General features: G+C 36.2%; 1 protein-coding gene and 1 non-coding gene across 3 annotated transcripts; both read right to left on the reverse strand.

Moving 5' to 3' along the window:
• Positions 1–34,970: 34,970 nt before the first annotated feature.
• Positions 34,971–38,710, reverse strand: LOC139031058 (pleckstrin homology domain-containing family A member 1-like). 2 transcript variants are annotated; one of them, XM_070455104.1, is made up of 3 exons: positions 38,230–38,708; positions 37,475–38,139; positions 34,971–37,442 (listed from the first exon to the last, which is right to left on the reverse strand). In XM_070455104.1, the coding sequence occupies exons 1-3, from the start codon at positions 38,471–38,473 to the stop codon at positions 37,128–37,130; spliced, it is 1,224 nt and encodes a 407-aa protein (XP_070311205.1). In that variant the 5' UTR covers positions 38,474–38,708; the 3' UTR covers positions 34,971–37,127. The 2 variants fall into 2 exon arrangements, with proteins under 2 accessions (XP_070311205.1, XP_070311206.1); XM_070455105.1 differs by having other exon boundaries at positions 37,429–37,575; positions 37,640–38,139; positions 38,230–38,710.
• A 1,443-nt stretch (positions 38,711–40,153) lies between these two features.
• LOC139031146 (U6 spliceosomal RNA) lies at positions 40,154–40,260 on the reverse strand. Its single transcript, XR_011483552.1, has one exon. It is a non-coding gene; the product is annotated as a U6 spliceosomal RNA (small nuclear RNA).
• Between the last annotated feature and the right edge of the window lie 31,829 nt (positions 40,261–72,089).

Consider the following 72,089-nt stretch of genomic DNA (forward strand, 5'->3'; position numbering starts at 1 on the left):
TGGTGAACTGTAGCCCGCCAGGCTTCTCCATCCATGTATTTCTCCAGGCAAGAATACTGGCTTTGAATCTTTCCAACCCAGGGATCAAATCCAGGTCTTCTGCACTGCAGGTGGATTCCTTACCCTCTGAGCCACCAGAGAAGCCCTCCTTACTGGTTGCTTACACCAAATGGTCATTAAAATTTTCAGAGCCTATGCACTGTAGTTTAGTTTTTTTCATCGTCATTCACATTTTCACTATTGCGATTTTCTACAGAATTACTGCTCTCTCTCAAATGCTTTCCATAAGTACCATTTCCACCTACAAACCACTTCTGAGAGAATTCTAGAAAAGAAATTTAGGGAGGACAATTTTGGCATGTTCATCTTGAGAAATATCTTGAAAAAGAGTTAGTGATATTTTACATAAAAAATAAGTCACAGATTTAAGATTTAGCAAAAGTATAAACAGATGATATCCATTTTAAGTATGGGCAAACAGACCTCACACTTAATGAAAGTTGGATATTGATACTGATATTTAGTACACAGTATGTCCTGAACAATGATGAGTAGCTATAATATCTCACTTAAATAATCCATGTTATCTTCTGGGTCACAAAGGATGCCACTTTTATAAATAAGAAATCTTTATCTCTGGCCATACGTATTCAGGCCTCAGTCAATATTATTGCTTTAATTGCTCAGTTGATACTATTCCATTCTATGAAAATAACTCTCACAGATTTGTTGTTGTTGTTCACCACAAATGCTGAACTGTCTTTTCCTTATTTCCTGTCACTTTGTGGAAACCTTTTGGCACTGTTATTGCACTCTCACTACAGAAAGATGGACAGTCGGGGCAGCACTCCCGAGGAGAAACACATGTGTAAAATCTATTAAGAACCTGGATGAAACCACTGAATTTTCTAACGCCAGTGGCTCTGAATCCTAAACAGACATTAGAACCATCTGAAAAATTTTAAAATATAATGACGACTTGACAATTTTCCTAGAAACTCCTATTTAATTTGACTCAGATTGTGTTCTTGAATTACTTCCTTTGTTTATTTCTTTATTTCTTCTGTTATGTTTTGCTTTTAAGCTTCCTATGGAATCTGATGTGTCACTGGTGTACAGAAATTCAAGTCTGATTTTCTAAAACTGGAAGAAGGAAAGCATTAGTGGCCAACTAATTTCGTTAGAGGCAGCGTTACTTTGTGAAGCATACAAGTGACCAGCTCTCTCTTAATGCTCACAAACATTCCATAAGGCAATTTCATTCTTAGAGGCTTTGCACACCTTGCCCATTAAACTCGTGAATGCCCTCTGCATAGGAGCTAATTTGAAATGTTGTGTTGAAAAGTAGGTTACTGAACACATAGTGATACTAGCTAGCACTTTCTAAAAATACAAGGTGTGACGTAGGCCAGCACAAAGTGGCTTGACTTTTAAGTAGGCCATTAGAAGAAAGAGCACACTCAGTTCTTCAAAACAGCTAATCCTCAATCATTAACCCCAGTAAACACCTTAAATATTCACAGGAGTTCACAGGGGTTCAGATTGTAATTTTTCCTCTAACCTGGTTTCTCTCTTATTTCAAGTCTATATTCTATATTTCCTACAAAGACCTTCAAAATGACTGATATGTTAATAATTACTTTTCTGTAAAGTGCATCTATTTGTTTTATAATTCCCATTATCATTCTAAGTGCTAGATGAGTGAAATTTCAGAAAAAGAAACACAGAAGTGCAGAAACTAATGTGAGGATTAAAACTCTGGAATGGTAAATAATAACTCTAAATTATCTGGCTTTATGAAATATAAATGAAAGTTACTATAGATGCAGACATAGTAGTGGGAAAGTGAAATGTATTTAGAAAGGAACAGAATGAATTCAGATTCTGATTGAAATAGAGAAATTGATCTCTTTCTCTATTTGAAGGGTTCTCTCTTTTTCTCTCAATCCCAGGTAATAGGTAAGAAAGAAAGAAACAATAAAAAGTTACTTATATACTAAGAAAGATATTATAAGGGTTAATGAGCTATTTAATGACAGATTATCTCAATCTTTTCTCAATAAACTAAGAAATGACCTTAGTTGGATGAGGGTCATTCATTCAGTCAGAATATTATGGCATGAGAAGAAATGAGGGTTTAAGAGGTACAATGAGAGATTAATAAAAATATTGATGATCCAAAACAAAATCAAATTTAGAGATCATGGGTATGTAATAAATTAAATTTTTATGTCCTTTCCCATTTTTCCAATAATGTTTTGTTCCTCTGGAGAGAGAAGGGGATGCATAGGAGGAGAAGAAATGTGCATAGTGAGACACAAATTACTATATAGTAAATTTACACAACATTTCATTTCATTCAACAGTTTTTTAGTACTTACTATGTTGTGGGCACAGTGTAAATTGAAGGAAATAAGAATCATTCTTGCCATTAATTATAAGATATCAGGCAACAGAAATTTAGAGTGATTATACATTTTCTCATATATTTAAAAATATTTTTATGTAGGACCATACTTTTAGTTGATTTGCAAAGATAGCTCATTTTTTCCAAAATATGAATCAGGCTTTAATGAAATAATTCAGACATTTTCAATAGTTAATGGTAATTTTATATCATTGCCATTTTCACAAATGGCAAACAACCTGCACAAGAAACGTGCATTAATTGCAATATTCATAATTTCCACCCAACTAACTTCGGCCAGTATCATTGCATGTCTCTGACAACTATGTTTTTTATACAGACATATTCTAAAGAAAACGTATCTAGTACAACAGATAAAAAAACTCCAAAACATCACCTACTAAATTAAAGCAAATTGAGATACATAAATTATTCTACTACAGTGTTCTCATTACTCTTTCAACTGATGAGATAATTATTTTTCAAAAAGAAATGTTTTTATGAGAAGGAAAGGTAATTAGAAATATATTTTAAAGATCTTGCCTGATTTTACTTTCTTAGCAAACCTGTATTTGTGTATGTGTGCTTATGCCTGTGTGTGTATATCTGTGTGTGCTGATGGCAGGTTTTTGTTTGAGGATGGAAGCACAAATGCTTTTGTATTTTGTGTTTTCCCTAGTCACTGCTTGTCAATCTGATCTAATAATGATGAAAATATGGATGAATGAATACTTTAAGACATAAAACAACTTGATGAAATACCATTAAAACATAAATGATTTCCTATATAATTTGAAGCGCTGTTCCATAAAGAAGTGTGGTTTGGGGGGAAAAAAAAACTCGTTGTAAAACATATTCAGAATGACACTTTAATGAAAATTAGTGGGCAAATATGAGACCCTGTGTTAAGATATGGAAGCGCTTTGCACTAAAATATTTGTTTAATCCATGTGCTTATGGGTAGGGGAGATACTTCCATTCAACACAGAGGTAATACAATTTTCTTTTCAGATGTCTCCAAGCAGAGAACAAGTATTTGAGTTACTAGAAGTCACTGAGGAGAATGAGATGCCTGAAATATTTAACCATAGAAGCTACCACAGAGACTAAGAACCCAATTGGGAAAAACTGAAATTAACATGAAAACATTTGACCCCAGAAAATACAAAATAGTAGAAAGTAGGCAGTACTAAACACTGTCTCATCTATTTCATTACACTTACAACTTTCACTCAATGAAACAAATTAAAGGCATTTTCTTTCCTAAATATTATTTATAGATTAAAACATTGTAAAAATTAAATATTGCATTGGGAAGCAGTAGTACCCAGTTCTCAGTTAGAGTTCTATTCTTCCTCTTCTCTTCTTCTTTGTCCTTTATTTTTTATTCGTCTTTTTTCCTTCTATGACCTGAGAACAATCTTCATATTCTTCACTACATATTTATACTCTCTACTAATGTGGTAATGTTTAATTACATTATCTTTGTGGTTTCCTGACAATCTGTCCTAATCACACACACCTCTATTTTTGAATCTATCTATAAAATGCTCTTGCTATTTCTTTACTTAAACTAAGAGGACAAAAAAATTATAATTTCTTAAGTCTTTTCTTTAGCATTAACACTATTGCCTTCTCTTATGGTTGATTTTCTTTTCTAGATTTTATATTTGCCTATTGTTTTATTGGGGCCCATTGGATGAAAGCTTATTGAGGCATATTTAGCCTGAAAACTGTATTTGCAAACTGTCCTTGGATCCTCAACTTCACTCATGGGCCTCCTGATTGGTAGGTTCCTGACTGGTATAGATTGAAATGATCAGTTCAGAGATTCTTCTCCTTATGAGGACTGAGGCAGAATTAAATATAGGGAGTCATAGGAGGGAGGTAGGGAAGTTCACCAATATGCCAGGACATTCTGTGTGTCTCTGTCTCTTTTTCTCTCTCTCTCTGCATATATAATATGATATATATTTGTATTTGAATATTTATATAAATATAAATATATATATATACACATATATATATGCATATGTACATTCAAAGATGCAACAGATGTTCAATGTTTAGTTCAATGTAATGATCTTGACTGACAATTTTTAAAATAATTTTAACTTAAAAAAATGTTTATCTTAGCTTTACAAATTGGTGTAATTAATTTTACAGCAGGATACCAATTAAAGAGATTTTTATTCTGCCTGGTACATGCTCTCTGCCCTCTCTTAGAGCAAAGACTGCCCCAGAGAAGGTGCAGCCTGGATATGCATGTGGCTTGGCATAGAGTTTAAAGTGTTCCATTTGAGCATAAAGTTTTTCATAGATCAGGTTTTAGTTCTTTATCTTATTTTCACCCTAAATTCAGGCAGTTCTAGGTAAATTGTTTGTTCTTTCAAGCCTCAGTTCTTCTTAGCACCCATACATTTGGAGGTTGTTTTAATTTGCTGTGACTCCACAACAACAAGATAATACAGACTAGGTGGCTTAAAGGAACAGAAATCAGTATTTATTCGGGAGTAGGCTATGTTAATAGATAAGAAATATAAAGAAGGGAGAGTGTAGTTACATTCTGTTAAAATCAAAACCAAATGAAAATTAGTTTAAAAATTCTCCTGGAAGATAATAAAGGCCCAGTCATGCAAACAAAGCCCATTTCAGCTTGATTTGCAAGATCAACCCAATCTGGCTCATTTTTTGTTCATGCCCCTGGACACCATAAGCAAAACTTCCCAAAGTGATAAAATAGGAAACTGGTAAGAGGTTACCAGGGGGCTTCCCAGGTGGGGCTAATCGTAAGGAACCCAAATGCCAATGCAGGAGACATAAGTGACATTGGTTTGATCCCTGGGTCAGAAGATCCTCTGGAAGAAAACATGGCAACCTACTCCAGTATTCTTGCCTGGAGAATCCCATGGACAGAAGACCCTGGCAGGCTACAGCCCATAACATCTCGAAGAGTTGGACAAGACTGAGGCGCCTTAGCACACATGCATGTAAGGAGTTGCCAATTCCCCATCATCTAAGAAAATTTAAAAATTATCATTTTTCTAAAAATGATGCGTTTATGGAAAATCAGTCTCTCAGTACTTAAGTTTTGCTGTCTTGAGACACACACATGAGATTTTCTATTATTATTTTTTTTATAAAATATTTTATTTATATTATTATTTTATTCCATTTATTTTATTCTTTTATAAGCCATCTAATTAAATTTACTTTATTATTTTCATATTGCCATTAGAACACATTTGAAGAAACTTAGTGGCTTTGAACAACACAAATTTATTATCTTAAACCTCATCAGAAGACCAAAATGGGCTTTAGGACATGGAAATCACTGAGGGGGAAAGATTTGTTTACTAACTACCACGCTCACTGAAATACTGAAAATCAGTTTTCTGTGTTGTTTACAGCAAGTAAAGACTCCACTTGGGATGCAGGAGACACGGAAGACGTGAGTTAGATCCCTGGGTCAGGAAAATCACCTGGAGAAGGAAACGGCAACCCACTTCAGTATTCTTGCCTTAAAAATGCCATGGACAGAGGTGGACTACAATCAATGGGGTCACAAAGAGTCAGACATGCCTGAGTGCTGAGCGACTAAGCACATTACCCTAGTATCTGAAATAATATTATTGCTTTGGGGATCTGAATCAAAACTTTAATGACAGAAGTTTTGCAAAAATTTATTCTCCAAGTGAGGTCATGTTAGAAGTTAAACTCATCTAAACTAGATAAATTATTCCAAATAATCATACTACTTGTGTTTGGTAGCCACGATAAAGCAGGCATTGAAAAAATACTTGAATTCACCCAGTTTATTTGGTAGGTGATCCTAGGAAGAGCTGTTGAAGCAGCAGGGATTTTAATATGCTAAAGGAAGAAAAATTAATAAAGAATCCATTAACTAATAACAATGTTAGCAACTTGGGCTCTGTGAACTTTTGGTAAAACTGCGTATTATACATCAGACTTTCCCTTAAGAAGCTAAGATGGCAGGGAGGGAGATCTGGGCATTTTCTATTGACTCCTAAATCTTGTTATTTGATGGTTAGCCTGAGAAGAATGAACAGAAGCACAATTTCAGATTGAGTTGACATGGTGGGCAGTGGTTTTGTGGTTCCTGAGAAAGCCCTAATGCAGAGAAACAGAAAAATTTATACAGGTTCTTAAGAACAGGAAACTGTCAGCATGAAGCATCCAGGAAACTTTCCATAGAAGCTACAGGCCAAATTCTGAAGTGGTGTGAGCAGATATCGGGTGGAAAATATTAAAACTTATGGATTGTTCTTTTCAAGCTTCACATATCTTATATAAGTGCCCTTTGTTACTTTGGGGGTTATGGACTGATTGTGTCCCTAAAATTCATATATTGGATTCCTATTCCTCAGTGTGATGGAATTTGGAGGAGGGGTTCTTGAGAGGCACTTAAGTCATGGGGGTGAAGCCTTCATGAACATAATTAGCGTCGTTATAAGTGGAGAGTCAAGGGAGAACCCTGTGCCGTGTGAGGATTTAGCAAGATGGCTGCTATCTACAAACCGGGGAGATGGCCCTTACCAAGAACCCAACCGCACAGGCACTCTGATCTCAGATTTCTAGCCTGTAGACTTTGGAGAAATAAATGTTTAAGCCACTCAATATGGTAATTTTGTTACAGCAACCTGAATTGTATATGAGGATATTTGTTGCAACCTCTAAAAAAGCCAGAAAATGAAAGCATCTGCATTCTGAGGCCATAATGAACATTAATCATTTTCCTTCCCCACTAGCCATCATCTATTTCCTGTATCTTTGGTCAGCAGTCTTGCATGTCTAGGTGGCTTGCCTGTACCTGAGCCCTGCTTATCCTGCCTTGTGAATATAATTGTTATTTACAATTATCACTAGGCAGGGATGCCCCAAGAAGCACTGTGATCAATGCCTCAAGTTCAAGTTCAGACATATTGCTTCCTGCACCCATTACTCTGCAGCAACTCTAGCTCTGCATGACAGTCACTGTTGAGAGCCAAGGCCTAGTAACTCCTTTTGTGATTGATGTTTGATCAGCCTGAGTCCCCAGATTACAAGATGACAGTTATAGTACTAGGAAAACAGAAATTCTGATTGTTTCCATAGGTATAAACCTCTCCCACACACACTTCATTTCACCTGGGAAACATGACCTGTAACCCTTCAAAGCATAAATCTGCAGGGTTAGGAATCCTAAACTTCTCAAATGGGTCACAGAGAGTGTTAATGAGTGAAGTCAATCCTACTCCCATCCCTTCTTTTCCTTTGCATTTTAGCTCTTGGAGATGCCACATCACTTAACCTCAACTGGTTCAACACTTACCTTTCTTCCAGAGGACAGATTGACAACCCTGAAAAATGTACTCTGGCTGAAATTGAAGTCCAATGGTCATTCCATATTCTATCAGGTCAATAAGTTCTGGGTGATAGATAGAGCATGATCAATGAATTTCTTTTTCATTTATTCATTGTCAAAATTCTTAATCATAACTTTGTCCTTTGATCCAAAGTAAAATTTTGCAGACTCTCAACCACTGAGGAAACCCTAGTACAGGTATTGTAGATCAGAGGCAAAATGAGATCCAATATAGGTATAAATCTCAAAAAGACGAATTACTGCATTCTCCAGGATGGAAGAAAATTAATGCCTTCTCCATTCCCTCTGATAGATGCAAAGTTTAGGATTCTATGTGATCAATATTAGGTAGATGCTTTCCTCTAGTAATGGTATCAAATGTTCAGTGTTAATGTCTGATACTCACAGATGAGACTTATTAGTGTTATAATTATATTATCCCTGATGAGAGGAAGCACATACTAATAACCCTATATATAGTTTCCAGCCCAGCCACTGCTGCCCCATGGTAAGAGCAGGGGATGACTGAGAGCAGTGCAGCCTGATCTTCTCGGAATGGATCATTTTTTCCATTATTTTCCCAGTATCTCCACTGCAGTAGACACTCTGGTAGGCGATGATGTGGTTTACAACAATCCTCTAGCTTTGGGCTCACTATCCTATGCATTCTTATTCTACTTTTTCATATATAGCTATTCTCAATCTTCCTAACTTGCCCCTTCCAGATGCCTGGCTGTATAACCAAGTCATTGCTAAACTTGTCCTTACCTCAGAGAAGCAATGGAAAGTTAAGTTGAATCTAAGTTGTAAAGAGTATTCTTACATGTTTTATTCTTTAATCCATAGTGAACAATGGATAATTTTCTTTTTTAGTTCAGATAATGACTTGAAAAAATTTCTCTTTTCCCACTGGCTCTCAAAGTGATATTACTGGAGTGATTTAATCCCAAAGTCTCCCTTTAGAAAACTACTAATTTAAAGTATAATTAAAGCATATAATAGCATTGTACAAAGAATATGAGCAAAGAATACTGGTAATCATTTTGAAGAAAGTGTCAAAATATCATATATGCCAAATAGCAAAATATCAAATATTAGACATCTGAGTCAAAAGTTTCCATCCCCTTAAAATTAAGACAGTTGATTAAACAAATTGTATAATTTCATTTAGATTAACCCTCCTGTGTAGGCAAACTGCAGAGGCAAAAAGTAGATCAGTGGTTGCTCAGAACTGGCTCAGGTGCAGGGGTTGAGAGGGGAGCTTAATAAGGAGTGACTGGTCTTGGATATAAGATTTACTAGGGTGGATGATGAAAAGATTCAAACAACAGATTATGTTGATGGCTGTACACCTCTGTAAATATGCTAGAACTATGAATTTTGTAATTTAAATGAATATATTTATGGTTATAAATCCAATTTGTATGTTGAAAAAATAGAAAGTAATCAAAAGCATGTCTCATAATATAAAGTGTTCAAATATAAAATGCCTCCCTCTTTTATTGGGAGAAATGCTAAAGGCATATGTTAGAATATAGTTGATTTTTTTTGCTCCTGCTTGTAATGCTAACAGGGCAATAGGATGAGGATTTAGGATTAGTCAAATATTTGTCTAATCCTAATGATTTAGGATTAGTCAAAGTATGTACAGTCTGGATGTTAAGGTAGACTAATTATTTTTATATTAGGCACCACTACCTGCTTTTGTTAGAGAAATTGAGTCACAACAAGATTTACAAATGTGACTTGTTCTTATTTTCATAATTAATGTTCTATAAGCTTCAGTTTTCCTGTTCCTTTACCTGAAAATTAGAAAATAATTCTAATCAATCTTGAACAGAAAGAACAAATGAATCACAATAATAAGCAAAGGACAAGTGATTTTTTTTTCTACTTAATTTTCAAGTTTGGAATCTTCAGTATTAATTTCTAGGGGGGTCTAACAATGTCATTTGTGTCAAATGACTAAATAATCAGCTATATACCATCCATACTAGCTCTCCCCAGAACAGGCACATAACCTGTACTAAGTTCAAGGCATCTAATGTGAAATGACATTAAATTCTTGCAGGAGGTGTTCTCATGTCTCTGTTTTTCATTGAAATCCAAATAAATTCATCCTCTTTATCTCTTAAATCAAGGTATCTGATTCCATCCAAAATATATCTGATTTCATCATTGAATGGTAGATCCTCTTCATGAGACATCGTCTTCTTTTTTGGTAATTTGTAGTTTTTTGTTTTGTTTTGCATGTTTTTATGTCTAACCCATAGACAATTCTCTCTGGAGATTTTCTAGTTCAGGTTCATTGCATGATTGACAAGTTTGAGCTTAATACAATTTGGTCAAGTTTCAGTTCTTAGCTCTTTATTGAGACTAACTCAGACGGTGATTGCAGCCAAGAAATTAAAAGACATTTGCTCCTTGGGAAAAAAAGTTTATGACAAACCTAGGTAGAGTATTTAAAAGCAGAGACATCACTTTGCTGATAGAGATTTATATAGTCAACTATGGTTTTTCCAGTAGTTATGCATGGATGGGAGAGGTGGACCATAAAGAAGGCTGAACACTGAAGAATTGATGTTTTCAGATTGTGGAGCTGGAGAAGTCTCTTAAAAATCCCTTGGACAGCCAGGATATCAAACCAGTCAATCCTAAAGGAAATAAACTCTGAATATTCATTGGAAGGACTGATACTGAAGCTCCAATACTTTGGCCACCTGATACAAAGAGCTGACTCATTAGAAAAGACCCTGATGCTGGGAGAGGTTGAGGGCAGGAGGAGAATGGGGCAACAGAGTGTGAGATGGTTGGATGACATCATCAACTCAGTGAACATGAGTTTGAGCAAATTCTGGGAGTTGGTGAAGGGTAAAGAAACCTGGCATGCTGCAGTCCATGGGGTCACAAGAGTGAACAACAATAGCTAAGAAAAAAGTAGTAGTTAGGTTGCTCAGAAAATTCACAGAACACTTCAACATCACCAAGTTTATCAGTCACTTTAATTTTTTTTTTCCCCACAGAGATAATACCATGGAGAATAGTAATTAACTCATAAATTACAGTTGTTGATAATCTGTGTTGTCACTTACTAAAACATTATTTCTGCAGCACAAGTTTAGGCCAGAGGCACCAACTTTTAGTGATAATTTTGAATAATAGATTTTAAGGGTCATTATGTATTCTTGATCAACATTTATTGGTTCATAATATTTCATTGAAAGATTGATACTTTCTAGTTTATGATGAGTAACCTAGCATATAGAATATGCATATGCTATGTTTTCAGTCTTTGAAATAATTTGAAGAAATAAGGCCAAACTTCTAGTAAAAAAAGTTGTGCATGTGCAAATATGCAACGTAAGGGCCATAAGGAAAATACTACTTTGATGCAGAGGAAGATGCATTAAATTCTGATAATCTAGAAAAACCCAGAAACACTTCACAAAAGTTGTAGAATTTTTTTTTTCCCCAACTGAAGACACGCTGAAGACACATGATGTAACAACATCATGAGCAGAAATAGAAAGTGGCAAAAACACTCAGAGGATGATGAATACCTTTTATAATGAAACCATAAATTTCCTTTGCAGTGGTGCTTGGATTTGAGATTTAAAATACACTTGAGGTCAGTTTGTGGGGTATTTTACATCCATTCATTGAAAACAAGTGTTGAAAGATTTCCTGTGCTTCTCATCTTTGTCACTCTGTCAAATGAAATAGCTCCACTACTAAAGACCACATTGTTTACACTGTTAAAAAAACTAAAACAACAACAAAAGAACCTGAGGGTTTGTAGAATGTTTCTTTCATTTAAAATACCAACAGGGCAACACATTAATAGCATAGAATGGCTACATATTTTACTGACTTCAACATAAACTTCATCATATAATTTTGAAACCCCTTTGTAGTTCAGTGTTTGTAGGTGGCTCCCAGACCTGTATGGTAGATGTGAGGATCCTGCTCAGACCATGCTCCAAGAGGAGATGCTTTGATGAGTGTAGAGTGCTCAAAGTCACCCACTACTTTCACCTTCATGCACCATCAGCTTTCATCTTAAGCTCAGGCTTCTCCCAGTCTACCTTCAGCACAATGACCAGCATCAAATCCAGACCACTACCGCTTGATGTAGGGCTCCTCAAATAGGTGATCTTTCACTCAAGACAATTCCTCAGTCCGGCTTAGTCTTTTTCAGAGTTTGCTACAATCTCAGCCTCTTTCTACCCAACCTTCCTTTTTCTCTCTCTTTTTCACAGGTGATTGGTGGCTCACCTCACTTATTTCAGTTTCCTAACTCTTTATCCTGAAATAAATGTCATCACCATCTAATTCCATCTTGGTGACAGTTTCACAGAGCAATCAAATGGCATATCATGTCACAAGGACTCTTCCCCAATGACCTGAATCACTCATATTTTTCAGCCATCCCATGTAGCATAATGCCTCTCTGTCTTGTCAATTTTTTTTTCCCCTAATTGGGATTCTGTTTCACAGGATTTTGGTATTAGTCTATCACAGAATATTTAGCTTGATTATAACTTTTAAAATTTTGTAGTCCAACAATATATACTTTTTTATCAAAATATCTGAACCTCTAAAACCTAAGGATAAAAATCTGTCTTCCTTATTGGTATACACTAAGAAATACAAACATATATATATGTATATATACATATAGATATCAATATGAGTGTAGTTTATTATAGATATATAATCTATATCAGTTATATATATTATATATTATAAATAATATATATGGGTGTAGTTTATTATATATGTATAATATATATCAATTATATATATTATCTATATCTTTATCTGTTATATATTATACAATATATTATATATATCAGTTCAGTCGCTCAGTAATGTCCTACTCTTTGTGACCCCATGGACTGCAGCACGCCAGGCCTCCCTGTTCATCACCATTTCCCAGAGTTTACTCAAACTCATGTCCATTGAGTCGGTGATGTCATCCAACCATCTCATCCTCTGTTGGCCACTTCTCCTCCCACCTTCAACCTTTCCCAGCATCAGGGTCTTTTCAAATGAGTCTTCTTTGCATCAGGTGGCCAAATTATTGGAGTTTTAGCTTCAGTATCAGTCCTTACAGTGAAAATTCAGGACTGATTTCCTTTAGGATAGACTGGTTGGATCTCCTTGCAGTCCAAGGGACTCTCAAGAGTCTTCTCCAACACCACAGTTCAAAAACATCAATTCTTTGTCACTAAACTTTCTTTATAGTCCAACTCTCACATCCATACATCACTACTGGAAAAACCATAGCTTGACTAGACAGACTTTTGTTGACAAAGTAATGTTTCTGCTTTTCAATATGCTTTCTAGGTTTCATCATAACTCTTCTTCCAAGGAGTAAGCATCTTTTAATTTCATGGTTGTAGTCACCATCTGCAGTGATTTTGCTGCTACTGCTAAGTCACTTCAGTCGTGTCTGACTCTGTGCAACCCCATAGATGGCAGCCCACCAGGCTCCCCTGTCCCTGGGATTCTCCAGGCAAGAACACTGGAGTGGGTTGCCATTTCCTTCTCCAATGATTGAAAGTGAAAAATGAAAGTGAAGTCTCTCAGTCGTGTCCGACTCTTAGCTCCCCCATGGACAGCAACCTACCGGCTCCTCCATCCATGGGATTTTCCAGGCAAGACTACTGGAGTGGGGTGCCATTGCCTTCTCCGGCAGTGATTTTGGAGCCCCCCCCCAAAATTAAGTCTCTCACTGTTTCCATTGCTTCTCCATCTATTTGCCAGGAAGTGATGAGATCAGACACCATGTTCTTAATTTTCTGAATGTTGAGTTTTAAGCCAACTTTTTCACCCTTCTCTTTCACTTTCATCAAGAGGCTTTTTGGTTCTTCTTCGCTTTCTGCCATAAGGGTGGTGTTATCTGCATATCTGAAATTATCGATATTTCTCCCGGCAATCTTGATTTCAGCTTGCACTTCACCCAGCCCAGTGTTTCTCATGATGTACTCTGCATGTAAGTTAAATAGGCAAGGTGACAATATACAGCCTTGGCATACTCCTTTCCTGATTTGGAACCAGTCTGTTGTTCCATGTCCATGTCGAGGCGTAGACTTGGATTACTGTGATATTGAAGGCCTGCCTTGGAAATGAACAGAGATCATTCTGTTGTTTTTGAGATGCATCCAAGTACTGCATTTCAGACTCTTTTGTTGACTATGATGGCTACTCCATTTCTTCTAAAGGATTCTTACACACAGTTGTATACATAATGGTCATCTGAGTTAAATTCACCCATTCCAGTCCATTTTAGTTTGCTGATTCCTGAAATGTCAATGTTCTCTCTTGCCATTTCCTGTTTGACCACTTCCAGTTTGCCTTGATTCATGGACCTAACATTCCAGGTTCCTATTCAATATTGCTCTTTACAGCATCGGACTTCACTTCCATCACCAGTCACATCCACGACTTGGTGGTGGTGTTGCTTTGGCTCCATCCCTTCATTCTTTCTGGAGTTATTTCTCCACTGATCTCCAGTGGCCTTTTGGGCATCTACCAACCTGGGGAGTTAATTGTTCATTGTTCTATCTTTGTCTTTTCATACTGTTCATGGGGTTCTCAAGGGAAGAATACTGAAGTGGTTTGCCATTCCCTTCTCCAGTGGACCATATTTTGTCACGATGCTCCAGCAAGACCCGTCCATCTTGGGTGGCCCTACAGAGCATGACTGGTAGTTTCATTGAGTTAGACAAGCCTGTGGTCCATGTGATTCGACTGGGTAGTTTTCTGTGATTATGGTTTTCAGGGTGTCTGCCCTTGATGGAGAAGGATAGAGGCTTATGGAAACTTCCTGATGGGAGAGACTGACTGAGGGGAAAACTGGGTCTTATTCTGCTGGGCAGGACCATGCTAAATACATCTTTAATCCACTTTTCTGTTGATAGGTGGGGCTGCGTTCCCTCCTTGTTGTTTACCTGGGGCCAAACTATGGTGGAAGTAATGAAGATTATATATATATATAAAATATACATATTATATATATATATAATATACATATTATATACATATATATGTATTATATATTATATACACAGACACACTGATGTTTAATTGATGTACGATAATACATTACAAGTTTGTAATATATTGATTCAGAATTTAGGAATGTATTCCATTTATGGTCATTATAATTATAATAACTATAGAATAGTTGGCTATATTCCCTGTGATGTAGAATATCTCCTTGGAACTTATTTTGTACCTAATGATTTGCAATGCTTTATCTGGGCTTGAACATTTTATATGAATTATTTTACATAACTTTTTGGGATGGAAGGTTGTCACTAGTAATAATTAGCATATTCAAGGGCATTAACTAAAAATATATGTATGTATCTATGTTTTTCTTTTACTTTTCTTTTAAACAGGTGTAGAAGTGGGAGAGAGTTAAGAGCAGAGGAGACTAGAAAGAAGGAACAAGTCCCAAGTGAGAGATTGTCCCAAGTATACTAATATTAGAGGGGTCTGGGGATCAATAAGGGACCCCAAGAAGATTCCTATAAGCACATATTTAATGATGGGGTCAAAAAATGGAAGGAAAAATAATTATAAAAGCATTCCACTTCAATTTCCCTGTTTTCTATAGATCTGGTACTAGTTTTAGAAACTTGATTTAGTCAGAGCTGTCCCAGATGCGCCCTGCCTTTAGGTTTTGGGCTTCCCTCATAGCTCAGTTAGTAAAGAATTGGCCTGCAATGCAGGAGGCCCCGGTTCGATCCCTGGGTCGGGAAGATCCACTGGAGAAGGGATAGGCTACCCACTCCAATATTCTTGGGTTTCCCTTGTGGCTCAGTTGGTAAAGAATCCACAAGCAGTGCGGGAGACCTGGGTTCAGTCCCTGGGTTGGGAAGATCCCCTGGAGGAGGGACGTGGCAACCCACTCCAGTATTCTGGCCTGGAGAATTCCCCAGACAGAGGACCAGGATGGCTGCAAGTCCGTGGGGTTGCAAAGAGTCGGACACGAATGAGCGACTAAGCATAGTCCATTCAACAAGACAGATATTGTCTCTACCAAGTCTTAATGTTCTGGGCACAATGTCTCAAAAGGCCCTGAAGCATTCCTAGAGGTCTTCCAGAAAAATCCAGTATATATTACTCTGTATGAGTGTAGTTTCTTCCCTACCAGGAACTCACTATACTGGGCACTTGGAAGATAAGTCAGCCTATTTTAGTGATTTTTTTTTTAAGAGAAGCTCACAATATTAAAAATCAGTGAGTTGAAGAGAAGCCTTAATAAATTGCCACAAGTATATAACCTGTGGCAATATTATTTTGCAGAAAAATATTTGACTTCATATTGGTCCTGAAAGAAACATATTACCATTAAAATATTACATATATACATATAGCATATATATAGTTATACACATTTATAAGAAATATACCTTCAGACTTATATTCCTAACGTATTTTAGATCGTCTCAAATTGGAAATTGCCACAGAATTCTTGGAAAGTCAAAGTTTAATACTCAGCACCATTACTATGACCTTGTGTTCCTGATAAATGGAAGCATTAAGACTCTACCCAACAGGATTGCATTTCCCACCTGCGTTTTGACCAGTTTCCTTAATGACCTTGCCAGCTGATATAAATTGCTTTTTGGAGGGAGCCCAGAGGCGTGTTGGAAAGCCTAAAGATTTTGCTTCATGTTACAGTAGATGGCTTTTAAGAGTGAAGCAAAAGGAAAAGTAACTTCTGACATATAAAAATGCCTCTTTTGATTTTGACGGTGGGTAACAGGCACTTCCCTTTTATAGGAGTAGGGCAGAGGGGTTATTTAAACAGAGATGTCTTAAATAAAATATACTAATTCAACTGATACGCCATTCTTTCTCATACTCATATTGTGACCTTTGCTTGGGCTGTCCCTATTGTAATTACTTAGACAAGTCCAGTATATTGTCTGTTAATTTCAATATGGTCTCACCTTGGTATATATTTCCAAGTCAAGAAGTGTCTCAATTTCAGTTGAGTTTGTAAAATGTTGATTTTATGTTTGAGGTCTATGGGAAAATATAAAGATAATTGCTTTCCTCTTAGATTTGTAAAAATATGAAATTTTATTTTGTGGTATTTCAAAGAAATTCTGTAATTTTGTTGAATAGTCTTTCACCTTGAATTGAAAATATATAATCAATTAAGAATAAAATGCACAAACATCCCTAGCATGAACAAAATTAAGCTTATTGGAATTAATAGTATATTTTGTATTAATGTAACTATATTTACATTTGTAATAATCAATGGTTTATTTTATGTTTATTTAATGTAAGAAAGACTGAAATAATAAATAAAGCACACTGTAGGTATCAAATGAATCATGAGATGCTTTGATTTGAATGTAGATAGACACACACAAACACATATACATATATATACACACACTATAAGTGTGTTTACATGACATGGCTTTGAAAATTATTCAGTCTTTTCAAATGCTGTTTGTTCAACATATTTATGTTCAGTTATCTACCTTCCACATATACCACACACTTTTTTTTTAATTTTTGAAAAAATCTTTTATTGTATTAAAAAAAAGTGTTTTTCTGTAATATCAGTAAACAATCATTACCTCCACAGGTAAATATATTTATAGTTCTTTCTCACCTCCACACATACTCCCAAGGTAACAAAGGAAGATGTGGAAATAAAAGTAACAGAGTGTATTACATTCTTAAGAGTACCTGTAATTTTTATTTAAAACAAACTGGATAGAAAAAAAAATCAGAAATGATACTAATGTTTTAAAGCACACACACAACAAAGAAAAACAACAGGTGTGAAGATTCATTTGGGAAGCATCATGTGTAATTTAAATGAAGTTTAACAAAATGATTGAGACAACAAATTGTTTTCTGTCATAGTTCAGGGAAATTTACCTTTTACTTGAGTAGTGTGATGTTGTTTGGAAAATGTTTCCCTTGGGTATTTTCTGGTACACTTCTTTTTCATGTAGAATCTACCAGGACAGTCTACATTTAAACAAGCATAGAAAATAGGATTTTGCAGAAAAAATTCCTTCGACTATAGAATATCACTACAGAGCATCAGGTAAGGCATGGATATAAAGCTATGGTTACTGAAAATCCAATTGGCCGATACATTCATTTCAACCTAAGCAGACTGAGACTATCACAGTAAGAATTCAATCTTACCTATCAATCATTGTGGAATAGCTATGACCAAAATTATATCTCCAGTAGCCACTTTCAATGTAGCTCAAGCTTTTGGTTGTGATGGCTAAGATATAATACAGTTAGAAAATTATAAATTGCTTTTTGTTGGTCTGATGCATGAGCAGGTAGGCAACATTATAAAACTGTCTATTTCATGTGGCTAATATTTTTGGTTTCTCTAAATATTAATTCACACTTCTCTGGAAAGTTTCACTAACAGGAAAAAAATAACTAATGAAAGTACTGATTGTGTCATAACTTTTTTCATCACCTTTGGTTAGAACATAAATATAGGTTGACATTTCCTCTTTTTCCACGTAAGCTGTGAAGGATATCAAGTAACCCTCAGACGATAGGTTTAAAATTGCGATGAGGATGGGTTAATTAGTTGGAGCATCATCTTGATAGGAAACTCATACTCAATCATTTGGAATTCATGACAATCTTTGTTATGAAATGAAGTAATAAGTTAAAGCGGCTTAGCTGCCTTAAAAATAGCAGAGCCCTCGTCTACAACTCTGACCTTTTTCAAGTTTATATTTCCATTGTGTGTGATGATTATAACAAGAATTGCTACATTTCTGGCTTCTTGGTATTCAGGATTTGCAGCTGAACATTTAGAGAGACATTGTTATATATCAGAAACAGCTCACATTTTAGGTCAGATACAAATTTATAGGGAATATTACTTCTAAGACTGTTGGACATCATTCATCCTATTTTTATAAATATTAAGATTCAGAGAAATGGGAGCCCAGGAATGGGGCATAAAAACCTCCTAAAGAGATGGTATAAATTAATATCTCAGATTTAGAATCGGCCTCCATGCCACAGAATTCAATGCCCTCACTTTTCTCCCTGCATCAGGATTCAATATTCTTTTCTAGGGCAAGCTTGTTTTCAGCTGTCTCTATCTCAATGGGGGTTGCAAATTGAAAGACAGGAGTTAAGGTTTTAAAGCAAAGCTGCCTTTTTAATCATGAAAAAATGGAGAAAAGGATTGGTAATAAGGAGGAAATTTAAAGGAGAAACAATATAGTTCACAATAAAGGGAATATAAAACAAAAGTGGCCATTGTCATTTATATTTTTTAGCATTTTTCCTTTTGTTATAAAAATACATTTATTCATTTTTTACTTTTATGAAAATAATTCCATCTAGATATCCTAGCATATATAAGACAAGTATATGGATGTTCACTCATTCATGTCCAACTTTTTGTGACCCTAAGGACTATAGTCTACCAGACTTCTCTGTCCAGTGAATTTTCCAGCAAGAAGGCTGGAGCGCATTGCCATTTCCTTCCCCAGGGGATATCACTGACCAAAGGATCGAACCCACCTCTCCTGAGTATCCTGCATTGACAGGCATATTCTTTATCACTAAGCCATCACTGGAAGTCCAAGACACATAGAGCCAATTTTAACTCAAAAACATACATATATGATCATATATTCATCAGAAGCAAATTACTAAGTTTCTAATATTTCCAGGTAAAGTTTAAGTGTGATTATATTAGGTGAATAAAACCAGGAATGGACCTAGATTTCAAGTAGAGAAAACACATCATAATTTAAATACTTATAAAGATGCAACATCAAGTCATAACTCTTATATAATATAAAGCAACACAGTGTCATCAGCATATGTAATAAGAGGGTATAATAAGGTTGCTTTCCTGGAGAAATGTTATTTGAGATGGAATCTAGAGGATGAGTAGTAATTAACCAACAAAAAATACATGACAAAACTGAAGAATTAGTAGGAATATTATTAGCAAGAGTAGCACAGTTAGAAACATTGTAGAAGGATATATAATGCAGAGGGACCCTGTTATCCTTTGCCCCCCATGTCTTCCATTTATTTATTATTTATTTTGTGGAAAATCTTTAGCCAAAGAATAAGTTTAATCAGAGAAGTGAAAAAAATTTACAAAGGGAAACAGTCAAAAGGAGCAAAATTATAAGTTTAGTCATTGAGCTTTTGTGCATGAGTGCTCAGTCACTTCAGTCGAGTCTGACTCTTTTCAACCCCATGACCTATAGTTCACCAAGCTCCTCTGTCATTGGGATTCTCCAGGCAAGAATACTGGAGTGGATTAGTCAAGCATAGTCAATGGGATTTAGTTCCTTCTCAAGGGCTATAAACGATATTCTGGGCCATATCCTGTGAGCTGTCTTATAAATGCTGAAACCTCTACCAGGTGGAAGAAATTAACTACATGATAACCAGATTGTAACCAGGACATGAGCTGCCACAATCCCAAGAGTTGGCTTCAAAGAAATGGAAACAAACCAACCATGGAACTGAAGATTAACTGTACCTAAAACAATCAAGATGATGCAGGTTTGACCACTGATGACCAAGTTCAAGATGACTGTGAGTGCTGACTATATGCTGTTTCTGCTATAGCTTCCTCCCTCCATCTATAAAAGCTCTTGGCTCCTGATTGTCAGGGCAGCGGGGGAGGGGTAGTCAGCCTTTGGACAGGCATCTGCCCACCCCCTAACACTCCATTTGCTGTCATCGAAAATAAAGCAAACTCTGCTTTCCACCAACCTGGCCTCATTATTGGCTTTTGACCAACGAGCAGCCAGCCCCCACTTTCAGTTATAGATGGAGTAAAGCAAGGTAGAATGTGAACAAAGCTTGAGGATGTAGGAAAGACTGCTAGCTTCTCACCAAAACATGCTGATTCATCTCCCTGAAGGCAGAGCATGACTATATATCCCATTCTGCCTTAAAATTGCGTGTGGCCATGTGACCAAGCTTTTTACCCAGGGAAAGTGAATGGAAGTTGTAAGTGCTAACCCGGCTCTGATCTGGGACATCACTCTCTCATGCTTTTCCACTTGGCTTCCCACTAACTGGGAGGTTGATCACTGTGCTGACCTTGGGAGCCACATGTTGATATGGGCAAAAGCCTCCATGAGTTTCTCAAATACAGTGTGCTTCAAAATCAACCAAAGAGCTTGTCAAATCACATATCAGGAGGGTTTCTTATAAATTAGGCTTTGGAGGGGTCTACGAGTATACATTCAGAACAAGTTACCAGGTGATAATGATGATGATGGTTGAGGAGACCATTTGTATACAGTAAGACACTTTTGTGAAACACAAGATTATTATGTGTGAAATAGATGATTTCTATTATTTCTTTTTTATCCCATTGTATATTTTTGGCTTATTGGTTAAAATAGAATATATAGCCTGAATCCATATAGAAATAAATGTAATATTAGGTGGATATTGCTCCTAATAATGACAGAAGCAGTAAAAATAATTATTTTGGGGGGCTCCAAAGTCACTGTTGATGGTGGCTGCAGCCTTGAAATTAAAAAGACACTTGCTCCTGAGCAGAAAAGCTATAACAAACCTAGACAGTGTATTAAAAAGCATCAAAGCTAGAGGGGTGAGATGTGGAGGGAAATGGAAGGGAGGTTCAAAAAGGAGGAGATATATGTATACCTATGCCTGCAATGCAGAAGACCTGGGTTCGATCCCTGGGTTTGGAATATCCCCTGGAGATGGAAATGGCAACCCACTCCAGTATTCTTGCCTGGAGAATCCCATGGACAGAGTAGTATGGTGGGTTACAATCCATGGGGTTGTAAAGAGTCGGACACAACTGAGCGACTAACACACACACACGGCTGACTCATGTTGAGGTTTGACAGAAAACAACAAAATTCTAGAAAGCAATTATCCTTCAATAAAAACATATAGTTTTAAAAAAAGCATCAAAGCTATGGTATTTCCAGTTGTCACATACATATGTGAGAGTTGGACGATAAAGAAGACTGAGCACTGAAGAATTGAAGTGATGCTTTGGAATTGTGATACTGGAGAAGACTCTTGAGAGTCCCTTGGATAGTGAAGGTATCAATCCAGCCAATCTGAAAGAAAATCAACTCTGAAGAGTCATTGGAAAGACTGATGCTGAAGCACCAATACTTTGGCCACCTGATGCAAAGAGCCAACTCACTGGAAAAGACCTGGATGCTGGGAAAGATTGAAGACAAAAGGAGAAAGGAGCAGCAGAAGATGAGATGATTAAATAGTACCACAGACCCAGTGGACATGAATATGAGCAAACTCTGGGAGACAGTGAAGGACAGGGAAGCCTGGCATGAAGCAGTCCGTGGGGTCATGAAGAGTCAGACATGACTTAGCAACTGAACAACAATGAACAATTACTCCTCTTTGGAAATATGTCTATCTTCTAATCACTACCCTTGGCTTATACAGTGTATGATTCAGTGCTGGTTCATATGAATGAAGAAGTTTGTTGTGGAATGATTACAGCTTTATTTTTTTTACCCCCACATCTATTTTGCAGGTGGAGGTCAGTTCCTGACTTACCAGAAGATGATTCCTTGAATTGCTGCAGCCACTTTGTGATAATGGTAGACAGAATGAGGACAAAGTAACCTCAATAATTTTGACAACATTTCTCCCAAGAATGAGAGTTTCCCCCAGAATGTTCGAGTGGAGGCAAAAGGCACTGATGTTAGAACCCAATGAATTCAAGAACAGTGAACTGTGCTGAATGGCATTACTTTGCTGGCTCTTATCCTAGGGAAGTTATTTGATGCCAATATACATAGATAAAGTTTGAATGCATTTCTGACAGAAAAAAATAATGAAAGAGTGAAAGAATGTAACCAAGACAGTTATACTTGACAAATGGTACCAAAAGTAAATTTACAGATTATTCAATATATTGAGTAATTTCCAAAATCACGGAATTCCATTTCCTTTTCTTATGATGAAGTTTCCATCTTCCTAAATGTGAATATCAGGATTAAAAATCCAAATGACACAAACAGATAATTTATTAAATCAACTGTGAAAATGAAAGTGAAAAGTGAAAGTGAAGTCACTCAGTCGTGTCCGACTCTTTGCGACCTCAGGGACTGCAGCCCACCAGGCTCCTCCGTCCATGGGATTTTCCAGGCAAGAGTACTGGAGTGGGTTGCCATTTCCTTCTCCAAACTGTTTCCAAATACCTGTTTTAGTCATATAAAACTTTATGTTTGTATAAAGTTAGTTTTGAACATTAATCATATATCAATATTTTGGGGTCTTCCCTGGTGGCTCAGATGATGAAGAATCTGCCTGCAATGCTGGAGACTCAGGTTTGACCCATGAATTGAAAAGATCACTTGGAGTAGGAAATGGCAGCCCACTCCAGTACTCTTGCGTGAAGAATTCAATGACCAGAAGAGCCTGGCAGGCTACAGTCAATGGGTTCACAAAGAGTCAGATGTGACTGAGTGACCAACACTTTCACTTTTCTCAAAATATTTGGACATTTTGGTATAACTTTACATTCCCATTTTTGTTACAGGCAGAAGGTAGAGCAATACTTTACTTCTTAATTCTCCAATTAAAAAACAATACCATAAACATCATGAGAAATAGCAACTGACATCCAACTCAGGATCAAGAGATAGGAAAGAATAATGAGAACAGAATCAAATTGTAAAGCAGTGTGATTCAAAATCATATCTATGGACTTTGCTTATGTAAACACAGTTTATCAATGAGAAATTCAATGAATGTGTTGAACCCTGTTAATTAATTATGCACACTGGAACCAGAGTGGCTCCGTTAGAAGCAATAACTTGTTCATGTGGATTCATAGGTTAAATATAACTGTATGTTTTCCCTTTGCCTTTATGGAAAATGCTAAACATGAAATATCACTTCCTATTGACTCTTGCATCTGTCTTCAGACTCAGCTTGTGTTTCTTCCTGCCTGGCCAGATAAGGTTCATCCACTGCAGGGCTTCTTTCATTTCCTCCAGTGGATTTTTCTTTCTCCTGCCTCATTTACTTTACATTGCCATTTTCTGCTGTTGAAGTGTTCTTCATACTTTTTCTGGTTAATATCTGCTGCTTTTTTTCCATACTAATCATTTTCTCCCTCTCATCTCATATTTAAGACTAGTTAAGTACATTCAAGTAGCAACTGTGCTTCTTGAAAACACATGATTCACTTATTCAACATCTATTTTTCCATTTCTCCATGTAAACAGGCATTGTCCTTATTCTATCTTTAGTATCTTATAGTGTCTCTTACAATAAGAGATGTTATTTATTACTTTTGGAGATCTTTAGAAATGTTATTCAAATTGATCTCATCATTATTTTTTCAATGAAACCTGCTAAATTATTTAACATCTTTATTTTATAGTAAATTCAACATGGCTTTTAAATATAAGAAAAAAATGTATATCATTTGTTGTACTTAATCAAATAATTATAAAAAATAATTACAGTATTATTATGAAATTAGACATGTTTGGTTTTGAGTATTATCTTTTTGTATCTTCAGGCTTTTGTCTCCATCATTAAATTCTTACACAATCTCATATATTTCCTTTAGACCAAGCATCTAATTGCCATTTTTATTCTCTGCTTTATAATAGATGTCATTGGATAATGGAAGAATCAATCAAACATTTTTCCTTCATGTCCCTCCAGCAACAGAACTTTATTATTTTTACTCCAGTGACACTGAGAAGCTTGAATCAGTATTGACAAAACATCAGGTCTTTTTGAAAAATCTTACTATGATAGCACTCAGAGTTTAACCATTTCACTCTTTTATAGCCACAGAAACTCAAAATTTATTTTCCTCCCAATACATACATCTTAATCCCTTGGAAAAGCATTCTGTTGCATTTAAAATGCATTTACCATAACTGACTTCCAATACATAGAACTAGGATTCATCTCCACATCTGAGAATAGAAATCAAGCCCTAAACTGAAGGAGCTTTATAATCAGGTTTGGAAGATTAATGTTTCTTTAGCAGTGGAAGTAGATCTTGGGAGCAATCTGAATTTATTCCTGCTACTGATAGAAAATTTGAGTTTCTAGCTGAACCAGTAGAAAAACTTACTTGTATATAAATAAATACTTTAACTCTGGAAATAATTCATACTTAAGCCTTGTTCATCATGGATATTGATTACTAGAAAACTCATCAAAATCCTTCTCTGTTGAAATACTTCTAATTTTATTCCTGATGCTTTAATTTTTAAGTGGTGAGATAGGTAATAGAATAGCCATTTATTTTTTAGCATAGCTCACAGTTTAATCACACAATCTGATGCATAATCTTCTAATAACTTTTTTTCAAATCTATCATCTGAGCACTGAACTTGTCTTTTTTTTTTTTGGCTTATTTCTGTGTCCCTCGTTTGCTCTTTATCTCTGAGAAAATTTATCTGAATCATGAGCTTTGCCGTTAACCAGTGCTTCTTAGACAAGATATATCATTTAATACTTGATTTCATTTTTAATTGTTAAAACACTGATGAAAATCGATTGAGGAAAATTTTATAATGCAGTAAAGTAGAAAAACAGAGTGTAAGTGTTTTATATACTTACATTAAAAAGTGGCTATATAAAGATATTTGTTTTAGAAATTTCACTTACATGATTATCATTTAGACCTCAATGCAGAATAAATTTGTGCTGTGCTGGTTACACAACTTCTAATGCTGGCACTTTCCTCTTTTTGTAGTTTTGGCTATTACTTCAAATTTGTCTTTTTCAGTTGTAAGTAAACAGTTGATACATGTGTGACTATAACTCAGATCTCCCAACCATTATTCCAGATTTCTTGATATTGAAGCATACTGCTGATTCCTCTTTCAGCACAAACATGGAGGCTGATATCCTCGTTTTTACTTGAGCGCTGATATTCTTTTTCTGCCAATACATTTTTTTGAAAATTTCTCTTTATTTGATAAAAAGAATAATGTCTTTAATACCTGGGGCAGCAGGCTTACATGTAAGAAAGAGTTAGCATTTTTAAAATTCAATAGTATTTGTGTGTGTTAGTCGTTCAGTAGTGTCCCGCTCTTTGAGACCCACCCATGGGCTGTAACTTGACAGGCTCTTTTGTCCATGGGATTCCCCTGGAAAGAATACTGGAGTGGGCAGCCATTTCTTTTTCCAGGGGATCTTCCTGACTCAAGGAATTGAATTTGGGTCTCCTACATTGCAGGCAGATTCTTTACCATCTGAGCCACCAGGGAAGCCTTGGTGATTTCCAGAACTTTAAATATTTAAGTTGATATCACTATCATTAGAATCAAAAATAAATATTAAAGATGGAAGTAAACAATTATAGAGAATTTTTCTATCTATATCTTTTAAATATGCAGACGCATAGAGATATTGGAACTATGTTCTCAGTAAAAACAATTTCAAGGTTTTTTAAGTTCAGGGATAAACTGTTACTTGATTTCAAAAGTAACTCATAAAGGGGCTTCCATGGTGGCTACAGTCCGTGGGGTCACAAAGAGTCAGACATGACTAAGCGACTAACAGTTTCACTTTCATAACTCATAAAGGTAGCTACATTAATAGAGACAACTTGAAAATTAGTAATAACAGTTCTTCAAGGGAAAACAGGTTTATATATATATATATATATATATACACACATATATATATATAGACATATATGTGTATGTATGCATGCATTCCCTATGTCATTGTATCCATTTGTCATATAATTTATACAAAGGTATATATAATGTTTGCATAGCTATAGATATATATAGAGGGGTATGTAAATATTATAGTTATGCTTACACATGCATAGAAGTAAACTGTACATTTGAATTCATTGTCATATGTTTCCATTTATTATTATTATCAGTTTAAATATTCTTTTTTAAACACTGAAAAAGCACACATTTTACTTTCTCACATTGCATAGATAAGCCTTGAAACTTTAGTTTATTTTGGTGAGAGTTTGGAATATTTATGCAGAAAGAACTTTGTGCAAATAAAACAAAGTGAAGTTAGGTTTCTTGGTCCAAAAGAAAGAGTCAAGCATGACACAAAATACTAAATTTGTGTGACCTCCATGATCCATCAAGTAGAATCGAACTTTCCAAGGGGGACAAGTACAGATTGATATTTTAGAAATTACTGCAGGGCATAAACTATGCTTTTACTGTACAATATGCCTGACCTATTAGCAGAAATCATCCATGAAAAATTAGGATTTTTAAACAAATCTACATCATTTCATCACTGTTATGCATCTTGTTGCTGACAAGAGTTGATGATTTGAAATCATGATTGATTTCTGAGCACTGTGGAAATAAGGCAGAAAATTGCCAAAGAGTTTCCATTTAGGACAAGCAATAATTACACTGAAAATTAAGTTGTATGAAATTGGAAAAGTGTGAAAGAGTCCATGGCATCAGTAATTACATTGAAAATAAATTGAATATCTTAAAAGATTTGCTTCCATATAAAATTCCTCCTCTGGATAGGCAGCTGATGCTTGAGGCAGCTGGAGAGGAGCCCAAGGGGGTTTTGAGCTGATGAGTGAGTCTGAGAGCAGGTGACCACTGCCCATCTCAGGTCCTGACTTGAAGGAAGGCACTAGAGCAGCAGCTTCACAGTGCTGAAGTTACTGTGAGGAGATACCCCCTGTCCAAGCCCCAGCAAGATGGTAGGAGGGGCGAAATCACATTTAGAATCAAACCCCATATCCGCCAGAGATGCTCAGAGGGCTCAAGCAAACCTTGTGTGCACCAGGACACAGAGAACCAACAGAAACTGAGACAGAATTGTGTTTGAGTGTCTCCTGTGGAGGTATGGGTCATCAGTGGACTGCCGCAGAGTCGGAGCTCTGGGTGCTTTGGGTATCACTGGGTGCAGCAGACTTGGGTATTGCATAAGCCCTCTTGGAAGAGGTCACCATTAAACCCATTAGAGAGCCACCAGGACTTACAAAGTACTGGGGAAACAGACTCTTGGAGGGCACAAATAACCTTGTACACACCAGGACCCAGGAGAAAGGAGCAGTGACCCCACAAGAAACTGACCCAGATTTGCCCATTAATGCCCAGGAGCCTCTGGTGGAGGCATGGGTCAATGCTGGCCTGCTGCAGGGTTGGGGGTACTGAGTGTATCAGTGCCTGCATGGGACCTTTTGAAGGAGATCACTGTAATCTTCATTACCTCCACCATAGTTTGGCCCCACAAAAATAACAGGGAGGGAAAACAGCCACCAACATCAACAGAAAATTGGATTAAAGATTTCCTGAGCATATCCTTGCCCATCAGAACAAGACCCAGTTTGACCCTTAGTCAGTCTCTCCCATCAGGAAGTTGCCAGAAGCCTCTTAATCTTCTCCATTGGAGGGCAGACACATGGAAAGCCATAATTACTGAAACTAACCAATCGAATCACATGGACCACAGGCTTGTCTAACTCGATGAAACCATGCTCTGTAGGGCCTCCCAAGACAGAGAGCATGGTGGAGAGTTCTGACAAAACATGGTCCACTGGAGAAGGGAATGGAAAACCACTTTAGTAATCTTGCCTCAAGAACCCCAAGAACAGTATGAAAAGGCAAAAAGATAGAACACTGAAAGATGAACTCCCCGGGTCAGTAGGTGCCAATGTGCTACTGGAGATCAGTGCAGAAATAACTCCAGAAAGAATGAAGAGACGGAACCAAAGCAACAACTATCAGTTGTGGATGTCACTGGTGATGGAAGTCAAGTCTGATGCTGTAAAGAGCAATATTGCATAGGAACCTGGAATGTTAGGTTCATAAACCAAGGCAAAATGGAAGTGGTCAAACAGGAGATGGCAAGAGTGAACGTCGGCATTTTAGGAATCAGTGAACTAAAACTGACTGGAATGGGTGAATTTAACTCAGATGACCATTATATCTACTACGGTGGGCAAGAATCCCTTGAAAGAAATGGAGTAGCCCTCATAGTCAATGAAAGATCTCAAAATGTAGTACTTGGATGTGATCTCAAAAACGACAGAATGCTCTCTGTTCGTTTCCAAGGCAAACCATTCAATATCACAGTAATTCAAGTCTATGCCCTGACCAATAACGCTGAAGAAGCTGAAGTTGAACAGTTCTATGAAGACCTACAAGACCTTCAAGAACTCACACACCCCAACAATGCCCTTTTCATTACAGGGGCTGGAATGCAAAAGTAGGAAGTCAAGAAATACCTGGAATAACAGACAAATTTGGCCTTGGAATACAGAATGAAGCAGGGTAAAGGCTAACAGAGTTTTGCCAAGAGAACTCACTGATCATAGCAAACACCTTCTTCCAACAACACAAGGAAGACTACACATGGACGTTACCAGATGGCCAGTACCAAAATAAGATTGATTATATTCTTTGCAGCCAAAGATGGAGAAGCTCTATAGAGTCAGCAAAATCAAGACCAGGAGCTGACTGTGGCTCAGATCATGAACTGCTTATTGCCAAATTCATTTAAATTGAAGAATGTGGGGGAAACCACTAGACCATCAGGTATGACATAAATCAAATCCCTTACCACTATATGGTGGAAATTACAAATAGATTAAAGGTATTAGATCTGATAGACAGAATGCCTGAAGAACTATGGATGAAGGTTCATGACATTGTACAGGAGGCAGGAATCAAAACCATCCCCAAGAAAAAGAAATGCTAAAAGGCAAAATGGTTGGCTAAGGAGGTCTTACAAATAGCTGTGACAAGAAGACACGTGAAAGGCAAAGGAGAAAAGGAGAGCTATACCTATTTCAATGGAGAATTTCAAAGAATAGCAAGGAGAGATAAGAAAGCCTTCATCAGGGATCAAGGCAAAAAAATACAGGAAAACAGTAGAATGGGAAAGACTAGAAATCTCTTCAAGAAAATTTGAGCTACCAAGGGAACATGCAAAGATGGGCACAATAAAGGACAGAAATAGTATGAACTAAGAGAAGCAGAAGATATTAAGAAAAGTTGGCTAGAATACACAGAAGATCTATACAAAAAAATCTTCATGACCCAGATAGTCACGACGTGTGGATCACTCACTTAGAACCAAACATCCTGGGATGCAAAGTCAAGTGATCCTTAGGAAGCATAACTAGCAACAAAGCTAGTGGAGGTAATGGATTTCCAGTTGAGTTATTTCAAATCCTAAAAGATGATGCTGTGAAAGCGCTGCACTCAGTATGTGAACAAATTTGGAAAACAGCAGTAGCTACAGGACTGGAGAAGTTCAGTTTTCATTTCAATCCCAAAAAAAGGCAATGCCAAAAAAGCTCAAACTCGCACACAGTTGAACTGATCTCACACGCTAGCAACATAATGCCCCAAATTTTCCAAGCCTGTCTTCAACAGTATGTGAACTATGAACTTCAAGATATTTCAGCTGAATTTAGAAAAGGCAGAAGAACCAGAGATCAAATTGCTAATATCTGTTGGATCGTTGAAAAAGCAAGAGAGTTCCAGAAAAAACATCTACTTCTGCTTTATTGACTATGCCAAAGGCTTTTAATGTGCAGATCACAACAAACTGTGGAAAATTCTTCAAGAACTGGGAATACCAGACCACCTGAACTGCCTCCTGAGAAATATGTATGCACGTCAAGAAGCAAAAGATAGAAACGGTGTTGGAGCAACAGACTGTTTCTAAGTTGGAAAAGGAGTATGTCAAAGCTGTATATTGTCACCCTGCTTATTTAACTTAAATGCATAATACATCATGAGAAACACTGGGCTGGATGAAGCACAAGGTGGAATCAAGATTGCCAAGAGAAATATCAATAACCTCAGATATGCAGATGACACCACCCTTATGACAGAAAATGAAGAACTAAAGAGCCTCTCGATGAAAGTGAAAGAAGAGAGTGCAAAAGTTAACTTAAAACTCAACATTCAGGAAACAAAGATCATGGCATCTGGTCCCATCACTTCATGCAAATGGGTTGGGAAGCAACAGGAACAGTGACACACTATTTGTTTGGATCCCCAAATCACTACAGATGGTGATTGCAGCCGTGAATTTAGAAGGTCTTCCTTGCTCCTTGGAAGAAATGCTATGACCAACCTAGGTAGCATATTAAAAAGCAGAGACATTACTTTGCCAATAATTGTCCATCTAGTCAAAGCTATGATTTTTCCAGTAGTCATGTATGGATGTGAGAGATGCACTATAAAGAAAGCTGATCACCGAAGAATTGATGCTTTTGAACTGTGATGTAGGAGAAGATTCTTGGGAGTCCGTTGGACTGTAAGGATATCAAACTAGCCCATCCTAAAGGAAGTCAGTCCTGAATTTTCATTGGAAGGACTGATGTTGAAGCTGAAACTCCAATACTTTGGCCACCTCATGCGAAGAGCTCACTCATTGGAAAAGACCCTGATGCTGGAAATGATTGAAGGCAGGAGGAGAAGGGGATGATAGTGAATGAGATGGTTGGATGGCATTATCAACTCAATTAACATGAGTTTGAGTAAATTCTGGGAATTGGTGGTGGACAGGGAGAACTGGTGTCCTGCAGTTCATGGGATTGCAAAGAGTCAGACATGAATGAGTGACTCAACTAAACTGAATTGAAGCTCCTTAATGAGGCTCACACCCTCACACTCAACTTGGGACAATTCTCCAATATGTAGTAATAGAGAAATATTGCCCAAGAAAGTGTCTACTTGAATGAGTGTATGGAAGAACTCATGGCTCCTGAGAGGCTGTGAGAGATGTGCAGGTGACTGAGAAATTCATGGATGCTCATGTTTGGAGCGTGGTCATATATGAGCTGAGATGGTCCATGGACAACAAATTTAGATGCAACAAATAGCATCCGCAACATTTGTTATCAGATTCAAACAGATTTCCAGCATTATGACTGATGGTATAGTCAAGAAAGGTCTAGCTCATAGGTTCCAGTTCAGTGTTAGATAAACCCTGAGCCCATATTTGATACTGGATTCCTTTACTTGACTACCATTAGATCCCTTAAGCCCGAAAGTATACAGAGATGCCGTCATGGAGGGAATTAGAAAGTGAAAGGGGTCATATGAAAGTGTGAACAATAATTAGAAAGAGACAATTTACATGGAAGAATCTGAAATGTAATTGATTGGAAAGTTCAGTTTTCCTCTTTACCCCAAGAAATAGTCATCAAAGAGGAAAACTAAGTATGTTTCAGAAAATAAAGAAACAATATTTTTGTTTGTTCATTTAGGCTGTGTCAATAGTGCTGTTTGTTATGTAGCATGTTAGTTTTCAACTGCCAAGGATCTAATTACCACCAACTTAGTGGCTTAAAAGGTAAAGAATCTTTTTGCAGTGCAGGAGACATAGGCTCATTCCCTAGGTTAGGAAGATCCCCTGGAGACAGAAATGACAAGCCACTCCAGTACTCTTGCCTGAAAAATCTCATAGACAAGAGCCTCGTAGGCTACAGTCCATGGGATCGCAAAGAACCAGACACCACTGGGCTACTAACTCTAGTGGCTTAACACAATAACAGTTTATATTTAACTGTTATGTGCATCAAAGGCTCACTGGGCTAAAGTAAAACTGATAGGGCTTCATTCTTCTGTAGTTCCTCCTTGGCAGTTGAAAACTAATCAGTTTCCTTGCTATTTCCAACTTCTGAGTCTGCTTTCATTTCTTTACTCATGACCTCTCCCTGGATCTTCAAAACCATCAGTATCAGTTCAGTTCAGTTCAGTCGCTCAGTCATGTCGACTCTTTGCGACCCCATCAACTGCAGAACACCAGGCCTCCCTGTTCACCACCAACACCCGGAGTCCACCCAAACCCATGTCCATAGAGTCGGTGATGCCATCCAACCATCTCATCCTCTGGCATCCCCTTCTCCTTCTGCCCCCAATCCCTCCCAGCATCAGGGTCTTTACCAATGAGTCAACTCTTCACATGAGGTGGCCAAAGTATTGGAGTTTCAGCTTCAGCATCAGTCCTTCCAATGAACACCCAGGACTGATATCCTTTAGGATGGACTGGTTGGATCTCCTTGCAGTCCAAAGGACTCTCAAGAGTCTTCTCCAACACCACAGTTCAAAAGCATCAATTATTCAGCGCTCAGCTTTCTTTATAGTAAAATTCTCACATCCGTACATGACCACTGGAAAAACTATAGCCTTGACTGGACAGACCTTTGCTGACAAAGTAATGTCTCTGCTTTTTAATATGCTGTCTAGGTTGGTCATAACTTTCCTTCCAAGGAGTAAGCGTCTTTTAATTTCATGGCTGCAATTACCATCTGCAGTGATTTTGGAGCCCAGAAAAATAAAGTCTGCCACTGTTTCCACTGTTTCCCCGTCTATTTACCATGAAGTGATGGGACCAGATGCAATGATCTTAGTTTTCTGAATGTTGAGCTTTAGGCAAACTTTTGCATGCTCCCCTTCCACTTAAATCAAGAGGCTCTTTAGGTATTCTTCACTTTCTGCCATAAGGCTGTTGTCATCTGCATATCTGAGGTTATTGATATTTCTCCCGGCAATCTTGATTCCAGCTTGTGCTTCCTCCTGCCCAGCATTTCTCATGATGTATGCTGCAAATAAGTTAAATAAGCAGGGTGACAATATACAGCTTTTATGTACTCCTTTTCCTATTTGGAACCAGTCTGTTGTTCCATGTCTATTCTAACTGTTGCTTCCTGTCCTGCATACAGGTTTCTCAGGAGGCAGGTCAGGTGGTCTGGTATTCCTGTCTCTTTTAGAATTTTCCACAGTTTACTGTGATCCACCCAGTCAAAGGCTTTGGCATAGCCGGTAAAGCAGAGATAGATGTTTTTCTGGAACTACCTTGCTTTTTTGATGATCCAGCGGATGTTGGCAACTTGATCTCTTGTTCCTCTGCCTTTTCTAAAACCAGCTTGACCACCTGGATTCACGGCTCATGTATTGCTGAATCCTAGCTTGGAGAATTTTGAGCATTACTTTACTAGTGTGTGAGATGAGTGCAATTGTGTGGTAGTTTGAGCATTCTTTGGGATTGCCTTTCTTGGGATTGCCTTTGTTTGGGATTGGAATGAAAACTGACATTTTTCAGTCCCTTGGCCACTACTGAGTTTTCCAAATTTGTTGGCATATTGAGTGCAGCACTTTCACAGAGCCATCTTTCAGGATTTGAATTGGTTCAACTGGAATTCCATCACCCCCACTAGCTTTGTTCGTAGTGATGTTTCCTAACTTGATTTCACATTCCAGGATGTCTGGCTCTATGTGAGTGTTCACACCATCTGATTATCTGGGCCATTAAGATCTTTTTGGTATAGTTCTGTGTATTCTTGCCACCTTGTCTTAATATTTTCTACTTCTGTTAGGTCCCTATCATTTCCTCTATTGAGCCCATCTTTGTGTGAAATGTTCCCTTCATTTCTAATTTTCTTGAAGAGATCTCTAGTCTTTCTCCAATTTTCTTGAAGAGATCTCTAGTCTTTCCCATTCTATTGTTTTCCTATATTTCTTTGCACTGATAGCCAAGGAAGGCTTTCTTATCTCTCCTTTCTATTCTTTGGAACTCTGTTTCAAATGGGGATATCTTCCCTTTTCTCCTTTGCTTTTTGCTTCTCTTCTTTTCACAGCTATTTTAAGGCCTCCTCAGAGGCTTTATACCATCAGTATAGTCTTCTCAAATTACTTTTTCTCTGCCTCTGATACTCATGCTTCCTCCTTACAAGCACTGTTTGAATTATATTGACCCCAATGTGATAATAGATGATAACCTTCCCATCTCAAGATAATTCAATCAACTCTGTAAAAATCTTAATCACCTAAATTAGCACTTTTACTGGTTTGGGACATTAGGATGTGGATGGACATCTTTGAGAGGGCCATTACTCTGCCTAATCTACATATATAATCACAAAGAAAGATCCCAATATTCATTCTAGACAACATGGAATTGTTAATCCAACATAAAGAAAAGCATTGAAACTTGTTGGAGAAACATAAAGAATAAACATGTCAGACGTGATGGGGTTAGAGAACTTTTAGTTTATTCATTTTAAGACCACTAAAAATATCAAATCATTAAGTTTTGTACTTATGTATATGATTGTGGCTATTTGAAGCTTTTGTTTATGCTCCTAAAATACAAACTTAAGGCTCATTTTACACTTTGACATATATTTCAGATAAATAGTAAAGAGATTTGGTCAGAGACAATTCATTTTCTCTTTTTTTTTTTTTTTTTTAGAATTAATTCTGAGTTTATTTTGAAGCATTACAGTGTTTAACCAGTTTGATGTATAAAGATACCAGACATAAAAGTAAACATCAGGAAGCACACATATATTCCCATTCTGAGAGAAGACATGTTATATACACAGAAAAAAATGCAGCAAATATAAGGTATTCAAAGTAATTCTTTGACAATTCGCATGTGGACATATTTACAAGAAAAGTATATGTTTTAAAATAATTAAATAATTTTCATAGTATTATAAAAGTATTGAGATAAATATTAGAAGACCCTGACAATCACAAGAACATTTTCCTATGCTACTGAATGCAAGGGTAGTTCTTTAAAAAGTCCCAAAATAGAGCTAATATTTTCCACTATGAAATATATCAAATTACCAATACCAAAATATTAAAATGAACATGCAGTGTGGAAGCTGTACCAAAGAAAACAGCATTAGGCTACTGAATATTCAGCTCCTGAGTATCACCAACTGTCTGCACAAGATTTCTTAGGTGTGCTCATGAGAAAAGAGCTTTCTAAAAGAGCCGACGAAATGGATGCATCCGCAGAGAAAATAACAACTTAAAACCTTTTCATTCTATCATTTTCAAATGTAGCTGCAAAAAAGAAGAAAAATCTAAATATAAGTTTCAAAAATAATAGCTTATGAATAAAAATGTTGAGTGGTGCATTCTTTATGCATTTGGATTTTTAAACTGATGCTATGATAATTCTAGTGTAACAGATAGTAACCTCTGGACTCCACTCTGATTTAAGAAATCCACTCCCACTTTCTCGCTCTCAAACAAAAAGTCATCTGAGAAAATGAAAAGGAGAAACAGTGACATGTATGAATTCAAAACAAAACAGTACTGTAATATGGCAAAATATCATAAAAAATAGCAGCATATGAAATTCAAGACTATTTTCTTAAAGCAAATGTTTAAGACTGAACCGTAGAAACAGTACTTGGTCAAACTGGTCTATTATTCAACACCTGAAACTAACGACATTTTTGAGAGAAACTTGTATTTTTGACATCCTCATGATTAAATGTATACTCCAATTTGTGCTTAAAACATGTATTGCACAGATAGTAGAATAACAACATTCTGGTATCTCTAACACAAAATGGTATGCTACTTAACACATTAACTTATGCTACTAAAAATTAATTTTATCCCAATTGTTTAAAACCAATCACATAGGACTTTTGAGCACATTAATCTCAACACATTCCTAAACAAGATGAACACTTGGATACAGGTTACTAGTGACAAAAAGCAGAGGCTACAACCACATGACTAAGGGCAGTATCTTTACATATAAACGAGGTCTTCCACTGATTCAAATATAGAACTATTTACAAGATTTTGACAAGAAAATCAGACCTCCAAGAAATTTCATACCAAATAATTTTCACTGAATAAAAGCAATGACTGTGCTACACATCTTGACTAAGATTTTACAAACAAATGTCCAAGATATACCTGTCTGAATTCTAATTCTCCCCTTTTCTCCAACAGTACAACCCACAACCCTCACTAACAGTTCAATAATACCCTCTAATCAAAATGCACTGCTCACCTTGAGATCCAGAGCATCAAAAATGGTTATCGTTTCAAAACTGTCCACACTGTAGTATAAATTTTACAGCACCACAGACGTCATGAGTTTAGACATCTTTGTCTGACAATATTTCAATCAATAATATTAACCAGTAAGAATGTGTAGAGACTGAACATCTAATAGGAAGTCACAGTAGCATTTTTAAAACAACCAAAGTAATTAATAAGCATTTTTCATGTTTTAAATTGTGAAGCGGTTAAATTGTCAAATTCACTAGGAAAAAGTGTCTCTCTCACACACACACACACACACACACACACGTTTTTATCATCCCAATGAGAACAAAGCTTCAGACAGTTGATACTAACAGGGCTTTTTTCTTTCTTTTAAAGAAATTACATTTAGTTTGGCCACTTGCTAGCTCCTTGGCTTACCAGCTTATAAAGAGGACAGCGACGAGGCAGGATACTCTACGCGTTAAAACCCACTTCCCCTTTATCATCTTTGGCGAAAAGCCTTGTGAAAAGGACACCGCGGGCTGATGAGGCGGGTCAGGCTCCACGAGCTTCCACCTCACACGTCACTGACTGGAAGGCTTGCGTCATCCAAGTCCACGGGGTCACAATCTTGTTCCTGAGGGCCATTTTTACTTCGAGGTTTTAGCAGAGCTTGTTCAGTCACTTTGGAAGCTGGTTCTCTTGGAGAGACAGTCTGGACCTTGAAGTTCCCTGGCTTGACCTTGGCAAGAGATTCGTAAAATCCTCGCTTCTCCATGGGAAAGCTTGAGACCAAAGAGTTGCTGCGAGAGGCTGCGGAATGTGGGGTGGCTGCTGCGGCACTGGCAGAGCGGAGAGTGTGTTTGGGCTCGGAAGGACTGTTGGAATGCTCCTCTGTATACAAGGGTTCGACAGCCTTCTGGCCTGCCGCATAGAAGACGCTGATCTGCCGGGTCCCCGCTGTGCTACAATGGCACCCGAGACTGCTTTAATCCAACTGTGCATCTCTTCAGGGCTATCAGCCTGCACATAGAAAGTTCGAGACGATGTTACAATTTCAAAGAGGTTGTCTCTCATCATTATGTCACTTTGCTTACATTCCTGGACTTTATGAACCTCCTTAAGTGGTATTACACGGAGAGGTTCCTTTTCCAGTTCAGATTTGAAGTAGCCTATTGTGTTTTCATCCAATTGAAAATATCTTCTCTTCCAGTTTTTCATCACTGCTCCTTGTTTTACACAATATCCAGCTTTGATAACTGCGCTATCTGAAGGTGGTTTAGGAGTGAAGTAAGGAAGATGGCTTTGTGACCGCTTCAAATTATTTCTGTCAATAGTTTCACCACATTCATTTACTTCTTCTTTCTGAGTTGGGGTAATGATGGGCACACCACCAACAATGTCAGTTCTGTAAGAGACCTGCTTCTTTCCACATTCGCCCTGGCGACTTGGGTTATCAGGATGAGGCTGTGAGTCTAACGGCTTTGGGACTGTAATTTTAATAGCTTTGTTCAACACATTCACCCATTCTACTAGGTCCTGCTGATCATTGGCTTGTAGGAAATATTTCCTCATCCCTGCATTCATAACTGATTTTGGGCTCCAAAATCACTGCAAACGATGACTGCAGCCATGAAATGAAAAGATGCTTACTCCTTGGAAGAAAAGTCATGACCAACCAAAACAGAACTCAGCCTTTGGCCTTAGTTTAGTTGCATCGCTAACCTTTGAAATGTAGGTAAGTTTAATGGCGCCAACACGTGATGATCCAGAAGGTAGGTTCTGTGGATTATCCATGTACCATACAAAACTATCTTCTCTGGTATCCAGTATGAAGTACCTCCGAAGAAATTTCCCACTGTTTTCATTTTCTTCAATGTCTAGAAAACCACAAATGCGATTCTGACGATCCACATAAGGCATTGCTGAGCTTGAACATTACACGGCGCCCGCCGGCCCCTCGAGCCTCCCAGCTCGCTTCAGTCGGCGCCGCGCTCCGGGAGCCCGGCCCCGCTCACCCCTGCCCCGGTGCCGCTCCTCACACTCCTCACGCCGAACTTCAACGGCGGCCCTCGGCCCCCGGAGCACCAGTGCCGCCACGGTCCGGGGAGTGGGGCGGCGGGGGTGGTCCCACAGGCACCCACAGCTGCCGGGAGCAGCGCCCACGACGGCCCGCCCGCGCCTCATTTTCTCTTAATAGCCATGCTGCTTATCTTCATTAGTGACAAAACAGATTTTGATTCAGTAACATTTCCAATTTGCATAAAGCTTACATTTTCACCTTCGACTTTAGGTAAGTATGCCCATATTATTAAGTTTGGAATGTAATAGATGTCAAATTGTCCATAGAATGTCTATGGAGTAAATTGTTTAGAAAAATTTAATCCATCAAAGTAATGTTTTTGCATGAGATCAACAGTAATACTTAAAGACTCTTATCTCCATGGGTCATTGCTAAGATTATGAAGGAGTAGGTACAGTTGAGAGGACAAAGATGAAGAAATGGATTTCTCCATGTAACAGGATAATATTCGGATATGTGGATTTGTGTGACAGTAGGTGTGTATTTTTCTCACACTCCTAAAGACTATTAGTTAGTCTATGAATACTATAATCTTAATATTATTTTCTTTTCTCATTTTACATACTTAATTTATTGGATTTTTCTTTATGTCCTTGAATGGAATAGAGCAAGAGAAAAGACTTTGAGTGCCAGAAAAGTTGAAAATAAAAAAGAATAACAACTAAGATGAGTAAGTTATTGTTCAATGAGGCCAGAACACAGATTCCACACTAGTGTCTAGCACAGAATAAAAGACTTCAAAAGAATGAGAGGATGGTGTACCTAATCCTCTAAAGATCCTAGCCTTATCTCAGATGTCCAGCCTCCAACTCAGTATGAAAGTAGTAGAACCAATTCTAGTCAAAGGAGTTCCGTGGTCCAGGATGAAGGGATGTGTCATTGGTAACTGGAGCTGTCTGATGAGTGCTAAGAGTAGAGTTCAGTTGCCCATACCCTTGAATGCACACATTAATATGCACTTTTTATTTTGATACTGGGAACATATGCATATATTTCTACTGTGACAGTCTGAAGGTTACCATTTTTGTAAAATTAAATAAGGAAATTAAATATTCTACTTGAGTTCTGGGTGTTATAATTTTTATCATCTGCTTAGGCATAGCAGTGAAAATTTATTACAAGAATTACTCAGTTTATTCTTATTTGAGACTGATATTGCCCATTCACAATTTTCTCCTTATATAATCTGTAAGACTTCTTACAGGACAAATCTCATTACTGTCTTCAATTTGCCATGATTTTGCTCATACACCACTGCTCATGCATGGTGAGCATGCTCAAAATGTCCTTCTCACCCTCTTCATATGATCTAAATTAAGTCCATAAATGAAAGAGTTTGGCAAATATTTTATGAATAACTTGGTTGATAATATTCTAAAGTAGCTGGTATTATATTAAAGTAATCTTGAGAATGTATGGAGAACTTCTCCACTTTTCCCCCCTAACCCCTCTACCCACATATACACAGTGCAATGAAGTCTAAATAGAAGCAAAGACTTTTAAAATCCCACTGTATTTTTTTAAATATGGAACACATGAAGAATTTCCGTGTCATCCTTGTGCAGGGGCCATGCTAATCTTCTCTATGTAATTCCAATTTTAGTGTATGTGTTGCTGAAGTGAGCACTAAAATATCATTGAATTTTTAAGTGGAAAATCATGACATGATCTCCTAGTCACACTGAAAATTATCAAATTTTATTCCAGAAGTGTTACTTATTCGACACACTAATAAACAGTGACTGAGCCCAACCTGATAGAAAGATAGATAGATAGATAAATAGATAAATGATTGACAGGACGTTCAGTTCAGTCGCTCATTCATGTCTGAATCTTTGTGACTCCATGGACTACAGCAAGCCAGGCTTCCCTGTCCATCAATCACCAACTCTCGGAGCTTGCTGAAACGTATGTTGATTGAGTCAGTGATGCCATCCAACCATCTCATCCTCTGTCATCCCCTTCTCCTCCTGCCCTCCATATTTCCCAGCATGGACTGGTTGGATCTCCTTGCAATCCAAGGGACTCTCAAGAGTCTTCTCCAACACCACAGTTCAAAAGCATCAATTCTCCGGTGTTCAGCTTTCTTTATAGTCCAACTCTCACATCCATACATAACTACTAGAAAAACCGTAGCTTTGACTAGATGGAATTTTGTTGGCAAAATAATGTCTCTGCTTTTTAATATGCTATCTAGGTTGGTCATAACTTTTCTTCCAAGGAACAAGTGTCTTAATTTCATGGCTGCAGTCACCATCTGCAGTGATTTTCAGTTCAGTTCAGTCAATACACTGAGAAATAATTTTGTAAATATGACTAAATGTTCCCAAAATATAAATAAATTGATTTGATAAATTAATATAAATTATATGAAGACTTTTAATTAAAAATAAACATGCAAAATAGTGAGATATTAAAAATTGGTACAAATTTACACAAGATATAAATATAGGCAGACTTGCCTATGAGGTCGGACAATGCAAATTTTAAAAAAATGTCTACCTGTAGATGGGTAAACAATGGAAACAGTGAGAGACTTTATTTTGGGGAGGCTCTAAAATCACTGCAAGGAAATCCAACCAGTCCATCCTAAAGGAGGTAAGTCCTGCGTGTTCATTGGAAAGATTAATACTGAAGCTGAAACTCCAACACTTTGGCCACACCATGCGAAGAGTTGACCCATTGGAAAAGACCCTGATGCTGGGAGGGCTTGGGGGCAGGAGGAGAAGGGGATGACAGAGGATGAGATGGCTGGATGGCATCACCGACTCAAAGGACATGAGTTTGAGTAAACTCTGGGAGTTGGTGATGGACAGGGAGGCCTGGCCTGCTGCAATTCACAGGGTCGCAAAGAGTCGGACATGACTGAGCAAATGAACTGAACCATCTTTCATGTACCTTGTGGCCATCTATATGTCTTCTTTGGAGAAATGTCTATTTAGGTCTTCTGCCCACTTTTTAAGAACACTAATCCTATTATGGCTCCCTATACTTACGCCCTCTTCTAAATCTCATCACACTAGATATTAGGGCTTTATGATACGAATTTTGGGGAAAACAATCCAGACTATAGTATGTTTGTTGATATAATCAATATAATACATATCTCCATTTACCTCTATTTAATGTTTTAAATTTTTTATATGTTACTCTTTTAAAATACTTTGGTTACAAATGGAAGGCTACTTTTTCAAATAAGACATATTAAAAAAAATCATTTTTGAACAATTACAAAAAAAAGCTCTTAATGACCCAGATAACCACAATGATGTAATCACTTATCTAGAGTCAGACATCATAGAGTGTGAAGTCAACTGGGCCTTAGGAAACATTACTAGGAACAAAGCTAGTAGAGGTGATGGGATTCCAGCTGAACTATTTCAAATAAAAGATTATGCTGGTAACGTGCTGCACTGAATATGCCAGCAAGTTTGGAAAACTCAGCAGTAGCCCCAGGATTGGAAAAGGTCAGTTTTCATTCCAATCACAAAGAAAGGCAGTGCCAAAGAATGTTCACACTACTGCTCAATTGCACTCCTTTCACATGCTAGCAAGGTAATGCTCAAAATCCTTCAAACCAGACTTTAACAGTATGTGAACCAAGAATTTCCAGATGCACAACCTGGATTTAAAGAGAGGAATCAGAGATCAAACTGACTACATCTGTTAGATCATGGGAAAAGTGAGAGAGTTTCAGAAAAGCATCTATTTCTGCTTTATTGACTAAGTCAAAGGCTTTGACTGTATGGATCACAACAAACTGTGGAAAATTCTTAAAGAGATGGGAATACCAGACCACCTTATCTACTTCTTGAGAAATTAAAATGCAGGTCAAGAAGTAATAGGTAGAACTGGACATGAAACAATCAACTGGTTCCAAATTGGGAAAGCAGTACATCAAGGCTGTATATTGTCATGCTGCATTTTTAACTTACATGCAGAGTACATCAGGTGAAATGCTGGGCTGGGTGAATCATAAACTGGAATCAAGATTGCTGGGAGAAATATTAATAATCTCAGATATGCAGATGATACCACCCTTATGGCAGAAAGCAAAGAGGAAGTAAAGAGCTTCTTGAAAAGGGGAAAGAGGAGAGTGAAAAAGCTATTCAAAATAGTAGAAACTGCACCTCAGATAAGTTTCTTGGTTCTTTCTATTCCCTTAAATCTCCTTCTGTTGAGTCATGCTACTTGTTTTCCTTTATGATTGACAGAAGTTAACTCAAATAGTAATATAATTAAATTAGGGTATTTTACAAGTCAACATCCTATTGATATTTTATAGAATATCTCACAAGTTAAGTTTCTGTTTTAGATGTTTCAATTCATAGACTACTTGTATTAAAACAACCAGATAGATATAAATATGTGTGTATATATACATGTGTTTGTGTTCTATATATGTATATATAAATATATACAACATAAGTAATATATATATACTCATATTTATAGTATATATATTTATTTATAGGATGAATTTCAATATGAATATTTTAAAGTTATCTTGAATGTAGCCATAAAAGTTTAAGGTGATTCCAAAAAAAAGTGATGATGTAGAAGTGTTATTCTTTCAAACATATAACATCATGCCTCTGGCTTTTATTTTGTTCAGATGAGAAAATGTATACATACCTGTACATATTTTTTGGTACAGCTTTCATTGAACCAGAAAAAAAAAATGTGTGTTGAATCGTTTATGAGTTACTAATGGCAGCTTTCTTTTTTTTTTTTTTTTTTTTTTGCTTTATTGAGTCTCAGTTCTGAAAACATAAGATTTACTAATTGCTAATTTTTTAAGTCAGAGAATTTGGAAAAACTGCCAATTTAGTTGTGATTTATGTGTCAAAAATTAGCACTGGTATTTGTGGTGGTTTTATATATGCATGCACACACATATATACATACATGTACATACACATACATATACGCACACACACGTGTCTGTGTGTGTGTGCGTGTGTGTTCAGTCACTCATTTGTGTCCAACTAGCTGTAACTCCATGGACTGTAGCCCACCAGCCTCCTTTGTCCATGGGATTTTCCAATCAAGAAAATCTGGAGTGGGTTGCCATTTCTTCCTCATATATATATGTGTGTGTGTGTGTGTGTGTGTGTGTGTGTGTGTGTGTGTATGTGTGTGTATATGTCAGGAAGCATTTAGCAGGAGGTTTCCTGTGTGCTGTTTTGGATCTGTCAGGAATCCTCTGGTCCTTATTAATTCCTGAATGTTCAGGAATTAAGAGGAGAGGCATGCCTTTCCCAGGGCATTATGGTGATAAGTAACCTCTTCCTTCTTATGAACCATAGGGTAAAAAGTGATTGTTTACAACTCTCTCTCTTTAATAGGGATCACCTTATGTTTTGTAAGTCTGGAATTTTAATCTTTATCTTTCGTGAGAATAACTACCTTCTAAGACAGTATATATGCCCACATCATGTTGATTAAAATACCTTTGCTCCATCAGAGCTTGGGTCCCCATGTCTTTCTTTCTCCCCCCCCATATATATATATATATTTCTGGCTGATTCCCTGGAGTGCGAAAGCCGGCTGCATAACCCAGGGAATATTAGCCTCTTTCATTCTTTCACTTTCTCATCGGTGACTCCGGACCACCAGGTTCCGGTCTAATAAAGGACCAACATATATATATATATATATATACACACACACACATACATATATATACTTAGAGAAGTCAATATTAGCCTAATAATGATATCACTTTCACTTGGCAATGTTTTTGGAATAGGCTAGCCCAAGGCAGCACCTCATTATAGGGAAATATATGAGAAAGCCACTCATTCTGTCTTTTAAGATCATGAGAAATAGAAATTTTTTTGAAATCTATGTTATGTGAACTCAAGTCTTAGGTAAGCAAAGCTTTAAATAATATATCATGATGCTATTAATAATGAAACCAACATAGCCACTGAGTTTGTCAGCAAATTTCTTCCCATATAATCCCTATAGACATATGAGACCTGGATTTGTTGTTGCAAAAAGCAGGTGTTAGAATTATAGTGTTACTCAGAGCATCAACAGAAGGTTAAGGAGAGAGTACTGGGTGAAATTTATAAAAAATCTTATAAGCAACTAGCAGATAATTCTTACAATTCCTTCTGCTCTTCTCTTCCATTTTCCACTGTGATTGCAGCAGCTTAATTGTGGTCGAGACAGGCCATCAAGCAAGGGTACCATCAAATGCAACATGAGATCCTTTTAAAAATGTCTCAACTGTGAAAGAAACGTTCCTCTTGAAAATCTACAGATTTTTACCCCCAGAGCTTCCAGATTTTGATTGTTTTACTCCTACAAGTACCATGGAGAACAAGAATATAAATAGCAAAATTTGCTGTGGACTTTGTATTCACCTATAGATCTATGCATTCTAAATCCCTACTTCTTATTTAAGACCAATATTTCTGTTTTCAAAACATATATCAGGAACAGATATAATATATACTTTCAAAAGATAGTGTATTTAATAACTCTTTTTTTGAAGTAAAATTTCAACTCAATTTCCCACACATTGTATAGAATTATATAGTTATTATTTTTATTGTTCTTGAGAAGTTTTCTTCTTCCCCCCCTCCTCTTTTACTATCAATGGCTACAGCTACCTTTCTATTTTAAGTCTGTCTGACACCTATTTTTATCACATTTTATGCAGATATAAATATTAGAAAATTTTACTTGCCAACAACCATAAAATAAATCCCCTCAAATATATTTTATGACATTTATGTTAATTATAAAATATATTTAGCTGGTTATCTAAAAATATATTTTATAACTAACAATATTAATTTTATCACATATAGTGAAAGTCGCTCAGTCATGTCCAACTCTGTGACCCCATGGACTGTACAGTCCATGGAATTCTCCAGGCCAGAATACTGGAGTGGGTAGCCTTTCACTTCTCCAGGGGATTTTCCAACCCAGGGATCGAACCTAGGTCTCCCACTTTGCAGGCGGATTCTTTACCAACTGAGTTATGAGGGAAGCCCCCTTTTTCACATAAACTGTGATAAAGTAAACATCATTCAGACTGTATTCCTAAATGATTAGACTTGGAAACAAACTCTTTATGAGGGATAGTATGAATGGTGTGTAAGAGCATTTTTTTCAGGAGATGAATTGAATAGATTTAATTTCTATCATTTGAAATGGCAATTTATAAATGTCACTTAATCTATTCAGTTTCTTTAGATGCAAAATGAATAAAAAATGTACAATAGGACCTTTTTGAGAATTAAATGAATTATTAAGTGAAAAGTATTTATGACAGAATCATGGTCCATGTAACTATCCAAAAATATTGAGTATATACGTGTATGTGTGTGCATATATACACATACATTAGTTTGATAGCATACTATACATTTTTAATTGAGCCAAATAATTTGATAATGTGAAACATCAATAATACATTTATGTTAATTTACAATATAGAAAATCTGTGTATATTTCTCATGTAAAGCATCTTTTTAAGGCTTCATATATATGTATATAAATCCAATATTTTGGCCTCACACTGCTTCAATATGTATTTTCCACAATAATGTTCTAATGGAAAGATCGAATAAATTTTTATCAGTTCTTGCTCTCAATAAATTGTGGGACACAGCCTCAAATAAAATTATGGTATATAAGTTATGTTTATTTCAGAAAAACAGAAACAGTTCTAGTTATTTCAAAGAGCATACATTTATTACAGGGACTTAATTACATATGACCAACAGAAGGGCTGTTAAAGTATTGGTGAAAGAGGCCTTTATCAGCCTTCAGAAAACCTGGAAGGACAGGACTCTGACCCCTGATAACCAATTGTTTGTAGACAGAGTGGACCATTCTCAGGATGAGAGGAAGACTCTCCCGGCAAACACCCGTAACTGTGATGATGCTGACACGTGTTCAAAGCTTAGGCACATCAGCTTCACATCTGTAGCCCATTAGCTAAAGAACAAGTGTCTCTATATTTTTAAATCACTATTTTAAGGAACTTGAACATGATTTTCTCTAAATACCTGCCCTATAGCTCTAAGAATCTGTGTCCTTGCAAGATTTTGAAACTTATTGCCAAGACAGATCTGCAGTTACAGAAGGAGGGTGAGTCACAAAATGCACCAGTGTGCCTGCACATTGGTGTAGTGTCATTTTTCAAGAATCTTCTCTTTAAACTCAGAGAGAGCAGCCACTGTTTTCCCCTAATAGCTGCCAGCACCTGCACCCAGCTCGCTGATGTCACTGTGTTTGTATTCTGACATGGGGTATTGGTTCATATTTTATCAGGCATGTCACTGTTGGAAGGCAAAAATAAAAAGAAAATGTGATTTCCGAGGCACCACCATGCCAAGGAGCCACAAATAATTGTTATCAAAAGAGATTTTTCTAATTATTTAAAAAAAAATTCAAGTTTTGCTACTTCATTTGGATTTTTGTGATTTCTTTTTGCTAAATTTAAGATCGCTATTTAGTCAACAAAATTGTTCTATGACTATATCAGTGAAAAATATGCAAGATTATTTGCTCAAATACAGGGAAGACTGATAGAATTTTGAAATATTTTACTGAAAAAGCTACCCTAAATTGAAAACACTTGATTTTAGCTACTTCTAAGGGAAGACCAGACAATAAAGGAAATGGAGGCCATAAAATGCTTAAGAAGCTAAGTAATTCACAAGTGATTAACGATAATGGTGATATAGATAAGACTTCTGGTGATAAATACACAACTGGTTTTAGAAAACACAACAAAGAGTAATTAGATTAAACTAAGTTATAAACAATTCACTTGTAAAAAAGATACAAAAAATAACAGATTTTTATATCATGCTTGTATTGCTGAAAGCATAAATTGTTGCATAAATGGAGGAACTGTTATGATTTAAGTACTTTAAAAGCAGAAAACTCATTTAGTTATTTTATGAGATAAAGACACTCATTATAAATCATTCCTGCATTTGTATGAGGGTAAAATAAATTGCCTTGATAAAATCAAACTGATTTAAAGTATACTTCTTTAATGATGCTGGATGAATTTAAAATGTCCTGTATCTTGGATCAAGGCTAAACCAAATTTCTCTCTTATAGGAAACACACAACACACACACACATTCACACACAGACATATTCTCACAAAATTTCAGTGTGAGCTCAAAATATGTATAGATTCTTTGTAAAAAGACTTTATATATGATATTTGTAAACTATTAGATATAATGGGTTTCTGTATTATAATAAGACAAATATAATTTTATAAAATATTTACTTACCATGAAATGATTTAAGGGCATCATTTTTAAACCACCTCAGTCTAAACATAATGATTCCTTCTTAAGACACATTAGTACCCCTAGCTCCATAGATTTTTATTTTTTCATAAATAATTTTTTTGCATTGTCAGTTTTGGCTTGACTCATTTTTAATTTCACATTATAGCTGAATTTCTCACAAAAATAATTGAAAATAATAGGTATGTTAAAATTTTAATAAATATCTAAATGTAGTTCAAATTTTATACTCATATTTTGATAAAGATTAAAATAATAAATATGTTTCATAATTTAATATACCTTGTAGTTTTTAAAATGGGTGCCATTTCTTAATTGAACTCAATACTTCTGTAAGCTATACTGAGCAGTCATTTTTACAGTAGAGAAATAAAGCTCAGAGAAGTAACTAATTTACCAGAAGATGCAGAGCCAGCAAATGCCATAATCAGCAAACAAATCCTGTTCTGAAGGCTCTAGTCCACAACAAGTAGTCTTTCTCCTATTTCAGGACCCTTGAAAAGTTAAAATTAAAATGAGATCAAACAGTTTAAGTAAATATTCTGTATTTGTGATCTGATAAGTGATATTTTATTAATTTTAGCAAAGCACATTTTTTTTCTTTTAGCCAAATGCTTCAAAGAATATGTATCATCCTAAGATTTGAGGTCAATTCATGCTATTCACAACACACAATTTTCTAATCATTCTTCTGGAGTCTTCCTTCTGCACTAAGAGTAGGACTTGCATCATTGGTCAACATTTTAGATAATTTTATTGCACAATATTTAATTAATGGACAGCAGATTTGTCAGAATTCAAACAAGCAGATTTCCCTGTGCTTGCATACTAAATTGTTTCAGTCCTGTTCAACTCCACGACCCTATGGAGTGCAGCCTGCCAGGCTTCTTTGTCCATGGGATTCCCCAGACAAAAATAATGGAGTGGGTTGCTATGCCCTCCTCCAGGGGGTCTGCCCAACCCAGGGACTGAATCCATCTCTCTTATGTTTCCTGTATTGGCAGGTGGGTTCTTCACCACTAGCACCACCTGCAAAGTCTTGTAATTTCAGTTAATCTAAGGACCTGTTTGCCCCCTTATTATGCCCTTTGCACTTCAGCTCCTCTGGTCTGTGTTTTGGGATCATGAACTTCAGAAGTTTTCTTTCCCACTCTCTCAAGGCAGTTGACTTTCCTCTGGGTTCTGCCTCCGGCAAGAACTGGCTGAAGATTGGCTAGCAAGGCTCCCAGAGCAGCCAGGCTCTTTCTTTCCCTCCTACTCTGTCTCAGGAATCATTTTCTGGCAGAGGCAGTATCTCCTTCAAGTCCACTGCAGCCAGATAAACTCACCGGATTCCAGCCTCTGTCATGGGATGTTGGCCTCAGGGCTCCAGCATCACTGTCCTGTCTCTCCGGTCTCCATCTTCAAGCTTTCGCAGTTCATGGGAGTGGAAACTTCCTGCTATGATAATTTCTGAGTTGCAATACCTTCCTTGTGTGGCATCTCAGCATTTTCTTTGTGGCTTAACCAACAACTTGCATCATACTTCCTTCACTTTACACACTGATATTCTGTTGTTTTTTCTTTTTTTTCTGCTTTGACTACTGAAATGGTTTCTAACATATCTGTCATTAACTAGATAAATATTAATAGAATCAATCTTGGTTAACAGAGTGAAGTGCTGGTTTGTGTGCATGGCATTAAACAGGACACTGTTAAAGTAATAAGGGACACAGTTTATGATTCAATGAAATGATGGTATGTATAGAATCTCATTAACTGCTAAAACTACTCAATTCATATTATTTCAATAGACATGATGGTGGTGGTTTAGTCGCTAAGTTGTGTCCAACTCTTGCAACCCCATGGACTGTAGCCTGCCAGGCTCCTCTGTCCATGGGGTTCTCCAGGAAAGAACACTGGAGTGGGTTGCCATTTCCTTCTCCAAGTTATCTCCCTAACCCAGGGATTGAACCTGGGTCTCCTGCATTGCAGGCAGATTCTTCGCCAACTGAGGTATTAGGGAAATCCAACTGACATAACTTCAAGTATAGTAATAGGGTAACTTGTGTTTTAAAGTGACACAATTTATAAAAATTTCCTTTGAGACCAATGTACATCTTTGTGTGGTCTTCAAAACTATATCTTCATATAATTTCTGTGCACTATTTAATTAGTACAAGTGTTCAAAGACACAACTTTTGAGTTGTTTTATTTAGCTCTGTATTGGCAGAGTCTGCTAAGCTAAAAAATCAATATGTTTGTGTAGCATGGAAAATGTATGCAGGCTCTTAGGCTGAATATGTATCGTAGACCTTGGTTCACCAGGGATGCATTGTTTTCTAGGGTGACTCTATATTTGCATGGATTCATCACTTCACTTATAACCAATATAGAAATAAGAGCTCACTGCTTCTACACAATGAGTTAATGAACAGCATAAATAGTTCATATAACTTCTAGTTATACATTATCTACCCAATAACAATCCACACAAATATGAAAAAGTAGTATTGCTCTTTTTAAAATAAATGTTTCTGTGGAGGCCATTATTTTCTTGTTTCATGTATCACGTGAGGCTTTAATACCTTCATATCTCAAACTTGCTTATTTGAATATTCAGTAATAATACCATAGGTTGATTGCAGCTTGCACAAATCTGTTTAGATTTCTTTTATTCCTTTTTGTCAATACCATATCTTTATTCAGTTGCTGTTTATCTTAGTATTGTGTTCTAGTCTTATTTAGAATCATTATATCAATTTAAGACTTTTTATTTTTGACATTAGTTGTCTTACACTGGAAACATTACGTATCAAGTTATGCTCTAAATACAAACAAGCTTGTGTTTAGATTTTTTAAAGTAATAATATAGTAATTCTACCAATAAAATTGGTCAAAAAACAGAGACCTTTAAAATTCTCCTTGATTTTCTTACTTCTCTCCCTAAAGTATCAATTACAAAGTAAGTACAGTCTCTCCTGAGAAATCTCATGCATTCATCTTTTCCACACCATTTGCTTTGCCACTATCTACATAGGACTGGACTTCTCACTTTTCCTTCACTATAAAGTTATAACTGTATGCTAATACCATGAGATTGTCATGTTTATGACAATGAAAACAAGTTAATGCCATGCTTATCTCCTAATTGTTTACACTGGTTTTCATCTATCACCCTTTCTTTTGGAGTGATTTTCCTGAAATATCATATGAATCCACCAAAACTTTCCCCCAGCATTCACTCATAGACATTTTCACTGATTTCCTGTTTCTTGGAGGATAAGGTTTAATCTCATCAACTTGGTCATCAAATTCTTCTGTGCACTGGCTTTGGGCTTTCCGCCTTCCCCTGTGCTCGCTCAGTCGTGTCTGACTCTTTGCTACTCAATGGACTATAGCCCACCAGGCTCCTCTGTCCATGGAATTTTCCAGGCAAGAATACTGGAGAGTATTCAGAATACTGAACATTTCCTTCTTCAGGAGATCTTCTTGACCTAAGGATCGAACCAGTGTCTCCTGCGGGTGGATTCTTTATCACTGTGCTATCTGGGAATTCCCCCTTTTGTCTACATTTTAATTTTAATGACAACTTTTGTAACTTTCCTACCAAACAGTTACTTCCACTCAACTGTTTCCATTCATGACAGGTGAATCTTCATATCAACTGTTTGCTCACATGGTATCTTCTGGAAAGAGGAAAAAAGAAAAGAAGAGGAAATCTGGAAGAGGAAGGAGAAAAGTCAAAGAGAGAAAAGCTGTCAACATTTAAAAGCGCTTTCTATTAGTTAAGCACTTGGCTTTAGATTAAGATACAGATTAATTGGGCATTTTAATAGAGAAAAAATCTATAATCTAGATGCTTTCTAAAATATCACTGAATGTTAAATGACCGTGAAGCTATAACTCATTGAGAAAACTATATTTTCCCAGAGGATCGGTGAATGAAAACAATTCAGTTATACATGTACATATGTCCACTCTCTTTTAAAGATTCTTTTCCCATATACATCAATGTACAGTACTGAGTAGAGTTCCCTGTGCTATACTGTACATCCTTATCCACACACCTATGGTCAACTAAACTAAGACAAAGAAGGCAAGAATGTAAAATGAACAAAACACAATCTCTACGATAAGTGGTGCTGGGAAAACTAAACAGTTACATCTAAAAGAATGAAATTAGAATACCTCCTAACATCTTACACAAAAATAAACTTAAAATGGTGTAAAGACCTAAATGGTCTTTAGTAAGGTCAGATACTGTAAAACTTTTAGAAGAAAACATAGGCAAAACACTTTCTGACATAAATTGCAGCAGTTTCTTTTTTGATCCACCCCCAAGAGTAATGAAGATAAGAAAAAATAAATAAATAAACAAATGAGATGTAAGTATCAGTAGAGGCATTACATCATTAGAATATAGATGTACCAGCATGGGGTCATTTACTGCCACCCCATGGTTACCACATGAATATGGTGAATGTTAGTGGGAGACAGAGGCCAAGGCTACAAGAGAGGAGAATTGGAGCAAAGAAATCAAGATTAGAAGAATTCTAGAGATACTCAGATAATTGTTAAAACTTATGCAAATAATTAACACCTCTCCCACCCAAGATTTCCAAGAATAGCTTTAAGAAGTTCAGTACAATCTTTGCTCACATGGCTCTACACTTCCCTAAGGTTAATATCATGTTAAAGCATTTGTAAAATTTAAATTATCTTCATTATTAATATTTGTATTAGTTTTTAAATTAACATTTAATTTAAATATTTTTAAATTTTTTGAAATGTTTTTGAGTGGGAGAATGATCAAGTTAGGACACTGGGGATATTTTTTTAATAATTCAAATATTATGTCACTATTTTTGCATATATCCAAGACAGTAGAAATTAATAAAACATATATCAAGCTTGACCTTAAAGTGTTGTCAGACATGACCTCAGATTATGAGGTTGATAACTAATCTTCTTAAGCCAATTAAGTTTGTTATAAATAGTATGGAAGATGCACAAAAATTGTAAAGCTGCAATGGAAAAATTCTTAAGTACAGAACAAATCATGTTCTCTGGAAGAAAAAGAAAACAATTTTTTGAATTTAAGATGTCAACAATTATTTAGTGTATATTGGTTACCAAAAATAATACTATAATCACACAGAAAACATGTATTTAGCTACTTTTGCCTTTAACACAAAGATTTCATGAAAATCTTAACTATAACAATGCAATTAATCAGTGTTAATATGAAAGAAATAAAAATAAATGTTATGGAATAAATCAATGTATGATAATTTATGAATTATTTAAATGCATAACTTTTGCTCACCCAAGTCTACCTGTGACATTTTTCCAACAGCATTTACTCACTCAAATCTCTATGTTGTATTTTGGTAAGTTTTGCAATATTTCAAACTTTTAAAATTACTGTTAAGCTTGTTAGAGCAATCTGTGATAAGTGGTCTTGGGTGTTACTATTGTGGTTGCTTTGAGGCACTATGAGCCATGCCCATATAAGATGACAAACTTAATAAATGTTGCATGTGCTCCAGCTGCTCCACAGACTGGTCTTTCCTCTGTCTCTTTCCTTCCCCTTGGGTCTCCCTATTCCCTGTGATACAATAATATTGAAATTAGGCCAATTAATAACCCTACAATAGCTTCTAATTATTCAAATGAAAGGAAAGTCACACATATCCCACACTAAATTGAAAGCTATAAATGATTGCGCTTAGTGAGGAAGGCATTTTAAAAGTCAAGCTTGTTAAAAGTTAGGTCTCATCTGTCAAACAGTTAACCAAGTTGCGAATGCAAAGGAAAAGTTCTTAAAGGAAAAAGTACTACTCCAGTTAACACACTCATGGTAAACAAGAGGAATGATATGGAAAAAAGTTTTACTAGTCTAGATAAAAGACCAAGCCAGCCAAAGCATCCCCTTAAAGTAAGGCCCTAACTGTCTTTAATTCCATGAAGACAAAGAGAGAGGTGAGAAGCTGCAGAAGAAAAGTGTGAAACAAGCAGATGTTGGTTCATGAGGTTTAAGGAGAGAAACTGTCTCCATAACATAACAGTACAAGGTGAAGCAGTAAGCGCTGATGGAGAAGCTGCAGGAAATTATCCAGAAGATGTGGCTCAGATAATTCATGAAAATGGTTACACTGAACAACAGATTTTCAATGTAGATATAACAACCTTATATTGAAAGAAAATGCTCTCTCAGACTTTCACAGCTAAGAGCAGAAGTCAATGTCTTCCTTCATAGTTTCAAAGGATCAGCTGCTTTTTCCACTAGGGGCTAATACAGGCCAGTGCTCATTTATAACTCTGAAAATCCTAGGCCCTTGAGAATTGTGCTATATCTACTCTGTGATTTAGCCTCTGCTCTATAAATGGAGCAACTGTGCCTGGATAGCAACACATCTATTTACATCATGGTTTACTTTAATATTTTAAAATCACCATTGAGACTCACTGTTCAGGGAAAAAAAAAAAGAGTTCTCTGAAAATATCACTGCTCATTGACAAGGCACCTGGTCACCAAGAGCTCTGATGGAAATGTGCAATAATATTAATGCTGTTTTCAAGCCTGCTAATACAATATCCATTCTGCAGTCCATGGATCAAGGAGTGATTTCAACTTCAAGTCTTATTATTCAAGACATATATTTTGTAAAATTGTAACTGCCATAAATAGTGATTCCTCTGATGAACCTAGGCAAAGCCAATTGAAAACCTTCTGGTAAGCATTCTCTACTGTAGATGCCATAAAAAAACACACATAGTTCATGGGAAGATAGATGTCAAAGTAACAACATTAATTGGAGTTGGAAGAAAATGATTCAACCCTGGTGAATGAGTTTGAGGATTTCAAGACTTTAGTGAAAAAAGTTACTGCAGGTGTGGTAGAATTAGCAAGAGAGCTAGAATTAGAAGTGAAGTCTGGAGATATGACTGAATTGCTGCTGTCTAATGAAAAAAAAAAAAAGCATATGTAGAGTTGCTTCTTAGGGATGAGCAAAGAAATTGGTTACTTAAGACGGAAACTACTTCTGGTGAAAACTATGAAGATTGTTGAAATGAGAACAATGAATTTAGAATATCACAAAACTTAGTTGATAAAGCAGTGGCAGAGTTTGAGAGAATTGACTCTAATTTTGAAAGAAGTTCTACTATGGGTAAAAGGCTATCAAACAGCATTGCACACTATGGAAAAATGGTTTATGAATGAAAGTGTCAACTGATGTGGCAAACATCATTGTTGTCTTGCTTTAAGAAATAATCACAGCCTAACCCTCAGCAAACACCACTCTGATCAGTCAAGAGTCATCAACAAGGATGCAAGATCTACCACCAGTAAAAAGACTATGACTCACTGGAAGCTCAGATAGTCAGCACTTTTTAGTAACAAAATAACTTTTTAATTAAAGTGTACATATTCCTTTATTAGACTTAATAGAATGGAGTTTAGTATAAACTTAACTTTTATATGCACTGGGAAACCAAGTATCAGTGTGACACATCTTATTGTGATTTTCTCCTTATTGTGGTGGTCTGGAACTGAACACACAATATTTCTGAGGTTTGCCTGTAGTAGGCACAGATTAGTACCTAGAAATCACCAATCAGTTCTACCATACGCCACAGTATAGAAAACTATCAAAAATTCATCTAAACACTACCTTATGACTCAGTATTAATGTTAATATCCTTCTCTGGAAATCTTCATAGTGATTTATTTCAAGTTTGACATATTTTTAGAAAGGGAAAATGCATAATTATATTTCTTTCTCAAATTCAGCTTTTATGGATATCATATAACATGATAAACTATATGCTATTAATCTTAGGCTATCTATAGTGGTAGTGAAATCTATTAATTGCCTCTAAAATGATGAATAATCAGCCAAAAGAAAGACAAACTTTAATTCCTCCAACAGAAAGACAGTTTCCCTAATGGAAATCATTTAATGCCTTGATGTAAACATTATCTGTTTAAATCAGTTTTTAAGTGACATAAGGAGCCCAAAGCATAAATTTCCCAGCCGTATTCTTCATTCTCCAGTTCACATTGACTCTTTCTTCTTGTTTACACAGGCCTCGTCCCTCTGGGACATGGTGATTTTCATTCAGACAAACATGCTCTGGGGAAGGTCAACTGAAATTTATTCATGCTGTCAGTGATTCCAGGTGTCAAAGAGTAGTAATGGACTGAAGTATAACATACAGTACACTCAGTAAAAAAAAAAAAAAAAAAGGCAAAGTAAAACTGGACAAGACAGAATTTTAAGGAATGTAGCTTACATATTTTTATCCCCTATGGCAATATAATGTTAATTATAATCCGATGTCTACCCCAACCAAACATCTATCATTTATCTAACATCTTAATGAAGAACTAATGGTGCTTTTCAAGATTTTGCCAGGTGACTTGTCAACATTGAGTATAATTAATTTCCTTTTTTGTCATTTTCCTCTCACTTCACTTCTGATTGTTTCTTTTGAGAAGTGGATTGGGGAGAGGGAATAGGAGAGTTTATTGCCTCATGGAAAAGATTTGTTTTCTCCTATCTTATATTTGCCTCCTCTAATCTTTCTCAAATTATCTTTTTAAATAGTGAATTATGATCTCCAGTTTTCTACGGAAGCTTCTTCCTTCTAATTGCTTAGAAATGTTTGTTGCTTTGGTTAACTTTGATGTGCTTCCTTTTATCTTCATTAATCTGAATGTCATTTGTTGTCTCACAAGAATCAATGTTATGGCTGGTTCTCTTCCTATTATGGCAATGGGGTTAAGGAAGAAAATGACATAACTAATATTCAGCTACTTTGGGCATTAAGCCACTTCACTGGAAAAGTACTGTATCATGTTCAGAATCCTTATAGATATTTCTAGGTAGTATAATTAAATGATGTCTTACCCATAATTCTCAATTTATAAATCTTTTTTAGTAATTTTATCAATACTATTACTATGCAGAGAAAAGAATATCATTATATGGGTCTCTTTTGCTGCTATTGCTGCGTAGTCACTTCAGTCATGTCTGACTCTGTGCAGCCCTAAGGACTGTAGCCTGCCAGACTCCTCTGTCCATGGGATTCTCCAGGCAAGAGTACTGGAGTGGGTTACTGTGTCTTCCTATAGGAGACCATCCCAACCAAGGAATCGAACTTATGTCTCCTACATTACAGGCAGATTCCTTTCTGCTGGGCTACCAGGGGAAGTCCATAGGTCTCTGTTAGGCTGTATAATTGGCAGACATCAGTCCCCCAGAGAAATCAAAAATCCATTTGGCACTTTTTAAAGTAGGCTAAGAGTTTTATTGTATAAAAAGATTTATTTTAAATGGTAATGCATTGAACTTGATTTGGTGGTGAAATAGATCATAATTCTGCTAGAGCCAGAGAGTCTGAGATTGTGTGATTAATCAAAGACAACTAAAGTATTGTACAGCTTCAAGGAATACATTTTTATCACACTTTTTGTCATTTTTCTCCATCACTTAGGTAAGTAGGAGAGTATTTTAATTATCCTTTCTAAATCCTGGGAACTCCATTTAAGATTCACAGCAGTCCCCTGGATTTCTGAACCATTAAGAAAGTTGTGAGGAAGCTTCAGAAGTATTAAAGAAATCATTTCTACTTATAAGAAAGTTAAACATAAGGACTGTGGTGTTGGAGAAAACTCTTGAGAGTCTCTTGGACTACAGGGAGATCAAACTAGTCCAGCCTAAAGGAAATCAGTCCTGAATATTCATTGAAATGACTGATGCTGAAGCTGAAAATCCAATATTTCAGCCACCTGATGTGAAGAAAAGAAACTGAAACTGGGGAAGATTGAAGGCAGGAGAAGGTGACGACAGAGGATGAGATGGTTGGGTGGCATCACTGACTCAATGGACATGAGTTTGAGCAAGCTCTGGGATTTGGTGATGGACAGGGAGGTCTGGTGTGCTTCAGGGGTCACAAAGAGTTGGACATGACTGAGTGGCAAAACGGAACTGAACTGAAAAATGCAACATTCACAAACGAAGATCATGGCATCTGGTCCCATCACTTCATGGCAAATAGATGGGGAAGCAATGGAAACAGTGACAGACTTTATTATCGTGGGCTCCAAAAATCACTGCAGATGATGACTGCAGACATGAGATTAAAAGATGCTTGCTCCTTAGAAGAAAAGCTATGAAAAACCTAGACAGCATATTAAAAAAACAGAGACATTGCTTTGCTGACAAAGATCCGAATTGTCAAAACTATGGTTTTTCTAGTAATCATGTATGGATGTGAGAGATGGACCATAAAGAAGGCTGAGGCTGAATAATTGATGCGTTTGAACTGTGGTTTTGGAGAAGACTCTTGAGAGTCCCTGCAAGGAGAACAAACCAGATAATCTGAAAGGAAATCAGTCCTAAATATTTATAGGAGGGACTGATGCTGAAGCTGGATGTCCAATACTTTGGCCAACTGTTGGGAATAGCTGACTCATTAGAAAGACCCTGATTCTGGGAAAGATTGAAGGCAGGAGGAGAAGGGGATGACAGAGAATGAGATGGTTGGCTGTCATCACTAACTGGATGGACATGAGTTTGAGCCAGCTTCAGGAGATGGTGATGGACAAGGAAGCTTAGCGTGCTGCAGTCCATGGGGTCACAAAGAGTCAGACATGATTGAGCAACTGAAGAGCAACAACAAATTGTCAAATTAAGGAGAGAACTTTGAAGATCAGTCATACCAAGAGAGATAGACTACTCTTACTTGAGAGCCACATGAGAAATTGGTTATTTTAGTGGCTGTTTTTGTATTCAACAAACTACCAGAACTTTTGATCCAAATGAACATTTGAATACCCTGAAAAAGATGGTCAGATCTTCCATTATGGTTTCAAAGTAATAAATAAAAGGAGCTATCGCTAATTTGAAGGGTCCAAACTTTTATTGCATTCCTTCTGGATCTTTCCTTCAGAATGTGTTTATAAGTTTTACAAGAAGTGCCTTGTTAATTATTAATAGTTATGTTTTCCCCTTCATTTTCTCCATTTTTCAACAAGAAATGGGATTAAAGACCTAAATTTAAGACTGGATATTATAACAGAGGAAATCCTAGAGGAAAAAATGAAGAACATGCTTTCACATAAATCACGGTAATGTTTTTTTGGATCCATCTCCTAAATGAAATATAAAGAAAAAATAAACAAATGGGACCTAATTAAATGTAAAAGATTTTGCACATCAAATGAAACAAGGAAAATGAAAAGACAACTTATTGAATGGGAGAAAATATTTACAAATGATATGACTAATAAGGGATTAGTATTCAACATACAACTCAACACCAAAAACACAAACATCGCAATTTAAAATTGGGCAGAAGAACTGAGTACTCATTTTATTGAAGAAAAAATGCAGCTGGCTGATAGGCACATGAAAAGTTGCTCAACATCATTAATCACCAGGTAAATGCAAGTCAAAACCACAATAAAACATCACCTCACACCTGTCAGAATGTCTATCATCAAAACAACAACAACAACAACAAGAAAAAAAACCCACCACAAATGAAAAACATTAAAGAAGATATGGGGAAAAGGGAATTCTTAGGCACTACTGGTGGGAATATAAATTAGCTCAGCCACTATATAAAACAATAAGGAGATTTCACAAAAAACAAAGCCTGAAACTACCATATGACTTAGTAATTCCACTTCTGGATATATATCTGAAAAATAACACTAATTTGAAAAGATACATACACTTTAATATTCATGGCAACAGTGTTTATAATTGTCAGGATATGAAAGCAATCTAAAAGTCCACCAGCAGATGAATAGATAAAGAAGATATATATATATATATACACACACATATATATATATATATACACATATATATATATATATATACATGCACAATACATACAAAGCAATACTACTCAACCATTGAAAAGAATGAAATTATGCCATTTGCAACTGCAAAGCTGGGTTTGGCAAGCATTATGATAGGTGAAATCCCAGATATATAAAGTCAAATATTGTATGATATCACTTAGTTGTGTAATCTAAAAAATACAACAAACTTAAGAAATGTAACAGAAAAGAAACAGACTGATAGATACAGAGAACAACTAACGGTGATCCATGGAGAGAGGGAAGAGTGAAGGGTCAGTGTAGGGGTAAGTGAGTAAGAGGTACAAATTATTAGGTATAAAATAAGGTACAAGGATATATTATACAATGTGGGGAATATAGCCAATATTTTATAATAACTGTAAATTGCAAGTGTTAAAAATTGTGAACCACTATTGTATACCTTTAACTTATATAATGTTGTAAATATACAAATATACTTCAATAAAATACTGTACCACTATATGAAAGAAGGCAAAATTGTGCACAGTTTTTGAAGTTCAGAGAAATTTAGTAATTGTCTAAAGTCAAAGTGACAAAGAAAGGAAAAAAGTGAATAAAGTTTAGTTAACAGCTCAGGAATATGCAAATCCCAATGTATTTTCTTCATTTAAAAGCATAACACATTAAACCCAACTTTGAAAGCTTTGAAATTATCTTATTTATAAACATAGAAGGAAAAATACGAATATTGGTAAGTTACTTAAAAATAGAACTCAATTCTTTTTCAAATGGGTAATTCACAAATATCAGGAATGTTTATCCCAACAGCTCAGGTATAGTCCAAAACCAGAAAATATTTTAGTGTAATTTATAACATCATCAAACTATAGGAAAAAAGTTTTATGATGTTGACAATAGAGTGAAGTCACTTTATATGATACAGAATCTTTCCTGATTCAGTTCAGTCTCTCAGTCATGCCTGACTCTTTGCGACCCCATAGACTGCAGTACGTCAGGCTTACCTGTCCATCACCAACTCCCAGAGTTTACTCAAACTCACATCTGTCGAATTGGTGATGTCATTCAACCATCTCATTCTCTGTCATCTCTTTCTCCTCCTGCCTTCAATCTTTCCCAGAATCAGGGTCTTTTCCAATGAGTCAGTTCTTCACATCAGGTGGCCAAAGTTTTGGATCTTCAGCTTCAGCATCAGTCCTTCCAGTGAATATTCAGGGCTGATTTCCCTTAGGATGGACTGGTTGGATCTCCTTGCAGTCCAAGGGACGCTCAAGAGTCTTCTCCAACACCACAACTCAAAAGCATCAATTCTTTGGCATTAGCTTTCTTTATAGTCCAACTCTCACATCCATACATGACTACTGGAAAAACCATAGCCTTGACTAGAAGGACCTCTGCTAGCAAAGTAATGTCTCTGTTTTTTCATATGCTGTCTAGTTTCCTAGGAAATATCTAAATAAAGTATACATAAATTAAATATACTTCAATATAATAAACCTAAGTACAATATAACATGAGATTCTAATAAACAGAACAAAAAAATAAAGCAGTAGACATAATTAGCACTGAACGACAAGAAACAGTGTTTTATTATTAAAGATGTAATTGTATACCTAGAAAATATGAGAAACTATAAAATTACAGATATATCAATAAAACTATATAAAGTGACAGATTCATAACTCTTCTAAAGTGAAAAGTTCTATAGCTATGTTCTAACTTAACAACAAGAATATTAAAAAAGTGGCAAAAATAATCCTCTGACAATAGAAAGGAAAAATCTGCAACTTGTACAAAGAAACTTAATTTTTAAGATGACTATTTTTTTATGAAGTGAATCATACCATGTTATCGAAAAAACAAATGAGCAAATAGAATTGAATAACATTGGCTTTCTTATTTCAGAAAACAAATACTGTGCCTTTTATGAATTTTTACATTTCTGTACATGAGTGAGATTGATCTGTAGTTGTTTTTTCCAGAAGCATCCTATAATGTCTTTACTGTCTTGAGTCAGTTTCACTTTCATTTTTTTGTAAGAATTAATCAATATCACCTAACATTTTACTGTAGTACATTTGAGCATAATACTTCCTTATTTGCTTTGTAAACTCTGCTTTCCTGTAATTATGTTTCTATTTTATTTCCTAGTAGTTTTGCTAACACCTTTCTTTTTTCATCAGATGTGCAATAGTCTTTCTACTAGTCTCTGTATTTTTCTTCTTTTCTGTTTTGCTTTGTTTTGTGGAGATGGTGATAGGGAACTTGTATTTGATTGATATCCTGTTTTAAATGTCCATTTTGTATTTCAGCTATTTCTGCTCTTAGCTTTATTAGTTGATTTCTTCTGTTTTCCTTCTTCATATTTTGGTGTAGTAATTTTAAGTTACATATTTAGCTTATTAATATTGGACTTTATTTCATTTAAATTTAAATATTTGTGAAAAATCTCTCACAAATTTTATATGAAGCAGTAGGTATATTAATATTTAGCAAGTAACACATATCCAGAAACATATGGTAGTTAAAAGAATATCTGTGAATTTATGAAAGAGATGTGGGAAAGTAATAAACATGGATTCAAATTATAACAAATTTGTAAGCTTGATGGGGAAATTGAAAGTATACCATTTATGAATAAGGTAATATAAGCATGGATTCCATTGAATTATACTGAAACCGTTGACATTAAATCACTATATAAAAGCTAATGCTGACTGACAGTTATATAGAAAAAAAGTTTTAATTATTTTGCTGTAGAAGCAAACATCCAGATGAATTTCCCCAAAGAACTTAAAACAAGCATTTTCAGTTGTCAAAAAGTAATCAAAACATATTCAAATAAATTAATTCCTTAGTTTCAGAATGGAAATTAACAAAAAACCACCTTGTACATGAAATAAAATCAGTTTTCCTGACAACATATTCCAGCACATGTTCACTGTGCTACTTACCAGCTCAGGATAAAAATATCAGCAGCTAATGCAAATGAATCCAAAAACATGTCTATCAGACAGAAGGTTTCATATCAGTATTGGATCTTCAAGCATTTGTTCCTTTAAGAAGCAAGATGCAGTAATTCAGATCCGAGTTCCCTATTAAATAACTTTATAACTCAAACACTTTGTCATTCCACAATCCATTACTTTTGGTATTATTTTTTTACGAAACAGTAAGTTTTGCTGGATGTTTTTCTTATAATTTAGAAACAATCTATTTTTTAAAAAAATTATGCATAAAATCTGGCAAATTAACTAATCCCCCCCCAATATTTATCATTTTTTACTAATTCTGCTTAGGCAAAATAATGTGCAACAGGGCATTCTTTAAACATTTGACCTTCAAGCACACCTTTGTTGATAGGATTCTTATTAATATCAAAACATATTTCAAGTTTTAAAGACATCTCCATGGGGTACTCTTGCCTGGAAAACCCCATGGACAGAGGAGCCTGGTAGTCTACAGTCCACGGGGTCGCACAGAGTCACAACTGAGCTAGTTCACTTTCACTTTTCACTTTCATGCATTGGAGAAGGAAATGGCAACCCACTCCAGTGTTCCTGCCTGGAGAATCCCAGGGACAGGGAAGCCTGGTGGGCTGCCGTCTATGGGGTCTCACAGAGTCGGACACGACTGAAGCGACTTAGCAGCAGAAGCAGTCATGGTGTTTACCAGATGTTTAGTCAGATACACGAAACAAATGCTCTTTAGAATCTTATAAAAGTGGAGTAGGGCAGATTGTAGAGCATTGTTCTGAGTCAGTGACTACATGACAGACACCAGGAAAATAAAATTGAGGTGAATAAATAAATTTCAAAATTGCCAATTCAAAGTAATGGCATGCCATTTTTTTTTAAATTGATGATGCATTTTAACAGAGAAAAATAGGTGTGTGCATTGCTTATCTTTTGTTAAGTAACAAATTATCACACACTGGCAGCTTATATAATTATCATCTCACAATTTCTGTGTGAAAGGAGTCCAGCAGGGTTTCTCTGGTCCTTTCATGGTTTATCTGAGTATTCTCACCCAGGGTCTCCAAAAGGTCACCATCAAGGTGCCAGGTGAGCCTTTGGTCTTACCGCAGACATCTAATGGGGAAGGAATCTGCTTCCAGCCTGATGTAATTTTTGAAATAATGTGGCCTTTTTATGGATTGTAGGACTGAGAAACTCTGCTTTTGTTGGTTGTTAGCCAGACGCTGCTCTCACTTCCTTATTTAAAGGTAAGTCACAGTGCAGCAGGGTGCATCAAAGACAAGGAGAAAGACCTTGGTGAGTCTGCAGGGAAGGCGAAGTTAAAATCCTGTGTAACCCAGCCATGGATGTGATGCTCCATAGCTTTTCCTGAAGTCTTACACCCCATGACTATTCAAGGGGAGAGTTAGACAAGAGTGTGACTACCTGAAAGTAGAGATCACTGGGGGTCATTTGAGAGCTTGTTTATTTCATCCTAGCCAGTAAAAACAGAAATGATTTAAGACAATCAGATGTTATGATACACACTGTTGTTGTAATGCCAAAATAGATAGGTTCCACATCGAACTTTCAGAATCACACCCCCCACAAACAAGACAACAAACAAAAAACACTCATCCAGTCTCATCCAATCCACTCATGTATCTGCCATGACCAGGAAGCTAAGGACCCAGAAAGCTGCAGCCAAAATGGTAAGCAACTAGGTCCTTGTTATCATCCACATGAGAAAATAAGATGCCAGTATCCTAGTACTCAGCATCTTTGAAAATCAAATCTGTTCTCTGTGTTAGTTAGTCAATTGTGTCTGACACTTTTGTGACCCCATGGACTGTAGCCCGTCAGGCTCCTCTGTCCTTGGAATTCTCCAGGCAAAAATACTGGAGTCAGAAGCCATTTCCTTCTCCAGGGGATCTTCCTGACCCAGAGATTGAACTCGGGCATCCCACATTATAGGCAGATTCTTCACCACGTGAGCCACCAGGGAATCCCAAACTCCACGCTTACACACATATGTCATCAGGACTATTAATTCAAGTGAAAGGCAAATGAAACACAGGTTTCACCACATGATGCTCATTTTCACCTTTCAAATCTCAAGTATAAACGTGTTTGGCACAAGTTATGTTACAGGCAGAAAAGTTTTGAAAGACTCTAGAAAATATTGTATTTAATTTTTAAAATAAATTTACATGAAAACATACTTCCCAGTGGGCTCTGTGGTAAAGAATCTGCCTGCCAATTCAGGAGACACTGGAGACAAGACTTCAATCCCTGGGTTGGTAAGATCCCCTGGAGGAGGAAATAGCATTCCAGTATTCTTACCTAGAGAATTCCATGGACAGAGGAGACTAGTGGGCTATAGTCCATGGGGTTGCAAAGAGTGGAATGCAACTGAGTGACTGAACAAACACAGAGCACAAAACATACTACAGAAGTTTTGGAAAGAGTTGGGTTTCAAAATCTTCCTCACAATAATTGACAACTCAGAGCCTCCAAATGTGCAATCCATCTCTAGTTAAACTTTGAACCTGTAATAAAATACTAGCTGTATTCTCTCTTCTCTCTTCTAAGGTAATGCAATTATACTTCCTACAATAAATGCAGCCATACTTCTAATAAAGAAGGAGTGCTTATTGCTTTCCTTAAATAGAAAAAGGATTAGTCACTAACCATTTTGAATGATATTTGTTTCCCCTCTCTTCAGTTCAATTGAGTTCAGTTGCTCAGTCTTGTCTGACTCTTTGTGACCCCATGAATCGCAGCACACCAGGCCTCCCTGTCCATCACCAACTCCCAGAGTTTACTCAAACTCATGTCATTGAGTCAGTGATGCCATCCAGCCATCTCATCTTCTGTTGTCCCTTTCTCCTCCTGCCCCCAACCCCGCCCAGCGTCAGAGTCTTTTCCAGTGAGTCAACACTTCACATGAGGTGGCCAAAGTACTGGAGTTTCAGCTTCAGCATCAGTCCTTCTAATAAACACCCAGGACTGATCTCCTTTAGGATGGACTGATTGGATCTTCTTGCAGTTCAAGGGACTCTCAAGATTCTTCTCCAACACCTCAGTTCAAAAGCATCAATTCTTCGGTGCTCAGCTTTCTTCACCATCCAACTCTCACATCCATATATGACTACTGGAAAAACCATAGCCTTGACTAGATGGACCTTTGTTGGCAAAGTAATGTCTCTGCTTTTTAATATGCTGTTCAGATTGGTATAACTTTCCTTCCAAGGAGTAAGCATCTTTTAATTTCATGGCTGCAGTCACCATCTGCAGTGATTTTGGAGCCCAAAAAAATAAAGTCTGACACTGTTTCCACTGTTTCCCCGTCTATTTGCCATGAAGTGATTGGATTGGATGCCATGATCTTAGTTTTCTGAATGTTGAACTTTAAGCCAACTTTTCCTCTTTCCTCCTTCACTTTCATCAAGAGGCTTTTTAATTCCTCTTCACTTTCTGCCATAAATGAATATGTGGAAACTAAAGAATGGTATGTAAAGTCATATGTTGTACTACCAAAATGTTCATATAAAATTTCAGAGGAAAATAATAATTTTATATATATTTATGGCTAACTAGCTAGATAACATGAAATATAATGGGGAAGAAAAGGAAGAGAATGGGGAAAATCTTCCAGAGCAATTTGATAGTCCTCATTTATTCAACTTGTCATGAAACCATATGTATTCACTGTTTGTAATTTTTTATTTTTCATTTCATATTTCTTTCTTGCCCTACTGAACCTTTTAACTTGCCAGTATTCTTTTACTGATGATAAAACTCAAATACATTGAAAGTTTAGAATATTTTTAGGTCCTGCCTGAATGAGGTTCACATAATCTAGTACAAATTCCCCCAATTATACTGCTATTATGACATTCCTCAAAATATCCCTTGGGTTTCAGAGAGATGTTTCCATGGCCAAATTATATAATGCCATTCCTATATTCCATTGACAATCAGAAGGCCTACAAACATGTCTCCATCAGTAAATTGCCTTTGCCATAACCCAGGGATTGCTGCGTGTTTTCCAAAACTATCGACTATAAGCAGAATCATAACAGCTGAGCAGTTATTCATACTTGGTGTCAAAAATCTCACTCCCCAAAGCTAGAGACGGGTATTAGATCCCTGCCACAGCTGTCACAGGAAAATGAAGCTTCAGAAAACAGCAGCAAAAGCCAAGGCATAGTCTCCACCTAAGCTAGTTTAATTCCACTTCACAGATGCCATACATGGATGTCGACTCTGTAATTTTAAATACATCAAGTAGTAAAGGAAACTGGAAACGTAACCCTTAGTCTTTCGTCTACTAAGCAAGGAGTAGAAACACTACAGAGGGTTGGAATTAAGTTGAGCAAAATGTAAGGATCAAGAGAAAAACACTTATTCTGTGAATAGAGAAAAATGAGAAAAACAAGATGCCCAAAGAATTCAAATGATAGAATTCTAAGTAGAAAATGCAAAATGTATTAGAGACTGTTACTTTCCCCCCAGTATCCACAGACCTTTCTTATCTTATTTATACTAGCAAACTGTGAGCTTAGATCATTTCATGGTCACTTTGGTAGACACTACATTTTCCACCCTCTCTTTAAGGACAATATGGCTATAGGACTACATTTTATTTTTATTGGAGGATAATTGCTTTACATTTTTGTGGCTGTCTCTGCCATACATCAGTCCAAAACTGTCACAATTATCAGTTCAGTTCAGTCGCTCAGTCATGTACAACTCTTTGTGACCCCATGAACCGCAGTACTGCAGGCCTCCTTGTTCATCACCAACTCTTGGAGTTTACTTAAACTCATATCCATTTAGTCAATGATGCCATCCAACCATCTCATCCTCTGTCATCCCCTTCTCCTCCTGCCCTCAATCTTTCTCAGCATCAGGGTCTTTTCAAATGAGTCAGCTCTTCTCATCAGATGGCCAAAGAATTGGAGTTTCAGCTTCAACATTGTTCCTTTCAATGAACACTCCGGATATATATATATATATATATATATATATATATATATATATATATATCTTCCCTCTTGAGTCTTTCCCCACTTTCCATCCTTCCAGGTAGTCACAGAGCTCCAAGCTAGGCTTCCTGTGTTATATAGCAGCTTCCTTCCTTCTAGTTATCCATTTTACACAGGATAGTGTATGTGTGTGTGTGTGCTAAGTCGCGTGAGTCATGTCCAATTCTTTGTGACCCTGGAGTAACTTCCCAGGCTCCTCTGTCCATGAGATTTTGCAGGTAAGATACTGCAGTGGATTGCCATGCCCTCTTCCAGGGGATCTTCCTGACCCAGGGATTGAACCTGAGTTCCTTACATCTCCTGCATTGGCAAGTGGGTTCTTTACCATTAGCACCACATGGGAAACCCAATCATGTATATATGTCAGTGATACTTTCTCAGTTTCTCCTAGCCTCTCTTTCCTCTGCTGTGTCTGTAAGTCCTTTCTCTACATCTACATATTGTTCAACCTGCTGTTGATAGAACTTTAGAGATAGAATTTTACTGAGGCAATTTTTGCTCTCCATTCTCTTCACCTTCCCATAGACTGGAGCATGAACATAGGGATGGTAATTGGTTTTGGCATTTTGGATAAAAGCCACATCTAGGAAATGGTGGGATGGTAAAGAAGAAGAAATGTAAGTCTAATGAGCACATAATGGAGCAAAGCTATTCATTAATCATGGAACTTTTCTGACTATATATACATATATATAAAGATACACTCTTTTTTTCATTTTTTAATTTCTATATTACAGAAGCTTAGCCTCTATCTTAAATAAAAAAAAAGGGTATCATGTAAATCAACTAGAAGAAGAAAGTTTTCAGAAGGAAAAGTAATTTACAGGGTCACAGTCTATAAAATGACTATTAAGATAATGATTATAGTAAATCTTTTAAATTTGGCAGTCAGCAAGTAATAGTTGATAATGTTATAAAGTGAAGTGAGGCACTAGTGTTGGAAAAATTTAGATATGTAGCAGATTAGAGTGAATCAAAAGTATAAATTCTAGACCCACCAGGTTACAACTCTCTTTTTTGCAGGTCATTTCCAAAGATAAAAAAACTGGATTGTGAAAAATACCTTTTTTTTTTTTAAATAGCTCAAATTGTTTTTAGTTTTCATTTTTTGTCTGTTATAGCAGCATATTTGCTATGCATACACAGTCTGACATTTTGATCTTTACATGATTTCTTTTTAAAAATATAGAAATAAGAGGTTCCTGAGGTTTCACCATTTTGACTTAATGCATTCAAGCAAGTCTAGATTAAGTATAGCACAGTGATAAAGAATCTGCCTGCTAATTAGGAGATGCATAAGACTCAGTTGCCATCCCTGGATTGGAAAGAGGCTCTGAAGCAAGAAATGGCAACCAGCTCATGAATCTCCAGAGAAGGCTTGTGGGCTGCAGTCCATGAGGTCTCAAAAAGAGTCCGATGTGACTGAGCAAATGAGCATGAACATTCAAGCAAGTCATCATACTCTCATAAACACTAGGTCTGGATTCCAATAGATACAGACTTTTATCCTAACTTTGTCTTTCCACCATGAGTCTTTGGTAAAGATACTTTTGTTTCTCCATGTATAAACTACCAATAGCAATAGTGAAACCATGCAATTGTATTAAAGTAAATATGTGTATACATATTAATTGATACTCTCTATAAATGTATTGTAATTATATGTATATATATATATATAGCAAAGTGCTTGGGCTCTAGTAAGCTCTTAAATTGTAAAAATCATAATTATAATGTTAGTTAAAACCTTCATAGTCATTTTAATAATTAATGATGTAAATGTCAAAAATTGTTTAAAGATAGAATTCAGATGAGACTGCAAACACATTACTAGGCTGATCTTTACTAAATATTTCACTCTTGTATAGTAATAGACTAAAAAAATGAGGTCAATACTGTACTTTGAGTTTTCCTATTATTGCACAAACTTAGATAACTTTATACAAGACAGATACAAGCATATTCATTAATTTTGTCTGAATCTATTTCTTATTTTTGTTTACTATTAGTATAGTTCTAAGAACTATTCAACTACACCAGTGTGAGTTTATAGTTCTATAATTAAAGCCATGCTTCTAGACTCATATAATTCTAAAGTTTTCCCAGACCATTGCATATAAATGAACTGTAAATGTCTTTTTCTGAAGTGTAGGACCCTGATACTATTTGTTGTGTTTGTTTATTGTAGTTACCATTTATTAGCTATCATTTGGAAGTTCTAAGCTCTATGTTTTATTTTATTTTATTTTTATAACAACCTTTTAAAAATTGAAATTTTTTAGATTCTAAAGATTAGAATATTACAGTTATTCTAGATTTTTAATTGGAATCTTGAGCCATACTCTTATCTGTTATGCTTTATTGCCTCCCTATATGAGGTATCTTTATTAGTGCAGAAATGAAAAAATACATGTACTCTAGAAATATTTACACTAATCCCATGAGTCTCAGCAGTGGTCATATGATAAAAGAATAGAAAATTCAACTCTCATAACTTCTTTTACAAACTTACTGTTGTTTTACTTATTTAGACACCTTTGATTGAATACTGCAGTTAGTAACTTAACATTTCTTTCTTTCTTCCTATAAGTAATATTCCAAATAATTACCCTCATCTGATTATTTCTAGTTCCAAAATAAAATGACATCAGCATGTTCTTGGCAGAAAAATAAGAGTGGGTTATAGAATAAAATCCTGTGAAAATAGAGCTAAAGCTAATTTACTGCAGAGCAAACATATTTTTTTTATACTGCCAGGAATATTTTTACCTTCCCACTCTCGTCCTTCAACTCCTTCTGCTGAAACTTCTAACAGTTTCTTTGGTAGAAGAAATAAATATATTTGAATTTATAAGTTTACATAGTATAAAATTTGTACAGTGAAAATTATGTATAGATACATTTGGTTACATGTACATAATATTAAAATTATTGGGAAAAAACTCTCAAATCGGTGAGAGATTGAAAGATAATAGGGTAAAATCTTGAAAATATTATTGAAATAATCTAAAGCAACATGCATAGAGTAAAAAAGTGTGCATGGGGACTGGTTTCAGAGTACATCCTGGAACTCCTGAGGGTGTCATAGAATTATTCCTCATTTGATTCTTAATATTCTTTTCTATTTTTTAAGATTAATGCATTTTAAAATGATAAATTTGCAAAGTTGGATGGTACAGATGGTGAAGATACATTATGGTCCCTGAATCACCACTTGGAGGAGACGTCTCTATCCATCAGGATCATCCATATTAAATTCTATACCTAAATCAGCCCATAACCTCTGAGATCCTTGGCTCTGTCTCATGTGGCAACTAATGTATTTTCATCCTTAGCCAAGTTAAAAATAAGTTCCTTGCACCTAAGTGACAAGAAAATAAGGAACTCATTCAACTAGTGATTGAATGAAAACTGATATTAGAAGCTAAACAGATGGAGACCCATGTTATGTAGCAGCAAGCTTCATGCCTACCAATCCTGTGGCTCAGGGTAAGTAGATAAAAAAAAAATTGAGATATGTGTTGGCACTTATTTGTTGCATAAGGAAGATATTACAAGAAAAAAATCTCCAAAATATAATTGATAGTTAGAGAAGGGAAGAAAGAGAGATAGAGAACTCAGAAATTAGCAATCTTTACATGTAGAAAGAGTCATCTATTTCCAGACCTCAAACATTTTTCAGAAAAAGAAAAAAAAACTCAAAGTTTTTCAGGAAAAAAAAAATCAGATATGTTATAAACATAAAATATAGAAGATACCCTTTTCAGCTGATCCTGTGGTTTTGGATAACTACAAGCAATCCTTTCTTTTTTTTAAAAATTTCTTTATTTTAATTGGAGGCTAATTATTTACAATAGTGTAATGGTTTTTGCCATACACTGACATGAAACAGCCATGGATTTACATGTGTTCCCCATCCTGAACCCCCCTCCCACCTCCCTCCCCATCCCATCCCTCTGGGTCATCCCAGTGCACCAGCCCTGAGGGCCCTCTCTCATGCATTGAACCTGGACTGGCAATCTGTTTCACATTCGATAATACACATGTTTCAATGCTATTCTCTCAAATGATCCCACCCTCGCCTTCTCCCACAAAGTCCAAAAGACTGCTTTATACATCTGTGTCTCTTTTGCTGTCTCTCCTGTAGGGTCATCATTACCATCTTTCTAAATTCCGCATATATGTGTTAGTATGCTGTATTGGTCTTTCTTATGGTCATAGAAAAGAATGGGCAGACAAGGGATAGGAATTTATTTTGTGGGGGGAAGATTTCCATTTTTATTAATACCAAGGTGAAAATTCACCCATGT

Source organism: Odocoileus virginianus, chromosome 25 (assembly GCF_023699985.2).
Source record: "Odocoileus virginianus isolate 20LAN1187 ecotype Illinois chromosome 25, Ovbor_1.2, whole genome shotgun sequence".
Taxonomy (NCBI): Eukaryota; Metazoa; Chordata; class Mammalia; order Artiodactyla; family Cervidae; genus Odocoileus; species Odocoileus virginianus.

Coding starts and splice junctions, on each gene's coding strand:
- LOC139031058 (XM_070455104.1), bottom strand. CDS start 38,473: ATGCCTTATGTGGATCGTCAGAATCGCATTTGTGGTTTTCTAGACATT. Junction 38,140..38,229: donor AAAGGCTGAGTTCTGTTTTG/GTTGGTCATGAC, acceptor GCCCAAAATCAG/TTATGAATGCAGGGATGAGG. Junction 37,443..37,474: donor CAGCGTCTTCTATGCGGCAG/GCCAGAAGGCTG, acceptor TTGTATACAGAG/GAGCATTCCAACAGTCCTTC.